This window comes from Peromyscus eremicus, chromosome 8a, assembly GCF_949786415.1.
Source record: "Peromyscus eremicus chromosome 8a, PerEre_H2_v1, whole genome shotgun sequence".
Taxonomy (NCBI): Eukaryota; Metazoa; Chordata; class Mammalia; order Rodentia; family Cricetidae; genus Peromyscus; species Peromyscus eremicus.
This window is the reverse complement of record NC_081423.1, coordinates 79,733,177-79,803,107: the sequence shown is the minus strand read 5'-3', so window position 1 is coordinate 79,803,107 and position 69,931 is coordinate 79,733,177. Positions and strand designations below refer to the sequence as shown.

Genomic DNA, 69,931 nt, shown 5'->3' with positions numbered 1-69,931 from the left:
TCCAGGGATCTGGTGGAAAGGTCAGAAACATACTTCACTTGAAACTCCAGTGTGAAGTCCGGAAGCCCAGGGGGTGAGCTCAGCTGTTTTGAGCAAGAGCCGACCATTTATGGCAATGTGTATTTCTCAACTCCAGTTCCTCAACACAACGTCCAGAAAAGATCAGCATTCCTCCTCATCAGCCCGGTGAGACAGGCCCACTAGAGCATGCCGTCTTCCTGGTTTCTTCCAGCCAAAGCTTGTTCTGAACACCGACTAGCTTAAACTTGGTGCCATTGTTCCAAACTATTACAGTCCTCCACACCGTCCTGTGCTGTCTCAGGTCCATGCATTAGCATCTATGAGACATCTTAAGAAAAAGACAATGCTTTGTGAGTCAATACTTAGAGATGACTCAAAAGTACATTGAACTTGTCAAGTCTCATGAGATGCCTGAGAGATCTAAGACTTAGCTGGCCCTTAAGACTGGAGCCTCTATTTACTGTGTAACACTTAGTGTTCATCCTGGGCCATTTCAATGACCAAGTACAGAAGCTGAAAGTTGACTGAGGCCCTGTCTCACAGCCCCTCCCAGCTCTGAGGAAAAAGCAGCAGACCAGTTCTCCCAGAGGCCACTGACTGTTGAAAAGCCTCACTCAGTACAGTCTTAGAGGCCGCAAATGGGCGTTTTCCTCTTTGACCTGCATGGTGCCTTTCTCCCCTTTTTTTGGACTACTGGGGGTTAACCTAGGGCTTTGCTATCTTAGGCAAGTAAGCTGCAACTGTGTCATATAGTCAGTCAGTCCTTACAAAATGCTGTTAGTTTCAAATGCCAGCTTTTAAAATTGAAACCAGAAGACATGTTAGATTTCCTGGAGCTGGAGTTCCAGGCATCTGATATGGGTGCTGGGAACCAAACTCTGGTCATTTACAAGAGCAGCATATGCTCTTACCCACTGTGCCATCTCTCCAGCTCCCCAAAAGCCAGCTTATAGAAGTCAAGATATTCTAGACATGAAACAGAACTAAAGAACCATCGAGAAGGGGTGGGGAGAAAGGGGGAAGAGAAGGAGGAAACATTCAAGATATTTCTGCCTAGCTTATGGTGACACAAACCTGTAATCCCAGCATTTGGGAAGCTGAGGCATGGCTGAGAGGTGGTTTTTATTACTGTTGTTATTGTTTTGTTTTGTTTTTAAATTAGGCTGGGCATGGGTGGTGCATGCCTCTATTCCCAGCGTTTTGGAGGTAGAGGCAGGTGGATCTCAGTGAGTTCGAGGCCAGCCTGGTCTACAGAGCAAGTTCCAGGACAGCCAGGACTGTTACACAGAGAAACCTTGTCTCAAAAACCAAAACCAAAAAAAATATTGTTTTATGTGGTGTTTTACCTTCCTGTATGTCTGTGCACCACATGCACACAGAGACTAGGAGAAAGCATGGAATCCCCTGGGCCTGGAGTTACAGATGGTGATGAGCAGCCCCACGGGTGCTGAATATCAACCCCAGGTCCCCTGCAAGCGCAGCCAGTGTTCTTAAACACTGAGCCATCAATTCAGCCCCACAACCGAGAGTTGGAGGCCATGCCTTAACTACTTGGGCCTGTCTCAAAAAATAAAAACAAAACAAAAGCAACCAGAGGCTTGGGAGATGGCTCAGCAGTTAAGAGCACTTGCCTTCCTTCCAGAGGACCTGAGTTCAGTTCCCAGCACCCAGTCAGGGCAGCTCACAATCTGTAACTCCAGTTCCAGGGAATCCAACGCCCCTGCTCTCTGTGGATACCTGCACTTACATGCACAAACACACACCCAATTTAAATTAAAAAAATATTTAAAACAATAAATCAGGCTTGCCAAATGGCTCATCAGATAAAAGTGCTTGGTATAGAAATCCTGATGGCATGATTCAATTCCCCGGAACCCAGGCTTTTTTTTTTTTTTTTTTTAAATCGAAATAGAGTTTCTCTGTGTAGCCCTGGCTATCTAGAACTCACTTTGTAGACAAGACTGGCCTCAAACTCACAGAGATCCACCTGCCTCTGTCTACTGTGTGCTGGGATTAAAGTGCACCACTACACCTGGCTTTTGAAGTCCTTTAAAAATTTTTTTTTTATTTTATAAACATTGGTGTTTTGCTTGCAAGTATGTCTGTATGTGGGAATCAGATCCCCTGGAACAGGAGTTACAGACAGCTGGGAACTGCTGTGTACGTGCTGGGAATTGAACCTGGGTCCTCTGGAAGAGCTCTTAACCAATGAGCCATTTCTCGAGCCTCTTTAAGTCATTTTTCAAATGCGAGGGAGGCTTAAAAACATCACTAGACAGGCGGTGAACAGCTGTAGTTCCTACTTTTCCAGAGGCCACAGCAAGATCACTTGGGCTCCTGAATTCAGGGCCAGTCTAGGCAGCATGGCCAGAAGACTTGGGAAGGCTGGCTGGCTTTTGAAGGATGCCATGCTGACTCTGACCTTGGGCAAGGCACTCGCTGGCACACAGCCCCTTCCTATAGTGTGAGGGTAGAGCAGCAGGGCGGGCAGGGCGGACAGTGCTGAGGGGATATATGCTGATCAAATACTAGGTGTGGTCTTCATCTCAAATTGCAGTTTCTGTAGTGACTCAATATATCTTAGGTTTAAGAAGAGTGGGGTTGGGCAGAAGAGCGGGCAAGTTCTGTTTAGTGCCAAGATGTTACAGATGAGCAAATGAGAATTTACCTCCAAATTGCTCATGGTTCAGTGGGAAAAATAAACACAGACCTATGAAAGTGTACAATATGTGTATTTAGGGTTAGCCTACTGTAGTCTGGCTTCAGATACACACATCTGCCCTTCCCTGTGATGGGATGAAAGTTGGCTGTAAACTTCTATATACTGTTTGGGTAAATCGAAAGCTATCAAGTTATTGGAGCACGTTTAATGCTTCAGGTATTTAATATAAACAATGAACTGTGTTGTGTTTGTGTGCACACTTTTGCCCACAGCTGTTTGGATAGTTTACTTATTTTCCTTTCCATTAATGACCACTCTCTCTCTCTCCCCCCCCTTTCCTTTCTTTTTTTTAGTTTAATATATACAGGTATTTTACCTGCATTTATACCTGTGTACCACATGCATGCAGTGCCCAAGTAGGCCAGAAGAGGGAGTCAAGAGTCTAGGAATTGGAGTTACAGACAGTTGTGTGCAGTCCTGTGGGAGCCGGGAATCAAACCTGGGTACTGTTGAAGAACAGCCAGTGCTCTTAACCACTGAGCCATCTCTCCAGCTCACTTTCTTCTAGTTTTCAAGACAGGATCTCACTATGTAGCCTGGCTGGCCTCACACTCAGCATTTCTCTTGCCTCAGCTTCCTGAGTGCTGGGATTATAAGCACATATTACCACATTCAGCCTATTTTTATATTTGGGGTATCCTGTTGCCCAGGCAGTTCTTGAACTTGATGGCCCACATGATCCTCTTACCTCAGCCTCCCTGAGTAGCTGGGACCACAAAGTAGCTGAGATTACAGGCATATGCCTGCACATTAGACTTCTTGACAATTTAGTCTAAGTATTTAATGCATTAATTTACTAAATGATTTCCATTTGCTCAATTCCTAGTCAATGAAAAGGAACCCAGGATACTGGAGACAAAGAAGAACTTATGGCTGGAACACAGGAAGGACAGTTGGAGGGGAAGGAGACATTACAGCTGCAGGGGAATAGTTCATCTGTGCCAGGGTGGGAATCAGCAGACTGTTTTCTCTGTACGACACACACGGCTGGACAGCTTAGTCTGTGATTCTGTTGTTCCTTTGTCCATTTGAGACAGGGTCTCACTATGTAGTCTTGGTTGGCCTGGAACTTGCTATGTAAACCAGGCCTCAAACTTACAGAAATCCTCCTGTCTCTGCCTCCCAAGTGCCAAGATTAAAGGCAATCACCACCATGCCTGGCTCTTTAATATCTGGAGTTATAAACAAAAACAGGATTAGAGCCGGGCGGTGGTGGCGCACGCCTTTAATCCCAGCACTCGGGAGGCAGAGCCAGGCGGATCTCTGTGAGTTCGAGGCCAGCCTGGGCTACCAAGTGAGTTCCAGGAAAGGCGCAAAGCTACACAGAGAAACCCTGTCTCGAAAAACCAAAAAAAACAAAAAAAAAAAAACAAAAAAAAAAAAACCAGGATTAGATTTTCTCAATGTCCTTGCAATGAACTATTCTCTCATAACAGCCACTTCATCTCATTTCTTGGATATGTATCACTGCTCTCTAGCCCTGCTGCCTGGCTGGTTAGTACCCTGGGATTTTCCTCCTTTATTCTGACCCATGTTGATTATCCTGTTTCCTGGATCATGTCTTCTTTTAAATTATGATTTTGCTTTTGTTCAAATGGGTCTCACAGTCTGTAGCACAGACTGGTTCAAACTCACGACAGTCCTATTTCTGCCTCCCTAATGCCGCTGTTGCTGGGCAGGCCACCATGCCCGACTGCCTTTCTGGTTTACTTTCTGGTTTTAACAGTCACATCCCCCAGCTGGCTCCTGAGAAACTGTGCAGAGATAGGAAGTTAAAAGTTTTGTTTTAATTTCGTACATCTGTAAATATGCTTACTCAAGTGAATCGCTATTTTGGCTAATTTATACGGTGACAGGTCGTGATTGTCAGGACAGCCGTGAGGAAAGCGTCTCTTGAGAGTGTCTCTCCGTGGTCTTCCAGCCCAGAAGCAGAGAAGCATGGTGCCTTTCCCATGGTTCTTCCTGTGACCTGCTTTTTTCCTTGGTTCTTCTGTCTTCTCTCCTTCACTCTTCTCTTGCAATTCTCCGAACACTGGATCTCCTGTGTTACCTTTCTCCTGATCTCCCTGAGTTACCCTGGCTTGCTACAGCCAAGGCAGGCCTTGAACTTTTAGAGAGTCCCCTGCCTCCACTCCTGCTCAGGTTAGTCATGTCCCACCTCATCTACCTCTTGGGTGTGTGTGAATGCAGGTGTGCTTACCCATGTGGGCACAAGTGGAGGCCAGAGCTCTGTATCAAGATGGCTTCCTTAATTTTGTCGCCACCTCATCTTTTGAGATAGGGTCTCTTTAGGGTCTCTTATGAACCTGGAGCTTGCCGCTTCAGCTAGCCTAGCTGACTGAAAATCCCCAGAGGTCTGCCTGTCTTCTCCCTGCAATTCTGGGGTTACAGGTGTATGCTGCCATGATCAGCTTTCACATGGCTGCTGGGTATGTGATTGCAGGTCCCTACACTTACACAGCAAATACTTCCCTGCTGAGCCATCTCCTCAGTCTCCACCTCGACATTTAAAACTGGTTATTTGTCTATTGGTTTTGGGAGGAGTTTGTTGTTTGCTTTTCGAGACAGTGTTTCTCAGTGTAACAGCTCTGGCTGTCCTGGAACTCAATCTGCAGACCAGCTTTATTTCTTTTCTTTTCTTTTTTTTTTTTTTTTTTTTTTTTTTTTTGGTTTTTCGAGACAGGGTTTCTTTGTGTAGCTTTGCGCCTTTCCTGGAACTCACTTGGTAGCCCAGGCTGGCCTCGAACTCACAGAGATCCGCCTGGCTCTGCCTCCCGAGTGCTGGGATTAAAGGCATGCGCCACCACCGCCCAGCCCCAGCTTTGTATCTTAAGACAGGGTCTCTCCATGTAAAACTGTTTTTAGTTCCTCAATTTTATCTTTCAACTTTTTAAAGTTATTGTATTTTCTTACAGCATATATTTATGGGGATGTGTGTGCTGTCTTGCTCACCATATTGTAGCTGGGATTATAGACCAGGGCTAGCTACCACAGTGGGCTAGCAACTGCTAGATTTTATCTTTGCATGTGCAGCCCAGAGTCAACATTGGTTGTCTTTCTCTATTGGTTGCTACTTTTACTTTTTTTCTATTTATAAGTATGCGTGAGTGTATATCATTTGTGTGTGGAAGTCTGATGAGATCATCAGTTCCCTGGAGCTAGAGATACAGACAGCTGAGAGACCCCCAACATGGTGCTGGGATTCTCTGGTCCTTTGTAAGAGCAGCAGCACTCTTAAGCACTGAGGTATCTCTCCAACATCCCACTGTTTTTCTTCTTCTTCTTTTTTTAGTTCAGTGTTTCTCAATGATGTTGGAACCCAAGATCCTCAGTCCTGGAATTCTGTATGGGTACACTGCTGCACCTGGCCATTTGACATGCCTGTTGGGATTGAATTCAAAGTATTGCTTGTGTAGCAAGTACTTTACCAACCAAGTCATCTCCTTGGCCCCTTTTTATTCTGGGGGGACAGTTATTTTATAGCTCAGCCTGGCTGTAAATGCATGTACTCCTGACTGGCCTTGAATGTGTAACAATCCTTCTGCATCCAGCTTCTGAGTTCTGGGGTCACCCTTGTGCACTGCACGGCTAAGGGCTTCCGATCCCAGTGTCCTTCCTCTGCCCCGAGCGCCTCCTTTGCAAAGCTCTGCACTATCCATTCCCCCACAGACCCCCTTGAGTCTAAGTCACCTCATGCCGGAGCCAACGGAGGCGCTGCTTCTTCCTCTGACTAGCGCCACACAACAAATGGTCTTGTCAACAGCAAGTCTACAGAGGGCAGAGAGCAACTTGTGAGAGTCAGTTTTTTCCTCCAAGTGGGTTCTAGGGTTCAGATTTAAGATTCCCAGCCTTGGAGACAAGCACTTCATCCACTGGGGCAAGCTGTGGGCCCAGTCTGTCTGTCTGTCTGTCATCACATTCTCCTTGTGGCTGTCTAGGACCATCATGTAAGTGAATCTGGGTGTCATGCACATGCAGACAAAGGATAGTCTGGACCTAGCCTTCCAGCTAGTTTGAGATGGTCTCTGTTGTCCTCATTGTGTGTCCATGTACCCCAATCTTCTCCATTTCTCATGTTCCCACAGGAGCCCTAGGGTTACAGACACTTGTGCTACGTGTCTGGTTTGTACTGGGTTATGGAGATCTGAACTGCAAAGGCTTTTATGCACTGAGCCCTCCCATATTATACTTAAAATGTCCCAAGGCTCGGAGGTTATCAATTGATGTAGTTGAATGTACCAATTAAGGGTGCAATATTGATGATGGAGAGGGACAAGGAGAGGAGGCTCAGGAGTGTGGGAGGTACCTTGATCCCCGTTCCTATAGGCTAAGGTGAATGACGGAAAGGAGAGCACAGCTAAGTTATAAAGCATCTCTGAGATATCAAAGTCACTCTTCATGCATCACATGCTGCATGTTAATTATGTCTGTTTTATCCATTGAGCACAATGAAAACCTACTATATGCCAGGCACTACTTTAAACAGTGAGACACATGATCTTGGCCTTGTAGAACTTGTCATTTAGAGGGGGTAGCAGAGGTTAAATGATCTTTAGGTAGCAAGAGGTATGCTGAAGGACAGGGTCTGTCTCCAAGCCTACCTGGGTCCTACATAATAGCACATGCCCGTCATCCTATGACTAGGAGAATCAAGGCCAACTGGGCAACAAAATGAAACCCTATCTTGAAAAACCAAGGGCTGGAGATGTATGTAGTTCAGTGGTCGAATCACAATATCTGGAGACTACATGAGACGTGGTCAGGACCAGTGTCACTTGACATCTGGAACAAGGAGTAACAGGAAGGAACTCACCAGGTGGTAATCAAAGAGATGCAGCAAAAATGACAAGTTCTGAGGCTACAAATTAAGGATCATTCAAGAAACGGTATAATGGGCAAAAGCAAGAGGGAGGGCTAGAGAAGTTCATTGTGTTTTTCTTTGAAGTTTCTATTCCATGTGAATGGGTGTTCTGTCTGTATGTGATGTACGTGCACCATGTGTGTGCCCATGACCAAGGAGGCCAGAAGAGGGTGTCGGATACCCCTGGAACCAGAGTCATAAAGATTATGAGCTGCCTTGTAGGTGCTGGGAATTGAATCCAAGTCCTCTGGAAGAGAAGTCAGTGCTCTTAACCACTAAGCCATCTCTCCAGCTCTTGGAGAAGTGTTTTGTTCTTAAAGTCAAGTTTCTCTGCTTCTGAGGGCTAAAGATGGAAGAGCAGCCCTGCCTTGCTTTTCTGTGAATGCTCCCAAGGTCCTAAATTTCTTGGGAGAAGTGCCCTGTGTAAATAGTGTAGTCTAGACAGGTAGGCAGTCCTTGGATATCCTTTCTCAGCACCTGTGAAACTGACAGTGAACTCTGTCGCTCAGAAACCTTGCTGGGGCTCCTGGAGGACGGGGTAGGAGAACAGCGGCCTCTCCTTCACTGCAGAGTCCAGTGTTTGGAACCAGAAGTGCTAGAGCCTCTCTGCAGAAGCTTCTGTCCAGGGACTTTCCAGAGGGGCAGAAGTCTCCCATTTCAGATACCAAAATGTAGGCAGTGTCCAGACCCATTAGGAGCAGGAGAGATGGCTCAGTGAACGCACTGGCTGCTCTTGTAGAGGACCTAAGTTCGCTTCCCAGAACCCACATGGTGGCTTACATCCATCTGTAACTCCAATTCCAAGGGATCCAACACTCTTCTGACCCCTGTGGCACGAGGCATGCACATGATGTACAATACACACACACACACACACACACACACACACACACACGCAGGAAAAAACACGCACAAAAATCTAAAAGACAAAACCAAACCCCTGAGAACCAGCACTTTTCAGAATGTCCTCGCTTTTCCATGTTGGGACAGAACCAGCTTTATGTATGCTCAGCAAGTGCTGCCTGCTAAGCTTCATCACCAGCCCTCTTACCCCCATTTTACAAGAGGAAAGTACACCTTGCAGGCTAAGAAGAGGGAGACCTGGGAACATGAACTCAAGCAGGCATTTCTGATGTCTGCTCAACACTTAATGCTGAGATTGCAGGCATAGAGCACTACACCCAGTTTATGCAGAGCTGGGGATCAACCCCTGGGCTCTGTTCATGCTAGTACGATGATGGTTAATCTAGAGACTCATCCTCTGGACAGGTGTGTGATGTTATTTCCTGGACGGATTAACTGATGATGGGGCAAGTCTCCCCTAGAGTGAACAGATTTTTCAGAGGTAGCCACGAGGGTAAAGCAGGTCTGGTTTTGTCTGCCAGCCTTCACGCTCTGCTGGGCAGTGTATCTACCAGGTGGCTGCTGCTGCCATCTTCCACTAAAACCAGCTTTTTTTGCCTTCCAACATGGATTGAAGATGAGCAGCTATCCAGGAATCCTCCAGGCCGTCAGCACCAGATTGAGACTGTTTGTTAAGACACCCAGCCCTGTGGACTAAAAAGCTACCAGGAATACTAATGCACTAAGCAAACCCTCTACCAACTGATTTACATTATATCTCCAGCTTCTCCATCACTGATTAATGTCGTACATACAAAGCAGCACTTCTAAGTGATAGAGCAAGAGGTTGGGGTTAGAGAGCGGGTAAGCCAGAGAAAATCAACTAGTTAAAAGATGGTGTGAGGAAAGATGGACCTACACTTCTTGCTGCAAAACTGTAAATTCCTGGACCATAAAAAGACTGATTTTGGGGGCTGGAGAAATGACTTAGTGGTTAAGAGCATTGGCTGCTCTTCCAGAGAGGTCCTGAGTTTAGTTCCCAGCAACCACATGGTGGCTCACAACCATCTGTAATGGAATCAGATTCCTTATTCTGGTGTATATATAAAATACACGAATAAATAAATCTTTAAAAAAAAAAGGGCCAACTCTTGTCTTAAGAATCAAAGTTATGGCCGGGCGGTGGTGGCGCACGCCTTTAATCCCAGCACTCGGGAGGCAGAGCCAGGTGGATCTCTGTGAGTTCGAGGCCAACCTGGGCTACCAAGTGAGTCCCAGGAAAGGCGCAAAGCTACACAGAGAAACCCTGTCTCGAAAAACCAAAAAAAAAAAAAAAAAAAAAAAAAAAGAATCAAAGTTATGGAGGTGTGCAAGGGGTGTGTAGGTGTGTTCACATACTTGCACAGTAAAGAGAGGGCAGCAAGGGTAATCCCAGCACTCAGGACTCTGAGGAAGGCAGATTATGGAAATACTGAAGCCAGTTTGAGCTACATACTGAATATAAGTGAATCTTAGACCAGCTACAGAAAGGGACTCCATCTCAAAAAGTCAAGGACAAACAAACAAAAAAACCAAACCAAACCAAAAAAAAAATCCAAATAAACCCATCAACAGCAAAAAAAAAAAAAAAAAAAAAAATCAAAAAAAAAAAAATCCGATGAATTCAAATGAAAACATTGCAATGAAACTTACTTCTGGCCAAGCGTGGTGATGTATGCCTTTAATCCTTGCATTTAGAGGGCAAAGCAGGCGGCTCTGATCCAAGAACAGCCTGGTCCAACCTAGTGCGTTCCAGGCCAGACAGAGCTGCAGGAGGCTGTCTTTAGAAAACAAAAACAGAAACCCACACCAAAACCATACTTGAATGCTACCCCAAAAAATTACTTAAAATGAAGGTTGGAGTGAACGTAATCAGAACATATCATATACATATATGAAACAGTCAAAAAAAAAATTGAAGAATACAATAAATTACAGGCTAGCTGGCCAAGCCGGTCTGTCCTTCCAGAAAACACTAAAACCTTCTGGGTTTTCCAAATGTGGCTAATGTACGCAATTTCTTCACATGTTAAAACTAGGTAGTAGGCCGGGCGGTGGTGGCGCACGCCTTTAATCCCAGCACTCGGGAGGCAGAGCCAGGCGGATCTCTGTGAGTTCGAGGCCAGCCTGGACTACCAAGTGAGTTCCAGGAAAGGCGCAAAGCTACACAGAGAAACCCTGTCTCGAAAAACCAAAAAAAAAAAAAAAAAAAAAAAAAAAAAAAAAAAAAAAAAAAAAAAAACTAGGTAGTAGAATCTACATGCCATTCATTGATCCTGGGCCCACCTGCTCCTGAACCCGACTTGCAGACCGGGTACCCAAGTGCGGAGGAGAAGGGAGTATCGAGCATATATAGTTATACACCAGTTTTTTTTTGTTTTTTAAATCTCAGACTGTAGCTCAGGCTGCCTCGGCCTTGGAGATACTGAGATTGTAGGTGTGTCGCCACGCCTAGTCAGTACACATGATCTTTATATCCTTCTATACACATGTTTTAGGTCTAAGTTGGAGCACCAACGGCTTAAGGTAGCTGTTAAATTGACTGGTCTAAGGACGCGCCTCCGCGAAACTTTTGTAACCGCAGAGGTCCCGACAGGGACTCCAAGGGCAATTAAGCCCGTCCGAACCCAGCTCTGATCGAGTCTTTAATCGGCTGTGTGACCTTGGACACGCTCCGCGCTCTCTCTGGGCTCCAGCTTCCAAATCCGCACGTTGGAAGGTGAACCACGTGGTCCTCACGGTGCTGCTCAGCCGAGAGCCCGGCAGACGGCAGACCTCGCTATAACAGCAGCTTCCTGTGGGCGCGGCACAGGACTTTAACGGTCCCCCCTCCCCGCCCCCTCTGAGGCCCGCGAAACCCTCGCTTTTGACACCCCTGCCGGGGACCGCGCTACGCAGAGCCCGGTCCGAGCGGCTCGCGCGCAGCCCCGCCCCTCCCCGGAGGCGTCCCGTCGTGCCCCGCGCTAGAATGTGAGGAGTCCGGCCGACTCCCGCCTTTACGCCCGGCGACCCCGAACTCCTCTCCCCAGTTCTCCCGGCGCCCCATCCTATCAACGTCCAGAGTCCTAGCCAATCGGGCGCGCTCCGAGCCTTACCTTCCGCCCGCCCTCCTCCCCGCGCACAGCCGGTGTGAGCCCGAAGGCCTTTACCAGGCCAGCCCAATCAGCAGCCGGCTCTTTCCTGCCCCACCCCAATGTCCCTCCCCTCGGCCAATGAGCGCTCCCCATCCCGCTGCCCGCCCAGCCAACCGGGCCTTAAAGCCCGCGGGCGAATAGGCGCGCGGCGGCCCTTCAACGTTAACCTTCTGGCCAATTGGCGAGTCTGCGTAGCCGCGGCAGCAGCCAATCATCGTGCAGCGCGGCGCCGCCGCGGAGAGGTCCGGCGAGGATATCCCTCCGCCTCCCTCCCTCAATCTCTCTCCCTTCTAGCGATCCGCCTCTCACTTACTGCCGCCCTTCCTTCTTTCTCCCTCCGCCGCCTGAGCACCAGCCGCGCTCTGAGCTGCCCCCGGGGTCCCTCCCCCGCCGCCAGAGGAGCAGCTGCCGCCGCCTAGCACATTAGGAGGGCGGAAGGAAGGAGAGAGGGGAGGAAGGGGAGACAGAGCGCCTGCCCGGAGGCAGCCGGTGAATGGGCTTGTGGTGACCCCCGCCCCCCACCCCACCCTCCCTTCCCACCCGACCCCCAACCCCCATCCCCAGTTGGAGCCGCCGCCCGAGAGGCCGGGCCGTCGTCTTTGGAAGAGTCCCCGCCGCCGTCACCTCCGCCATGGAGCTGATCACGATCCTCGAGAAGACCGTGTCTCCGGGTAGGACTCGGGGCCGGGGGTCGGGCTGAGGTGACCGGGGTGGGGGAGGGGGTGGCCCCTCTGACCCCGCTACCTCTCCCCATTCCTCCCCCCAGATCGGCTGGAGCTGGAAGCGGCGCAGAAGTTCCTGGAGCGTGCGGCTGTAGAGAACCTGGTGCGTGCTGCCCCGCCGCGCCCCATCCCGCCGCGTCCCCATCCCTGCGTGCGGGCCTTCCCGCCCTCCTGGAGGCCCAGGCCTCAGGAACCCACCCCGCCCCATCTCGTCCCCCTTCCCCCCCGCCCGGTCCAACCTAACCCCGCCATCGGGAAGCCGGTGGGTGTGTCCCGCCCCGGGCCCTGCGTCTGTCCAATGGCGAGGCGCGCCGGGGTGATGGCTGTCCAATCGCCGTGCGGCCTGAGGGCGGCGGTGCAGCGGGAGGGAGAAAGAGGGAGGGAAGGGAAGTTAGGTTGCATGGCGCTGCGTGTTCAGCAAGGGTGGGGGTTGGGGAGCCGGGCCTAGGGGCCATGTGGAAGCTCTGCGCCCTGCTGCCTGCCGTCTACTGGCCGGGGCCGGCTTTTCCTTCCTGTCCCATGGCTCTTGTAGCTGTCTGTACCTACTTCCTAGAGCCCTACCCTTTCCCAGTTCCCTTGGTCTGTGCTCATGGCCACGCCTGGCACCCGACCACCTCTGAACCCACTGCCACTATTTTTTTCTCTTTCGTGCCCTGTATCCCTCCCCTGAGCTAAGTGTGCATGTGTATTGTGTTTGAGCTTGGATCATTAGGGACCTCATCCTTAGGGAGCTGTACCCTGACCAGAGTCTGAAGCTCATTCCTGAGATTGAGCCTTATTCCCTGAAGAAATCACAGAGGTGTAAATCCGTTTTTCATATTTACTGATTTAGGAAGTACATTTAACAACAACAAAAAAAACGACTCACCTTTGTGTGGGAAAATGGGAGATGATTGAAATAGTCTGGTGCCAGAACGTTTCTCTTTCGTATCCCTCTTTTAGGGAGTAGATAACAGGGAAGGGTGGATGGTATTGAAAGTCTCTTAAAGGTAGTAAGGAAAAAACAACAACAGTGTAACCAAATGTAGTCCTTTGTGATAGCTCGGTAAAATAGTAACATCCATAAAGTGACAAAACCCATTGGTACAAACTGCTTTTCTTTTTGGTATTTAGGTAAGGGACTTTATATTAACCTTTTATCTTTTAACTCACCCCCTTTCAAGCATTTCCCTGTTAGTGTAGACTGACAATTCCACTCATGGTATATTATTTTGCCGATTTGCAGGGAGATCCTTTACCTTGCTCCTTACACTCTTCAGTGGTACATAATAAACCTTGGGAGTTACCTCCTGTGTTTTTAGGGCTTGCTAATAGTGAGGAAATACGTCTACTTTTGGCTTCTTTAACTTTCCTGTTCAGGCAGATTCATACACGGGGTCGTGTCGTCGTCCCGTCCCGTCCGTCCGTCCGTCCGTGTGTCGTCCCCCCCCCCCCCCCCCCCCCGTGTGTGTGTGTGTGTGTGTGTGTGTGTGTGTGTACACGCATGCTAGAATGTGTTAAAAGTTTTAGAATAGCTTTTGGGCCTCTTATCTAAAAAAAGGTATTTGCATGATTCACTCTTAGTCCAAAATGTGAGAGGGCTTTTGGTATGTGTTGCTATTAAACAAAATGATTTTTTTGAGACAACTTGTCATTTTTTTTTTAAATCTTCATTTTCCCCCCATTCTGCTGAGTATTATCACTTTTACTTACATCCCTTCTGCTGAACACTCAGAACTAAACTGCAGAGGACTGGGCCCTTACATCTGTTTCAGACTTAAATATATTTCTATTAAAAAAGATCACTTGCACAAGATTCAGAAAGCTGCCCTGAGTTATTGTTTTTGGACTAGATTTAAAATTTTTAAAGTGTACACCAATTTTCTCCCTCCCTTGTCCTATTATTCAGCAAATTGGCAGTGCTGGGCCTTCTTATCCCTAGGATAACCCACTGTCAGGTTGTCAGATTTGCTTTAATTCTGGGGAGCTAGCAGAAGATTGCGCAAAGGATGATCTTTGTAGGAAGATCCAGTCTCTTTGTCTAGTAAGTAATGCTTGCTTTGAAGTGGGGTCTTGTTACATTGCTTAGGTTGTTTTTGTTTGGCCTTAAGAGTTTTGAACCCAAGGAAAGCTCTTGAGTGTTGAATCTAGGCAGGCACCACTTCAAATAGATATTTCCCCGTTTCCTCAGAGGTTTTGATTTGATCTAAATTTCTTTGGTGTGTGCCTCAGTAATTTAGTGCTCTACAAGGAAGCTGGAATTTCTGAGATACAACTGTGTTTTTTCTCAACAGCCCACGTTCCTCGTGGAACTGTCCAGAGTGCTGGCAAACCCAGGAAACAGTCAGGTTGCCAGAGTTGCAGCTGGTCTACAAATCAAGAACTCTTTGACATCGAAAGATCCAGATATCAAGGCACAGTACCAGCAGAGGTGGCTTGCTATTGATGCTAATGCTCGACGGGAAGTCAAGAACTATGTAAGTGACTGTCATATAGCCTAAGGAATGGTGTTGTCAGATCTTGGTCATTTGCATGGCTTAGAACTTGACAGTGATATGTTTCTAAGACCTAAACTTAACCTGAAGGTAGAAATTTTGTTTCATTAAAATCTCTCAGTGTGGTAAAAGGTATTTGGCCATAGGTTAGGTTCAGCTGACTAAGGTAACTGCAGCAGTTAGAATTGGAGAAATGCAAGCCGGGCGGTGGGGCACATGCTTTAATCCCAGTACTCAAGAGGCAGAGGCAGGCGGATCTCTGTGAGTTCGAAGCCAGCCTGGTCTACAGAGTGAGATCCAGGACAGGCACCAAAACTACACAGAGAAACTCTTGTCTTGAAAAAAACAAACAAGAATTGGAGAAATGCAGGTTTTGGTGCTATATATCACCTGCACCTAAGAAATTTCACTAATGTTATATCTCTGTATGTGGGAGTTTAACTCAGTGATTGGTACTTCTAGTATCTACAAAGCCTCAGGTTCTCTCCTTAGCACCACATAAGAGACTGAAGTATTTTATGTATTAGGGATCTCTAGAACGAAGCTGGGAATTCTTTCCATACAGTCTTATGTAGTCTAGGCTAGCATCAAATTCTTGGTCTTCTGTTTTCACTTCTGAAGTCCTAGGATTGTAGGTATGTGTCACCACACTGCACTCTGATTTTGTGTGTGTGTGTGTGTGTGTGTGTGTGTGTGAGAGAGAGAGAGAGAGAGACAGACAGACAGACAGACAGACTGACAGACAAGGTATTAAGTAATCCAGATGGCTTTGAATTTACAGTATTGTAAAAGGGGTGCTATGAACTCTTACCTTCATACTTTTACCCTGAATACTGGGGTACAGGTGTATGCCACCATGCCTGGATTTTCAGAGATATTTTAAAATATTTTCATTTTTATTTATGTGTGTTTATTTATGTTTGGGTGCGTTTGGAAGCCAGAAGAGGGTGTCAGGCCCCTGGAACTGGAGTTATTTGCCATTGGGAGCCATCAGACAAGGGTGCTGGGAACTGAATTCTCAGGTCCTTTAGCAGAGCAGAAAGTGTTAACAACTGCTGAGCTATCTCTCCAGCAGTCAGGCGGCTCTCTGTGAGCTTCAGCGGCTAGTTCCTGTCATGATACTGTGTAAAGTCCGAGGGAGAATTAGGTGATTTTGAGTCTTCCAAATGTAAAGAGTTTGCAAATGGGAGTATGGCATTAACAGAACATTTATTTGTTTTATTGGTTTATTTTGCGTCTGGGTCTCACTAGACCAGGTTGGCCCCAAACTCACAATCTACCAGCCTCTGCTTCCTGAATGCTGGAATCTAAGGTGTGTGCCACCACGGCTGGCCCTATTATTGGTTCTTTTATGTACTAGATTATGAAAAACTTGAGATCTCAACACTGTGGTTCAGTTGATGGATTTTAAGGAACATACAGAGAGAGTCCTTTGCTGTTTTGTATCATGGCTTTTTTGTGAGGTTTGCTGTTGTTGTTGAATTAGCCATCCAGCTAAAGCCTAGGATTCAAACAGGCAGGTTTGTCTTCTTTGATTTTAATTAATAAGGTTATTTAGTGGCCTGCATTACGTGGATAAGGGCCAAAGGAAGCTGGGTAAATTAAACAGCTGTGTAGTCATAATTTGTTCTGGGCATTTAAGATGGAAATGAGAAATTTCTGTGTGCTTTTGCAGGTTTAGATTATGGACATAGTAATTGCTGGATTTCGACGCCAGCTTTAGGCAAATTAGTATTCTTTGAGGCTGATGCTTCCCCAGCAGTGACCCTCCTCTCTCCTTCAGTCATGCTTTCTATGCCTGTCACTTGGCATGCAAGTTAGAAAAGCAACTTACTTTGACTCCTGGAGTATATAAAGCTGTTTCTATCCAAATTGTCCCTTCTTGGAAATGACATTTTTCTAAAGTGTTGTTTTTAGACAGGGTCTCACTATGTAGCCTTAGATGGCCTCAAACCCAGAAAGATCCACCTGCCTCTGCTTCCCTAGTGCTGGGATTAAAAGTGTGCACCACTATGTCTAGCTGTTCTCGTTATTTTTAATAATATATGTGTGTGGGGGTGCACTTTAGTGCAGGTGCCTATGAAGGACAACGGTGTTGGATCCCTCTGGAGTGGAATTATAGGTGGTTGTGAGCTGTTTGATGTAGGAGCCAAGCTTGAGTCCTCTGCAAGTGATATATGCACTCTTAATAGCTGAACTGTCCTTTCCAGCCATGTATAATAATATTTTAATCCCGCTTTCTTTTAGCTATTGGACATAAATGAAATACATTTTATGACTGAAAAATCTCTCTTTCACTTTCTTTGTTTTTGAGATGGGGTTTCTCTGTTTAACAGTCCAGGTACTCACTTTGTAGACCAGGCTGGCCTCAGACTCACAGAGATCATCCTGCCTCTGCCCCCCAAGTGCTGGGATTAAAGGTGTGTGCTTTTGGAGCTGGGACTGTCACACTGTGTTCCTAGACTGACTTCTACCACATACCTGGTAGTTCTCTTCCCTTCCCCTCCCTGGTGCTGGGCGTCTGGCTGGGACTTGAATCAGATTGGGTCATTCCCATTCTGTTCCTGAGAGTTTACCTCGTTTTTTCCTTTGTTTCACTTTGTTTTTGTTGTTTTGAAAAGGGATCTCGTTGTGTAGCCCAGGCTGGCCTTGGACTCACATTGTTCTTCCCACCTAAGCCTTCTAAGATTATAGGCATGAGCCGGGGGGTCCACCACTTACATCTTCGACATATGGTTTTTATTGATGTCCATTCTAGCTCTACTGTTCCTAGAGAGGCTGTAAGATCAGAATTATTTGGTATCAGGCGGATCTGTCAGGGTGGAGGCTGGCAAACATGATACACCATATTAGAGAAAGAGAGTTCCTACTAGCTAATAGCTGCACAGCAGGGCACTAAATGACCGGACCCAGTCAGCAGAGCTGGCCTGAATATCTGGCAGCTTCTCTTTGTCCTGTTCATGCCAGGAACAGTTAACTGTTTGCCTTTGAGTGGACTGATGATTCTTAGTGAGTTCATGGTCTGAATTAGCTGATCATGGTAATGGTTAACTGTGGGCAAATTGTGGCTTCATTCTTTATCTGAATCTGTGCCATTACCCTGTATAAATGCTGTGTGGCTGCCATTTCCAATGAGACATGCTTAGTGACAAGCGGTTCTCCATTTGGCATCACCGACTACTTACTTTTTGGTGATGGTTAAGAACAGTATTTTGTTTCTTAGACATACAGAACTTAATCCTCTGAGAGTGCAAGTTATATAATGGTTGAGTCTTAGATTTTTGGTAACATTTAAATGAAGGTTTCACACAATCCCAAACCTTTTTCTGTAAGTCAGTACTGGGTTATTGGTGACCAGAAATGAGGTTTGTTCGTGTCATTGAGAAAATCACTTTCTTGAATCAGATTAGATTAGTGTACTGGGAATTACATTCACCTGGGTGCTGCAAGCTACTCATTCCACAGCCCCACCTTCCTGTCCACACAAGAAGTCAGTGTCCATAGTCTTCTTACCACCAACTGCCCAGAAAATGTATTTTGTTCCCATTACTCCTGCCTTGCTGTTTCAATGCTTCTTCTCACTCTTGAGTTTCTGACGTATTGATTTTGAAGTGAAATGTGAGTTAGGTAGACATTCATTTGGCTGTAGGTTTTGCTTTTAGCTTCTGGATACCCATGCTGATACTTAAGTAGTCCTTTTGTGGGGTGAGGTGAACAAAAATCAGACGCATGATGAAGTGGGTGGTGATGGGTAAAAGATGCTCAAAGAATGTTACAAATTGATATTCTGTTCTGTCATCCCCCTACCCTCCCAGGTTTTGCAGACTTTGGGCACAGAAACTTACCGGCCTAGTTCTGCTTCACAATGTGTGGCTGGTATTGCTTGTGCAGAGATCCCAGTAAACCAGTGGCCGGAACTCATTCCTCAACTGGTAGCCAATGTTACAAACCCCAACAGCACAGAGCACATGAAAGAGTCCACATTGGAAGCTATTGGTTACATTTGCCAAGATATAGTAAGTACTTGCCTACTGTTTCTAATTTATGTACTTTGATTCTTTTAGCTGTCATGTGAGTGGGACTGGGACTCTCAGATGGAAAGACCAGCCTGCTGTAGTGCTTTAAAGATGGGAATACTTACTTTGGACCTGTAGTCTCAAAGTACTAATCATGCTTTGAAGTAAGGAACTTGAGGTCATGAACTCAGAATGGGGCTGTTGGGGTGTAGCTAAGTGGTAGAGTCCTAGCATTCATGAGACCCTTAGGTGTGATCTCCAGCACAAAAATAAAAAGAACAAACTCACTGAAGATCCGTATGAGATGCTTTGGGTTTTTGTTGTTGTTTTGAGATAGTCTCTTATATTGCAGGCTGACCTTGAACTCCCTTTCTGCCTCCATTTATCAAGTGCTGGCTCGGGGTTCTTGGGGTACTGTGAATGTTCCAGTGCCTTTTTACTTACTGCCTGTAAGCCAGTTTTCTCAATTGCTATAGTTGATTTAGTTACTATAACCACAGAAGTCCTAGATGCAGCCCTCCCTGGACCCTTGCTGGTGAGGACTGTTACTCCTTGGTATCTGTTCAGCTTTGACTTATTACGTAGCCTATAACATTTGACCTGAACTTAGACATCCTTAGATGTTGTACCCAGGTCCTTGACTGTTCTAAAGCTTTATTTTGTTTGGCACAGGTGGGAAAAGCCCCAAGACTGCTGCCATCTCTGTGTACACAGAAGGGAGAAAAGCCAGTGCTTCCTGTGTCCAGAAACATGTTAAGAAGTCAGGGATAATGAATTTGATTTGTTTCAGTTTAATTTTGTACCATTCTGGGGGATATTTTGTGGGTACTTTGCAGAACTGTCCCCAGTGGAAATGTGTGAGAACTGGCACTCCCTTAGGTAGATTATGTAATTAAAAAGATTGCTGATTAGCCACCAGCATGTTGTTGTGACCATTGCATTTCTCTGCTTGTTTCAGGACCCAGAGCAGCTACAAGACAAATCCAATGAGATTCTGACTGCCATAATACAGGGGATGAGGAAAGAAGAACCTAGCAATAATGTGAAGCTAGCTGCTACTAACGCACTCCTGAACTCATTGGAGTTCACCAAAGCAAACTTTGACAAAGAGGTATGTTTCTCTGACACATAGATAAGCTGTCAGAGGATGAGGACTGGAGGACTTAAAACATCGCTTGGACTTTTAAGATTAGAAAGTCTTACCTTGTTAGAAGCACTCCTCTCCATTCTAGTTGATGTTTCTTGTGAGGTACTTCCATGAAGTACATAACTTGATGAAACACCAGATTCATCATGGTGACCATTTTTTCAGTGTAAGATCAGTTATCCAGTCTGCTATAGAAGCATTCTTCACAGTGTTTCATGTGGCAAACTAACTGTATGCCTAGTGACTAACTCCATTTCTCCAGTCTCCAGTTGCTAGCACCCACAATTCTACTTTCTGTTCTGTGAATTGGATGACTAGATACTGCATATAAATACATGAATGGAGTCAGACTGCATTCTCCTTGTCACGTTTGGAGTTACTATCATTTATTGTGTGTGAGGGGGGGACACACAGTGAATCAGTCAGAGGACAACTTTAGACTCTGTTTTCTTCTTTCACCTTTCCGTGGGTTGCAGGGGTTGGGCTCTGGTCATCAGACTTGCCCAGTAAGTACTTGACCCACTGGGCCATCTCACCGGCCTGTCCGTGCCTTTTTGTAGCTAGTTTTGTTTGTTTGTTTAACTTGGCATACTGTCTTCAAGACCCATCCATGCCTGACAATTCTCTTTTTAAGTCTGGGTAAGACTCCTTTGTAGGAGTGTGCTGCATTTGGTGTATTAAGCCATCCGTTTTGGCTGCTTCCACCTTCTGGATACTGTGAACGGTGCTGTTGTGAACATGCGTGTATGGATGGTTTTGAGAGCCGATTTCAGTTCTTTTTAGCTTGTAGTCAGAAGTGGAATTACTGAACCATATGGTCTGAAAGTATTTGGGGGTTCCTGTTTGTTGACACCTTGGCTCAGTTCTTTTCATTTCTTGGCCTTTGAGTGGAGTAGTGAGGTCTAGGCTACCACAGTGAGCTAATTTGTGTGTGTGTGTGCTTTACTCTTGTTCTGACGTGAGACAGGGTCTCACTGTGTAGGCCTGCCTGGCCTGGAGCTTAGAGAGCCACTTGTCTCCCTAGTGCTGGGATTAAAGGTGTACCACCAGGCCCAGCTTCAGAGCTGCCTTAATTTTAATTGGTTCAGAAGTGGAATTTTCCTTTTAGGTCACAGGTGATTTAGGAAGGGTAATGATGAAATTCACTGTTTTGTTTTTCCTTTACCACATTTGATATGAATTTGTCAATTCATAGAAATCAAATTTTGTCTCTGAAATCAAATGTTCTGAATATTGTTAAATTTTTTATTTTGTGGAACAAGGTCTCACTATGTAGTCCTAGCGGCCTAGAACTTATATATTATATAGAACGTGCTAGCCTCAAATTCATAGCGATCCCCCCTCCCTCTGCCTCCACACATGTAATACTCTGCCCTGCTAATCTTAAAATTTACATGTGAGGAAAGGGGTTTTCCTACATGTAGGGTTTTTCTCTCTCTCTTTCTCTCTTTTCACTATCTGTTGTTTAAACCTCGTGACCTACATCTTCCCATCTGCCTTCTCTCTAATACCTTGTTTGGGAAGGTCACCTTGGTAATTAAAAGATTAAAGACCTCCTTAGAGGGAAGGGTCATACTGAAGACACCAGAGGCAAATTGCTTATACCCTTTATTGCCTAAGGGCAGGGTGATAGGTTGTACCAGAGTGTTACAGGGCCTTGACATAGTGACAGATTTTCTTTGTAGAGTCTTGAAACCTTCCTACGTGGAGTTAATGCATTCCTAATGCTCTTTACCTTTCTGCAGTCTGAACGGCACTTTATCATGCAAGTGGTCTGTGAAGCCACACAGTGTCCAGATACAAGGGTAAGTTTGTTGCTTTTATGAAAATTGTCTCTCCTTGTCTTCCTAGGAAATGCTGGCTCTATCATCCAGTTTGAAATTTAGGGAATCGGTGAATTAAACTAGTCTTATTCATCAAAGTTTTCTCCAGTGGGGACTGTTACCCTCTTAAAGGTTGAAAAGGAGATTTTGGTCACCTTTGTTGATTAGTGCCATGAGTTGTTCCCGTGATTATCTTCATTGTAGACATGGAAATGGCATTGCTGTTGCTGTAACCTAAACTTGAGTCCTGAAGTTAGTGAAAGGAGCATGTTCAGTCTAGTGAGCACTAGTGAGTGTAACCCTGCTGTGGTTTTTCCAGGGGTTGGTAAAACATGGTGGGGGCAGGATAAGAAGGAGGAGATAGTGAAAATGGAGGGGACAGGTTGATTGGGGTCAGTGACAGCATTGTTCAGATACCTTACTTCTTTAACTCTTTCCTGTGCAGACTGCTTAGTCACTTAGTAACTGTTTAATCTGTTCTTAAAGGTACGAGTGGCGGCTTTACAGAATCTAGTGAAGATAATGTCATTGTATTACCAGTACATGGAGACATATATGGGTCCTGCCCTTTTTGCAGTAAGTATTTTATGTAATTTGAACTTGTAACTAGTTGCAGGGCTCATTATTTTTAATTGCTATTTTGTAATTCTGTGGGGTTTTTAAAAACTTAATATTATGTAGTCAAGATTACTTGAGTATGGATGTTAGGGTTTGTTATTTATTTTTGTGAGACATTGTTTCACACTAATTCCAGTTGGTCTGGATTTCACTGTTCAGGATGGCTACAAACTCAGCACACCTCTTAAAGGGCTGGGATTGCAGCTATGAGCCCTGCCATGAATGGTAAATTTACCAGTGGTGTGCCGAGAAAATGTGTACTGACTTTAGTTGTTCAAAGAGGTCTATTTTTGCAAGTCTTTTCCTCTTTTTGTTGCTTTTTATGTCAGACTAAACTTCATAGTTTGTGTTTTTTTAATCTCAAATATCTGGTTGAAAGGATGTCTAACTTGAATCTATACTTACTTGGGGTCTGGGGTATCTTTTTCATTTTTTCTTTAAGATCACAATTGAAGCAATGAAAAGTGACATTGATGAGGTGGCCCTACAAGGAATAGAATTTTGGTCCAATGTCTGTGATGAGGAAATGGATTTGGCCATTGAGGCTTCAGAGGTGAGCCTGGGGTGAGCACCTTTGAGAAGAGCTGCTGTTGTGCTTACACGTTTCTTTGTGGGTAATCATTCTTCTGGAAGTGTTCCGTTCTGACTGGGCTACTGTCCCTGCATAATAGTGCTTTTTCTGCTAGCCAGATCCCCTCAGTAATGCCACAGATTATGCTTTTGCCGGTTCTAGGTATTCATACTGGTGATTCTCCTGTGAACACAAGGGGGCAGCAGGTTGTCAGTTTATTGAGGTGTCAGCTGACCGGAAGTTTTTCCTTTTTGAAATCTCTTTTTTTTTTTCTGGCTTCTCAAGACAGGGTTTCTCTGTGTAGCTTTGGTGCCTGTCCTGGATCTCACTCTGTAGACCAGGCTGGCGTCAAACTCACAGAGATCCGCCTGGCTCTGCCTCCAGAGTGCTGCGATTAAAGGTGTGCACCACTAGCGCCGGCCTTTTTGAAATACAAGCCCAAGTTGCATAACTGATAACTTACTAGCTCTGGAGAAGGAGTCCGATATGGGGAAAGGAAGGCTATCTTTAACTTGGAACCCTGACACTGAAGCTCTTCTTCCAGCACGGCCTTCCGCACTGTCTTTCTGTAACTTGTGTGCACCTCTTGAGCCAAAAGAACATTATATATCAGATTTTGTTGCTTTTTAATGTGCATTGCTGTGTGTGTGTAGAGATCAGAGAATGGAGACCAACCTCCAGTGTTACCCATCCCGTGTGTGGGTTTTTTTGTTTTTGTTTTTTAGGTGAGCTATTTCATAGGACTTGGGGTTTGCTGACAGTGCTGGTGGCCGGTGGCTCTGCACCGCTGTGCCAGGATTATAAGCTTACATTGCAAGTCATACGCACCTGGGTTTTTTTGTTGTTGTTGTTGTTTGTTTTGTTTTCAGAACAGGACCTTGCTGTGTAGCTTTAGCTGTCCTGGAACCGACAGAGATCCTCTTGTCTCTGCCTCCCAAGCACTGTAATTAAAGGCATGCACCACTACACTCCACAACACACCCAGTTGTTTTGTTTTGTTTTAATGTGGGTTCTGGAGATGGAACTCTCCAGCCCTAAGTCGAATGTTTTGCCAAGTGAGTTATCTTTCTAGCCCTGGATATCAGGTTATTAAGATGAATTAAATTTTTTTTTAACATATTCAAGGATGATCTGGTACACACACACACACACACACACACACACACACACACACACACACAGAGGGTTTCTTTGTATAGCCCTGGACCTTGAACTTCTGATCCTCTTTCCCCCATCTCCAAGTACTGGGATTCTATGCCATACCGCCACCATGCCTGACTTATGCAATTTTGGGAAATAAGCCAGGGGCTTTTGCACATGCTAGATAAACACTGTAGCAGCTGCAAGAATATAATTCTAAAGGCTGACTTGTTCTTTAATAAACATGCATATAATGCATAGGTGTATGCACAGATGTGCTACATAAATCTCACTGAGGTTGGTAAAAGTGTAAGCAGTATCTCCAAATGTCCCAGTGAATATTACCATTAGCTTTATATACCTGTTTCAGTTCTCACTGTGTTCCTGTAATATTCATTACAGCTAGCTTACTTTGTGTTTCTCCTTAGGCAGCAGAACAAGGACGGCCCCCTGAGCACACCAGCAAGTTTTATGCCAAGGGAGCACTACAGTACCTGGTTCCCATCCTCACACAGACACTAACTAAACAGGTGAGCTTCCTGACTGGATGAGTGAGAAACCTTACTTAGGGTGGGTTGGTTGCATGTGGAACAGTTTCCATGGAGGACATTGGCAACCATCTGCTGTTCTGTTGTAGATGACTAAGGAGTAGCTGAGCTAAGGCACTGAGTTGTCTGTGAAAAGACTATGCCTGAGTATCCTGTATGCCTTGGTTGTGAACAAAGCAGACACTGTGCTGATTTCCTGAGTGCTGTAGTAGCTGCACTAATGGGACGTGTTCTGGATAGGTTGCAGTAAATACAGGTTGTTGGCAGTGGTACAGCTCAGTAGTAGTGGGAAGCTTGCCTGGCATATACGACGCCTTGCTGCTGCCCACTGCCTCAAAGAAGAAAAGGAAAATGTAGAATTGATGCGCTACCTTAAATGTCTGTTTTGGTATTTGTAATATCTTTGTGAAATCACTTGATACATTTTGTTTTGGGAGTGGTTGTTTATTTTGGTTTTTTAAGACAGGGTTTCTCTGTGTAGCCCTGGCTGTCCTGGAACTCAATCTGTAGACCAGGCTGGCCTTGAACTCACAGAGATCCCTGCCTCTGCCTCCTGTGCTGGGATTAAAGGTGTGTGCCACTGTGCCCAGCCAGAAGTGCTTTGATGAGCACTGTGTCTGTTTTGCCACTGTTCTCTTTCTGCTGTAGTCACTGCAGTATTTTGTGGTGGAGTGTGTGTGAAGTATGACTAAGGATCTGGCAGCATCCTGAGGGAGCAGTGCTAAGAACACTGAGCACTATGTGTATTTTGCACAGGAATATAATTGCTTTAGGGGTGTGCATGCTTCTCTCTCCATAGAGCAGTCTCAGAGTGTAGGATAGGGATAAGCTTTTGCTTGATACCTCTAAGGTTCTCCTCCCCCCAAACCTTGTGTGTTTGGTCTCTGTATGTCTGTACACCACTTGGGTGCCTGGTACTCTTGGAGGCCAGAGGAGGGCGTCGGATCTCCTGGAGCTGTGTATTGACACTGGTGCTGTGGAAGAGCAGCCAGTGCCTTTGACCACTACGTATCTCTCCAGCACCTACAGTGGTTGTCTTTAATATTTTTCCTCTTGGATATATTTGTTATGTTTTTTTTCCTGTGGAACAGATTTTTTTTTTAATTTTATTTTATTTTATTTTATTTTATTTTATTTTTTTTTTTTTGTCCTTTGAGACAAGCTTGCATGTAGTCCAGGCTTATCTCAATCTTGCTATATATAATAGGATGGCCTTGAACTTTTCGGTCCAGCTTCCACCTACCAGTACTGGGATTACAGGCATGTGTTAACCTGTCTGCTTTATGTATTATTGACACCCAGTCCCAGAGCTTTGTAAGCACTCTACATTTCCAGCTCCTGCTGTTTTGAGACACAGGATATTTGTACACCTGGTTGGTCTCAAACTCATGACTGTCTTCCTTCCTCATGACCTCAAGTGTTAGTGTCCCAGGTGTGCCTATTAGTGTCCCAGGTGGGCCCACCAGGCTGGGCAGTTAATTGTTCTTATATGTAGCTGGAGTTTCTTTATTCTCATTGTTGTGTGTAATAATTAAGTTGAATCTTCTTCCATCTGCTTCTTAGATTGACATAGGCTATGTTGTGATAAAACTTGGAGAAAAATAAATGTTTTATATTTTATTTGATTCCCTGAACATTAAGCTCTAATGATGCTTAGAAGTCTGTAGAGAGTGAATTCGTGGAACAAAACCTTACCTAGTGTCACCTTCTTTCTCCAGGATGAAAACGATGACGACGATGACTGGAACCCTTGTAAAGCAGCTGGGGTGTGCCTCATGCTTCTGTCCACCTGCTGTGAAGATGACATTGTGCCGCATGTCCTTCCCTTTATTAAAGAGCACATCAAGAACCCTGACTGGCGGTACCGGGACGCAGCAGTCATGGCTTTTGGCAGTATCCTGGAAGGGCCAGAGCCTAATCAGCTCAAACCACTAGTTATACAGGTACGGTCTGGGGAAGTTTCAGAATGGAATATGCGCGCGTGTGTGTGAGAGAGAGAGAGAGAAAGAGAGAGAGAGAGAGAGAGAGAGAGAGAGAGAGAGAGAGAATTTAAACTACAATCACTCACAGATGTTATTTTCAAGTCATTAAGTGGTAGGTAGCATAGACCTAAGTCCCACATTCTTGTGGAGACTAACAAGGTTAGTAGGAGGCCTGGGCCACCAGCTTTAGCTGGATAATAATGAAACCAGCCTGTGCTGTTTGATACTTTGCCTCTCTCACTGTAGTTGCCCATCATTAAGGGTAAAATATGTTTAACTTTTAAAAATTAAGTTATGACCCAGAAACTTGAAAAGAAAAAAGAAAAAGGTCAACTTTAATAAAGTATTAACTTCAATATATTCTTACCTGTTTGGAAAACAGGATGGAGTTATCACTGTGAAGATTGCCTCACAGCTATTTTTAATGCCACAAAAAAGCATTTTTCCTGTTGATTTAGGACTTTGGGACAGTCTCAACCTATATCCCAGGGTAGCCTTGAACTGGTGGCTACTGCCTCAGCTTGTGAGTGCTGGCAATATAAGCATAAGCTGCCATACCAAGTCGCTCCAAACCCCAAGGCTCATAACGTCTTCGTGCTTCACTTAGCCTTGCAAGTGAATGAGAATTACAGTGTGGAAAACTATATCTAGTTACCCTATGGTTTTTCTTAGTTTTTTTTTTGTTTTTTTTTTTTTAAATTATTATTCAGGGTCTTGTGTATGCCTCAAATTAGCTATGTGACTGAGGCTGTCCCTGAGCTATAGATCTTCCTGCCTCTTCTACCCACATGTTGGATATAGGCTTACACCACCATTCCCATAGTCTTTGGATGGTATTATTATTCTAGTCTTTGAACAGAATTGACATTTATGTAACGATGCAGTCTTTTTTGGAAATGTTTTTATTTTCCTGATATAAATGATAGAAGACCTCATTGTAATTTGAGCTTTGTGCATAAAGAGATCAGTCTTTCAGGGTAGAAACTGGTGCCTTGTGACTACTTCTTGGGGTCTCTACCTGACTAAAAATAATTACGAATAAACTGCTTGAAAGTATCCACTGTAAACTCTTTAATAGAATCCTATAATGGGATTTGATGAAGGGAAGAGAATTTTTCCCCACGCCTTGCTGTCCCCCATCCCTGGTTTTTTAAGATAGGGTTTCTCTCTGTAGACCTTGCTGTTCTGGATCTCACTCTGTAGACCAGGCTGGCCTCAAACTCACAGAGATCCACCTGCCCTTGCCTCCCGAGTGCTGGGATTAAGGGTGTGTGCCACCACCACCTGATAGGAAAAGAACATTTTACACGTTTTGTTTACTGTTACTATTTTGTTTTAGAAATATCTATTTTTAGAATATCTTGGTCATATTTTACATTAAAATCCTTCTATCATTATATGGGGAAGGATGTTTATACTTCAGATGAGGTCTGGCATCAAATTTGCTACATACAGTAGCCATTGATGGACTTGAATTCCACATCCTCCTGCCTTCATTTCCCAAATGCTGAAATTACAGGCATGTGCCACAATGTCCAGTAGTATTTATTCAGAATAGTAGTCTGCACAAATTTAAATTTGTTTTGCTTTATTGAATTTATAGGCTATGCCCACCCTAATAGAGTTAATGAAAGACCCCAGTGTGGTTGTTCGAGACACAACAGCATGGACTGTGGGCAGGATCTGTGAGCTGCTCCCCGAAGCTGCCATCAATGACGTCTACCTGGCACCCCTGCTGCAGTGCTTGATTGAAGGCCTCAGTGCGGAACCCAGAGTGGCTTCAAATGTGTGCTGGGTAAGGGCTTTTCTCTCTGGTGCAGACAGGAGCTTGTCCTGAGCCGCTGGGAAAAAAGGAGGTATCAGGGAGGACCTGTTCTGGATTCTGTCCCCTGGTATCTTCAGTTAGGATCTGGGGAGACGGCAACCGTAGAAGCCCATGGAGCTGTTGACTTACACTGATTGGTCCCACAGCACTTACAGCAGTTGTGGGTCAGAGAGACTCTCTGGACTTGCTTTTCTCCTTCAGTTGCTTTCAGACAAGATGTTCTGATTAAGATGCAGTTTTTGCTATAAAAGTAGGAGAGGGATGGAAGCAGGAAGAGGTGGTCAGCCTCTGTGCTGAGTCACTAGTTCTGAGTAGAAAGAAGGAAATGGTGGGATTGCTGGAAGAACACTGCTGCTTAGGGAGTTGGGTGGATTACTAGGCAGTACATACAATGTAAATACTTAGTGTTCTTTCAAAAATGTTTTGGATTATATCATTTTCTGTCTATGAGTGTTGTGTCTGTGTGCATCATGTCATGTGTACCTTGTGTGCCTGGTGCCTGCAGAGGTCAACAAAGGGTATCCGATTGCCCAGAACTGGAGTTGTAGATAATTGGAAGCCACTCTGTGGGTGCTGGGACTGAATCTAGATCCTATGCAAAACAGCTAGTCTTCACTTTTGAGACATCTCACTCTGTAACCCAGGCTGGCCTCAAACTCAGAGAACGTTCTGCCTGCCTCTGCCTCCCGAGTTCTGGAATTAAAGGTGTGAGCCATCACATCTGGTCCTTCATGTTTAGATTTTCTTTTCTTTCTTTTTTTTCTTAATTATGAGTGTGTGCTTATGTGAACATTTTTTAAGTTTATTAATACAGCTACTTCCATATGGATTTTTTTTTTAATTTCACATACATTGGTGTTTTGCCTGTGTGAGGGTGTCAGATCCCCTAGAACTGGAGTTACATATAGCTATGATCTGCCATGTGGGTGCTGGGAATTGAACCCAGGTCCTCTAGAAGAGCAGCTGGTGCTCTTAAACAGGGTGCTTACATGGTCAGTCCCTAACGGATTCCCATGCATGGAGTCTCTAATGTCCGTGGTAGATAGCATTGCATTATGTGTTGTCATAGAAACCTGTTGAGGGGAGTGGTGTGTGCTTCCTCCTGAACAGAGTGTCAGAGCCCCACCTCATGTGAGTGCTGAGTAATGAACTTTTCTTGATGACCTTGACAGGGAAAGTCGGAGATTTAACAGCAGTTTAGTTGTAGGTTAGAGAACACTGTTCAGGGAATCTTAAGGGGAAATGAGAATCCTACTGTGGGGTTCCCGTGAAATTGATCTTATGTCTCTGCATTCCAGGCTTTTTCCAGCCTGGCTGAAGCTGCTTATGAAGCTGCAGATGTAGCTGATGATCAAGAAGAACCGGCCACCTATTGCTTGTCTTCTTCCTTTGAACTTATAGTTCAGAAGCTGCTGGAGACCACAGACAGGTAACCGATAATCCTTAGCAGCTGGGGACAGCACGTCTAACGCCTCTTTTCTAGAAGATGAAAACTGGGACATGACACAGCGCAGTACCTTCTCAGAAGTTAAAGGTGTCCTATCTATAGTAGATGAAGTGTTTACAAAAGATGGAGAAACAAAGAAATGAAGACTGTGCTCCCTTTAGAACTGATGGGATTACAGTGGATGTTGCACCTCTGGAGAGGCTGAGGCAGGAGAATCTCAAGTTCCAAGTCAACTGAGGCTGTATGGGGAACTCTGTCTCAGAACATCCCAAACAAAGTAAAAATCTCTTTTCACAGAGTGATTGATAAGTGAGAAGTCTTAGAGTAGTGGCACATTGCCACACCAAATCAGTCACTGTCGTTGATGGAGTTCCTTTGTGGCTGCTCAAGTGATTTCTTGAATTACCCTGCATTTTTTTGGCCCTGAGGCATTATTTGGCCCTGAAATTTTAGCCTGCTCACTCTTCCATTCTCAGTTTTGGTTATTGTTAGGGAGAGTTTAGGGTTGGGGAGTGAGTAGACAGATGCCGTGGTACATTTGTAAAGGTGGTAGTGGTGGCGGGGACTTTGTGGGGTGGTACTTACCTTCTCACTTTAGATGGCCAGGCCTGCACAGTGAGTGCCTTTCCTCACAGTGCCATCTCACTAGCGTGCCTACAAATTGGCATAGGATTGGCTCAAAGGACTTTTGTGTTTTTGTTTTTGTTTTTGTTTTTGTTTTTGTTTTTTTTTTGGTCTGGGCGGCAGTGGTGCACACCTTTAATCCCAGTGCTCAGGATGGGATTAAAAGAAGCAGGCAGATGTCTATGAGTTGGAGGCCAGCCTGGTCTACAGAGCAAGTTCCAGGACAGCCAGGGCTACACAGAGATATCCAGAAGGAAATAGTCTTTTTATGTATCCCTGGCTGTCCTGGAACTCACTTTATAGACTAGGCTGGCCTTAAACTCAGACCCACCTGCCTCTGCCTCCCAAATGCTGGGATTAAAGCTGTGCGCCACTACTGGCCGGCTAAAAAATACTCACTTTGTGTGAGGGTGCACATGTGGAGACTGGGAGGCACCTTACCAAGTCAGTTTCCTTCTACCATCTGGGGTTCAAGGACTGAACTCAGGGCGTTAGCCTTGGTGCAAGTGAATTTATCTCCTTTGCTTTGTAGATACTATCAGATTGTTTACTTAGAAAACAAAGAAACAAACAGACCAGGATTCCACTCTGTAGCCCATGCTAAAACAAAGAAACAAACAGACCAGGATTCCACTCTGTAGCCCATGTGAAAACAAAGAAATAAACAGACCAGGATTCCACTCTGTAGCCCATGCTGGTCTCAACTCTGGGCAAAGTCTCTGAGAGCCAGGATTTTAGGTGTGTGATATCATGCCTGTGGTTTTTTGATATCATTATTACTTTTGTGAGGCAGGGTTTCTCTGTGTAGCAGCTGTGGCCGTCCTGGAACTCTCTTTGTAGACTTCAAATTCACAGAGATCCGCCTCCCTCTCTGCCTCTGCTGGGATTAAATGCATGTGCCAGCACACCTGGCATGGTTCATTGATATCTTATTGCCAAGTTCAAACCTGGTTTACTGTCATACCATTTTTGGCTTCCTGTTTTATAGTACAAGAGATTGATCCCATGGTTTTGGGTGTGCTACATCCTCAACCTCGGTTTCCTGGTTTGGGAAAAATATTGTCTGCTTTACCAGCTCCTTTTCTGTCCCTCAATTGAGGCCTTAAGATTTTTGCTTTGTGTCTTTATAGACCTGATGGGCATCAGAACAACCTGAGAAGTTCTGCATATGAATCTCTAATGGAAATTGTAAAAAATAGTGCCAAGGATTGTTACCCTGCTGTGCAGAAGACCACCCTGGTCATTATGGAGCGACTGCAGCAGGTGCTTCAGATGGAGGTGAGACCAGGGAATGGTATGCCCTGGGGAGGTGGAGGGGAGGTGGAGGAGAGGTGGAGGGGAGGTGGAGGCACTTCTGACTTAGAAGCATTGCAACCTTGGGCACGGCCTTAGGTTCAGTTACCAGCACCAAAACCCAAAAACCTTGCATCTTCCTGCTTTGTCTGTCTCTGTTTTCTGGTGATAATGCACAGTGTTAGCATTCTGGCAACTTAGCTGATGGTCCTGGTAATTGTGAACAAGTGCAAGGTTTCCATTAATTAGAGCACAATTTCTTCTTTTCCTTCAGTCCCATATCCAGAGCACATCGGATAGAATCCAGTTCAATGATCTTCAGTCTCTACTCTGCGCAACTCTTCAGGTATGATGATGCCGTCTCTCACTCTTTCTCTTTTTTAATGGTGTTTTGTCTACATGTATGTCTGTACACCATGTGGGTAAAGTGTTTATGAAGGCTGAAAAGGATGTTGGGTCTCTGCACTGAATTTACAAATGGTTGTAAGCTGTCGTGTGGGTGCTGGGAATCAAAACCAGGTCTTATGGAAGACCAGCCAGTGCTCTTAACAACTGAGCCTTCTCTCCAATCCCTAACCTCCTCACTTAATACTTTAAAGGATGAGAACCATTTATTATTATGACAGATTCATGGGCACATAGAAATCTGAAATAGTGTGATAATTTTGACCAAGAGTTTTGCGCAGAGAGTGCTTTGTTCTATGCCTGAAAGAGGGATTTCTCACCTTTCTTCTGTGTTTGTCCTCAAAGATCTAGTTGGTCTTTTATGGAGATGGAAGTGCCTCAGAATAATGGTCCTTCCCAGCTGTACACCTCATGTGTTGACAGCTTTTACTCTTGGTTGCTGTCCAAGCGCAGCTTGGTCAGATGTGGTTCACTTAGTCAACAATATGGTGCTCGGGCTAGGATTGTAGCTCAGACAAGTCACCAACATATGCCAGGCCCTAGGCTCAATCCCTGCATAGACAAAAAGGCTTTAACTTGGCCATTGTCTTTTGAAACATTACCTGATGTGGCATTGATAGTGCTTTTTGCTTTTCAAAGATTGACTAGAAAAACTGAAAAAAAATGTCAGTGTCTGCTTAACCCTTTTTTATCAGACTAAAAGGAAAGCTCGTGGGACATCTCTGAAGCATAAGTAGATACTGGATTTTTGTATTCAGGACACTTGTCTTCCTGTGCTGATGTCATTTAAGGCATGATTGGTGTTAGAACTGTCTCATCAAATGGCAGTGATGTGACTTTAGATGGAGCAAACGGGAGTGGGGAACAGTTTGGGGACCGTGTCTGGAATTGGAAGGAGTTGGGTGGGTCATTTTATCAGGACTGATTCTTGACCATTACTTCAAAAGTGAAGGCTGTAGGCTTTTTATTTGTGTAAGAACACCTCCAAGACATACTCTTTTTGTAAGCTGAAATAATACGTCCCTCTAGTAGGACTGGGGTGGTAATGTTGGTTCTGTCTGACAGGCAGAGGAGGTGGTGTTGCACTTTTTTTTTTTTTTTTTTTTTTCTCGAGACAAGGTTTCTCTGTGTAGTTTTGGTGCCTGTCCTGGATATCACTCTGTAGCCCAGGCTGGCCTTGAACTCACAGAGATCTGCCTGGCTCTGCCTCCCAAGTGCTGGGATTAAAGGTGTGTGCTGCCACGCTGCAGAGGTGGTGTTTTTTTTCCTCTGTGTATGTGTGGTTTCGGTGATTTGAGAAATAGAAGATCATTGAAATGAGTTTTTGATTGAAGATGATTTGCTGTGCTCGTTCTTGAGGAAAGTCTATTTGGCTTTTTGGAGGTGGGGGAGGAGGGTCTTAACTTTTTATTTTTTAAAGAAAAGGCGTAGTGTCCTGATTTGAGGATTTGGAATGAACAGATCTTGAATTCTTATTCCTTTCACAGAATGTACTCCGGAAAGTGCAGCATCAAGATGCTCTGCAGATCTCGGATGTGGTCATGGCCTCCCTGTTAAGGATGTTCCAAAGCACAGCTGGGTCTGGGGGAGTGCAAGAAGATGCCCTGATGGCAGTTAGCACTCTGGTAGAAGGTTAGTGTCTGTGCAAGAGACAGGGACTGTCCTCAGGGCAGGAGAGGGGTGGTTGAGTTGACACATGTAAATTATATCACTGTCAGACTAGCAGCCTGCCAGGGGCAGGTAGTAACCATCAAAGGGTCCATCGGCTTCCTTCTTCTCTTGAAAGTCAACTTGCTTTGTTAAGGTTGTCTCTTGCTTCGGGCAGAGGAAACAGAAGAAAGATTCTGGTTTTATTCCTGCCTTTGGTACCTTTGGGTCTGGATTACAATTCTTTGGACTTCAGTAGATCAATGGGGCTTAGTGTGGTATGGAATAAACTATTACCTGAGTTTTAGGAATTGATTGACTTTTATTGTAGTTATATATCTAACCATACAAAATTGCTCTGGAGAACAGTCTTCAGACTTTTTCAGGACAATTAAAACATTAAAGAGCACATTGGAACTCTGGAATGATTCACTAGGAATGACCTTTAAGTATGTTACTAAGGCCATTATTTGAGGACCAGTCCTATTTCTGGAATAAAGAACCTATGTCCAAAACTAGGTGTGATAGTACATGCCTGTAGTCATACACTCTAAAGGCAGAGGTGGGAGAATTGTGAGTTTGAGCCTAGTATATGATACATAGTGAGTCCCTTCAGGGAAAAGAACAGAAAGATGCTGAAAATATACTTCAGTTGGCAGAGTGTTTGTTTAAAGAGCAGGAAGCTCTGGGTGCCCCCAAAGCAACATAAACTGCATGGGGGTACACACCTGTTATCCTAACTCCCAGTTAGCGGTGGCAAGAGGATCAGGAGCTCAACATTATCCTCTGCCACACTGGGCTATGTAGTAAGTTCAAGGCCAGCCTGGGATACATGAATCCTGCTGGGGGTGGGGGGAAAGCAAAGCACACACCTGTAATCCAAGCAAGTGGGAAGCTGAGACAAGATTGTAAGTTCTGGGGACACCTCAGCTACAGAATGAGACCTTGTCTCAAGATAACAAAAACGGGGCCTAGAAAGGTGTCTCGGGGGTTAAAGGTGCTTGTTGCTCTTGTATAGAACCAGAGTTTGCGTCCTAGCACCCATGTGAGCTGGCTTACAAACACCTGTACCTCTTCTAGCTTCACGTTGTCCTTTCTTACTATGATTAGCTAATAGTTTGTTCCATTAACAGTGTTGGGTGGTGAATTCCTCAAGTACATGGAGGCCTTTAAACCGTTCCTGGGCATTGGATTGAAAAATTATGCAGAGTACCAGGTAGGACATGCTTTTCAAAACAGTGTCTTTGTTTTTGTTTGTTTTCACATTGCTGAGAATCAGAATTGGAGTGTTGCATGCTAATGCTAGACAAATACTTAAACCGTGAGCTACACCCCAGCCCTCCAATCATACACTCTCATTAATGCAGTGTACAGTAGTACAGACAAAATCAGGTTTCTGAAGCCAAGTGGTTTCCCTTTTGCATTATTTGTAGCCTTCAAGTCTGCCCTGGAGGTAGCATGTGAAAAGCAGGATATTGGATCTGCCAGATAGAGATCACAAGATGACTGCCTGAACATTCCTAATTAAAGGGCAGCTGCCAGGTTATGTCACCACTGCCCTACAGAGCAGCACTGTTCTCCATGTCTGCCACCACCGTCCTTTCCTACTGATAAGTCAGGCAGCTAGTTCTCTTGCTAAATCTGGTTAAAATTCCATAATCTCCATGAGGGAAGGATGTGTTCTGATTTGATTCTGGATCAAGTGATGAGAGACCATTGACTAGGTAGAAATAGTGCTGTACTCTGCTGGAAGCCTTTTCTGTTTGGAAAGTAGTTCTTTGACTCTTCGCAGGTGTGTTTGGCCGCTGTTGGCTTAGTGGGAGACTTGTGCCGAGCCTTGCAGTCGAACATCTTACCTTTCTGTGATGAGGTGATGCAGCTGCTCCTGGAGAACTTGGGGGTGAGCATTTTGAAGAAGTTATCAGTTGCAAAGAAGTTTAAATCTCAAGGTCTGTGACGAGGAGCTGTAGGTTCCTAGAACACTGCCTGTGAGCTTGTGGCAAAGTTAATGAAAGGAATGTGTGTTCCACTTGGAGGAAATGGTAAAGTAAATATATAATTTTTTTATCCAACAGTAACTCAATTAGTTTTTGTGCCTCAAGTTTCTTGGGTCTTCAAATCAGACAAGACTTGGTATTTATAAATTCCTGTTTTCTTTTTCCTTGTTAGAATGAAAATGTCCACAGGTCTGTGAAGCCACAGATTCTGTCTGTGTTTGGTGATATTGCTCTTGCCATTGGTGGAGAGTTTAAAAAATACCTAGAGGTCGTATTGAATACTCTGCAGCAGGCCTCTCAAGCCCAGGTGGACAAGGTAAGCTTGGAACCAACTGTTGATGGTGTTCTGAGACCAGCTCTAATGGGAGCAGAAGGACTGTTGATGGGTGTATCTCTTAAGACAGCCAGTATGACAGAGGTTTTGTTCTTTGTCTCTTCCAGTCAGACTTTGACATGGTGGATTATCTGAATGAGCTCCGAGAAAGCTGCTTGGAAGCATATACAGGAATCGTCCAAGGATTGAAGGGAGATCAGGAAAACGTACACCGTTGAGTATATAGCCCAGCTCCCAAAATCCACTGACCAGGGTGCATCTTACCTTTGTAGCCCACTGGTGAATGAGTGCCTGCTCCATATAGGAAGAGAGAAAAGAGAAGTGGTGTCTAGTGAAGACAGTGGTTGGTGGGGAGGCAGTAGATGGACATTGATATTCCTTCTGTGCTTTCTTTTTTCCTTGTAGTAGGGGTGGCGGAGTGCAGGGGATCAAACCCAGGGAGGGCTACATGGCGTGGTAGCAGAGCTCCACCACTGAGCTGCACCTCTAGCTGTGTCGTTTTTAGGGATCTAATGAGGCCAGTGGGGAAGTGCTCGTTACTGATTGCAGCCACAGCCAGAGCAGCAGTTGTTGAGCAGCTCAGGCCCACAGTGGAGGGTGTTCCTTGTGTGTTCTACTTGTGGGATGAAACTCCATGGTGTGGGAACACTTTCCTACTGTGTAAGGCCTTGTTCTGTTCTTCAGGACCACAAAAGTCCTGTGTCCACATGATTACAGAAGGAATACTTATCCCCTCTGTCGATTTGAAGGATGAGAATCATTTTTGCTGTCACTCTGTATAACTGCTTATCCATCTGGAACTTTGCTATTGGGGTAGAATAGCAGTGGCCATATTGAAAAGAGGCTGAGTCCTGTCTAACATGGGACAGTTTAATCAGACCTCCTCTTTCCTTTATAGCGGATGTAATGCTGGTACAACCCAGAGTAGAATTTATTTTGTCTTTTATTGATCACATTGCTGGAGACGAGGATCATACAGATGGAGTTGTAGCATGTGCTGCTGGACTGATAGGGTAAGTCATGCCTTCTTCCACAGAACCAGATGTGTATACAGAGAAAATCTGCTTGTTTGGTTTTTTCCCCCCCAAGACAGGGTTTCTCTGAATATCTCTGGCTGCCCTGGAACTCACTATGTAGACTAGTAATCTACCTGCCTCTTCCTCCCAAGTGCTGGGGTTAAAGACATGCACCATCACTGCCCGGCTAGGAAAATGTTCAGAGTGTGAATGGCAATAGCCCACAGAGGAGTGTTGTTTGTTGGTTTGTTTTGTTTTGCAGTGCTGGTGATAGAACCCAGGGCTTCACACTGTAGCCCTTCAAAATTAATATTATTTATCTTGTATGTGTGTATGTGTATGGAGGTCAGAGGACAGCGTGAGGTGTTCACTTCTCTCCTAAACCATGTGGATCTTAGAGATTTGACAGCAGGAAGCTTTGCCCACTGGGCCACCTCACCAGCCTCTTCTGAGATCCTGAGACCATGTTGGGATATAGCTTCACAGCTTTTCTCTTTTTTGTTTTTTGAGACAGGTTTCTCTGTGTAGCATTGGCACCTATCCTGGAACTCACTCTGTAGCCCAGGCTGGCCTCGAACTCACAGAGATCCACCTGCCTCTGCCTCCCCAGTGCTGGGATTAAAGGCGTGCGCCACCACGCCTGACCTAGCTTTGCAGCTTTTATAAAGTCCTGGATCTCTGGATGGTGATGGCACACGCCTTTAATTCCACTACTTGGGAAGCAGATGCAGGCCGGTCTTTCTGAGTTAGAGGCCAGCCAGAGCTACACAGAGAAACCCTGTCTCGGAAAACCGGGGGAGGGGTGAATGGATATTGAGGAACCCATAGTTGGCTCTGCCTGGTTTTGGAGCATCAACCATGGTACTGGTGTGGCCAGGAAGTCGTTCATTCTCGGGTATGTTTGTTTTGCACAGGGACTTGTGTACAGCATTTGGGAAGGATGTACTGAAATTAGTAGAAGCTAGGCCAATGATCCATGAACTATTAACTGAAGGACGGAGATCCAAGACTAACAAAGCCAAGACCCTGGCTACGTGGGCAACAAAGGAGCTGAGGAAGCTGAAGAACCAAGCTTGGTAAGAGCTGTCTTCACTCCTTCAGGTCCTGGGAGGAGGGTGCAGCACTTTACCACCTTTGGTGATGGCTGCCTAGTGGAATTTTGTGTAACTGTTTTCTCACCCTGCTTCTGAGTAGGCCTTTAGTCAGGTAGCCTTACCTTTTCTACGCCCAACATTTGAGTGCTTGTGGTAAAGGACAACAGAACTCATGGATCAGAATACTGAAAATATTTTGGGAACCTAGTAAAATTTTCCCATATCTTTTTTGCTTCTGTTCCCTTCATATCCCTTCGCTTGTGTGCGGTGAATCAAAACGGTGGCACAGGGCAGGGTTTTTGTATGTAGCTGGCTAGCCTAGATCTTGCTTTGTAGACAAGGCTGGCCTCAAACTCACTGAGATCCACCTGCTTCTGCCTCCCAAGTGCTGGGATTAAAAGTGTGCAGCACCATATCTAGCTTTGAGTGATCGTTTATTGATTGCTTGGATTGCTGGGAATTGCACTCAGGACTTCCCATTCAAGTAAGCACTTTCACCACTGGACTGCAACAGTTGCTTACTTATGGCAGCAGGTAGATGGTGTAAAGGAAGATAAGAAACATACAGTCTTTGAGAGTTGGCAAATCCCATTCAAACTCAGGGGCAGTCAGTTGTAGGAGTTGGGGGTGTATATGACTGCAGGATTGACCTCTTCATCCATTTGTTTTTAGATCTGGTACCATTGGGATGATGACCTGAGACCCCCACTGGAAATCTCCAATCTTTTGAAAAAACCCGGAAGTGAGGAGTGTGCACGGATGCTGAATGTTTGGGAATGAGAGGATGAGTGAGTGAGGCTTGAGAACACCACATTGAAAATCCTGCCACAGCCAGCAGCAGCAGCAGCAGCAGCAGCGCTGTTAGTGAGCTAAGTAAGCACTGACTTTGTAGAAAACATAACATCAGTCATCTTGGAACAGAGAAACAATGGATTGACTTACTTATTAAAAACAAACAGCTGTCTCTTCCCAGGGGAGGCTAGAACTAGCTTTCCTGTCTTGGTCGGTGCGGAATGGGGTGACAGGTCTGGGAGAGGAGGGCCTGGGTTCAGCTGTGGGGCTGTGTTGTAAAAGGCAGCCTGGCCTTTGCTACTGAGGAGAAAGATGGAGCCCGGGTCTTGAGCCCCCCTTCACTGTACCGGTGCACTTGGTACTGCGCATGTGCCCGTTAGAAGGCGCGTGGGGGATTTCACAGTCTGAGAATGAGTGTGTGTGAGTGAGGCGGTATCCACATTCTCAACTTCAAGTCATTGCAGTTTCTTTTTCCCAGAAAACAAAGGGGTTTGATGTTGCATTTCATAAACTAACTGAAGTTCTGGCTACTGATGCAGCACAAGAGACATGTTTAAACAAAATGAGGAAAGACGCTCTTTACGTTTGGTTTGGTTTCTTTTTAATTATTCTAGGGAAAACACTGACGAATGGTCAGAGCTCCTGTCCTGATCTTTTCATCAAGGCGCCTTTCCTGATACTATGGTTCAGCTGTGAATGTAGCTGTGGGGGGAGGGGGGAGAAAAAGAAAACTCTGGAGTTAGAGGAGATAGAAAAAATTAAAGTACAGTTGTTACAAATAAAATGCAGACTTCAAAGACAGAAAAAGCCACAACCGAAACCAAATTTAAATGCTTGAAAATTGGCATTACAAACAAGCTCTTTCCTGACTTACATTGTGGCAGTCTGAATGCCCCCAGAAAACTGTGCCAAAGAGTTTAGAATACAAATGTACAATAAAAGTAAATACACACTCAAAACCGCAAACTTCAGGTAACTATTTTGAATTGCAAATGACAAAAATTTAATGTTGAACGATCTGATAAAATAACCATTTGGAAACTGCTTGGCCTTCTGTTCTTTTCTTTGATTGACTGCAATGCGGTACTGGTCTCTGCTGCACTTCAAAACCAACTAACCAGTAAGACAGATGTGTGTGTGTGTGTGTGTGTGTATACGTATACCCACACACTGACTGCACCTGTTGTGATGAAAATGGCACTAGAAAAGGTTCTATTTTTCCACTCAAGTTGAAGAGGAATAAAATGGTGTCAGACATTCCCCTGCTCACACGCTTTAGTATTTTTTTAAAGTGTGATGTGCTGTGATTACCATAAATCAGAATTATTTTCCCTTTCACAAGGGAACAAGGCACCCTGAATTTTAGTCTTTCAGCAATAAGAAAGGATTTCAGTGAGCTGGCCCTCTTGGCTTGTGCAGACATAGGAGATTTGCTGGCGTTTTGAATATGCTGCTTTAAAGAAATAATAATAGAAACCAAGGGAGTTTTTATTGCTTCCTGGTAGTTGGAAGATTTAAAACACAAGACCCTCCTTCCCACTTCATTTCCATTGTAGTAGAAGGTATTGGCTTAGGTTTTCTCCACTGTTCCCTCATCTCCCTCCCTGTCTAAGCCTGTTCCTGAGTGGGACTGGCTCCGTCTGCCTGTCCATACGCAGCATCTGTAGTCGCTCTTTACAGGGTATCAGATATTGTGCCTTTTGGTGCCAGGTTCAGAGTCAAGTGCCGATCTGATCTGTGAACCAGTGTACAAAAAAAGTATTTGAAGGAGAGCTGCTCCGTTGTGAGTGAGCAGAGCAGTCACTAGGAGCCTAGTGAGAAGAGGGGCCCAGGCCTCTGAATGCCTTGTTTCCATCTTAGCTGTTTTTTCAGATTTACTAACCATTCCTGATACTAGATAGGGTTGGGGCAGGGCTAGGGGGTGGGCAGAAATATTGGGGGAAAGGAAAAAACAATCTGATCATTCCTCAGTGCTACCCGTTTCTGTCCTGTGTGGGCTGCTTAGCGAGACAGCAGGGGAATAAAGTACACCGAGAACCATGATGAAAACAAAACCTTCCGTGTGTTTGCCGTGTTTTGTTCCAGGGAAGCAGTTGACAAGTGCTGTTACTAATGCTTTCTCCCAGATGCATTCATGCTGGAGAGGAGGAAATGGGCTGCTTGGATTGTGGTCTTGGTGCCTTGCTATTCTGTACTCGTTATACATTTTAATCCTCTTTTTAGTTACCTCCAGCTACTGTTTCTATGGTTTGGGTGTTTGTCCTTAATCAGTTGGTTCCACTTAAGGCAACTGAAATGCTTTCTGTCCACTCACTGTCTGGGCCTTCCCCACCCTGAGTCTTGGCACATTCCTTCAAGAATGTAGTTACCGTCTGCTTGGGACAATGTCAGTGCAAATGTGAAGAAAATGGGCATCAGACTAGACTTGGGTCTGCCATGCGTGACAGCCGCCTGCACCTATTCCATTGGTTCATTTTGCTTTTCATTTTTCTCAGTTCCCCCAGTCCTCCCTCTCTGTTGAAATGTTGAAGTTTTTAGCTGTCAGAGGCGACTGTAAACCTGCCCTAGGGTCTGTGGAGATGTGGAGGGACTTGCTCGCTATGGTGTTCTAACGTTCAGAACCAAGCAGTCTCCTTACTCTTACCATTTTAAGATGTGTGTAGTCTGACTTTAGAAGAAGTCCAAATTCCATCAACTTTGATAGCATCAATCTGTAATTGGCATTCAGAATGCCATTGGCATGCCAGTCTGTGATGGCATTAAAGACCTGTTAAAACACTTGAGCCCAACTTTATTAACCAAAACTGATACCACCACCTTTATCTTCTGAATAAAGTCCGCTTTATTTTTATTTTCAACATTTTGCTGCTTCGTTCTTTGTTTCAGATGTTGTCACTGCTGTGGTTGTGAAGTGAATGGTTTGGAAGAAGCTGGAGAGAGAATGTGGTGTGTGTGTGTGTGTGTGTGTGTGTGTGTGTGTGTGTGTGTGTGTGTACACAAAGGGCCTAAGCAGCGTGTAAGTGAAATGGGTGAAGAATTGCCACCTGAGTGAGGCACAGACAAAGGTGAGTACGTACGCTGCAGGAGACCTGTTGGGGAGACTGAGGAACTGGGGAGGTTGTCCTTGGTCTCCTGCAAGCTTTCAGGATAGGACCCTAGTGGTAGCCCACCCAAAGTTCCTATTTACTTATCCTGCAACAATGAACCGTGTCTCTTTCCCTCTTCCTGAATCTTGTGTTTAAACTGGGTTCTTCCTTTCCAGTGGGTTCCTGTTGACGGGCCCAGTGGCACCCACCAACTGAACTGCCTTACTTACAGAGTTACAAGCTTGTGCCCTCCAGCTTTCCTTACTGCACACTCCATAAGGAAGCCCTGACACCTAGTCTGCATACTTAGGAGTTATGTACTGCTCAATCCATAGGTCGTAGAGTCAACAGTAGATAGAGAAATGATTATATGAGGGGAAAACAGTTGTGTCTTGTGTCTTATTGTGAAGATTACTGCGTGAGAGAGACTTGTCTGTCACAAAACTATTAGGTCATGAGCCACAGCCATTGACCCAAGAACAGGTATGTTTCCAGTTCAGGCTGTTGTCCAGAAAGTTCTTGATCTCTGCAGGGCTGCAGATAACTACAATGTGACAGTTCCCTTGACTGTTCCTCACTAAGTGTGTTTAATAGTCCTAAAGTGAAAACAGCAGGGGTGCTGGTTGTTGTTACACAGTATCTTAACTGTCAGAGCAAGCTTAGTTAGTGTCTGTTCCCCTTTCAATGTAAGGAGCAGAAAGGTTGCTAGACTAAGGTCATGGGAGTCCGAAGTGCCGGGTCTACCCTGAAGATGCTGTCCTGTTTGCTGTTCTTTCCAAGCACCATCTGAATGTATCCTAAACTTGTTTACTCATTGGTTGTGGCATTCCCACTGTCAACTTGTCAGCTTACTAATGCTGGTTACCCTGGAACTCACTCTAAGACCCGGCTGGCCTCAAACTCAGATCCCCCTGCCTCTGCCTCCAAGTGCTGGGATTAAAGGTGTGCGCTAATGTATATGCTAATGTGCCCACTCCTGGTTATTTTTGCCTTACCTTACCTTACCTTAGGTAAAATGAATGGCAACAGTATTGGTCAGTAATTAGCCATTATTTATATAGTACCCATTTTATGTAGTCGGTCAGATGCTAAGCCTGAAACAGCAATAAATGTCATTCATTTTAGTCCCATTTTAAAGATGAGGACTGGGACACAGAAGCTAAGAACCTTGCCCACTTCTCAGTGGCCCCCTAGGCTGTGTGTGTACTGAATATCAGTTGAAATTATTGAAATTCAGTCCTGTGATCATTTTGTCTTAATTCTGTGATAAGATTGATTGTATTCCTTTGACAACTGCTAAGCATTTTTTTTTGGGGGGGGGCTGGTGGACAACAAGATGCCTCAGTGGGATAAAGGCACTTGACAGACAAACCTGACAACCTGGGTTCCATTCCTAGATGACGTGGTGGAGTGGGAGAATCCATTCCTAAGAGTGGGTCTCTGACCTTCACACACACTCTATGGCATGAGTGTGCCCACAGCGACACACATACACAATAAAAATGCTGTTTCAGTAGTATGATAACAGGATCTCTGCAAAGCTGGGTTGGTCTCAAACTTGAGATCTTGGCCTCTGGAATGCTATGGTTACAGGTATGTGCTACCATAGTAAGCTAAAAACAGTAAAACTCAACTTTAAGATTTATTTATTGGGGCTGGAGAGACTCAACCTTAAAAGAGCTGTTTTTTCCAGCGAACCTGGGTTCAATTCCTGGCAATGCATGGTGGCTCACAACCATCTATAACTCAAGTCTCAGGGTCTGATGCCCTCTGTGGGACCAGGCGCACAATAGTACACATACATATGTATAGGCAAAACACTCATACATTTACAAACTAAAGGTTTATTCTCTTGCTGCATTTGGTAAGTGCATACCTTTAATCCCAGAACCCAGGATGCAGAAACAGGAGTTCAAATTCTATCTGGTCTACATACGTTCCAGGCCAGCCAGAGTGATATACTGAGAAGCTGTCTCAAAAAATAAAAAGGTTATCTCAGTGGGAGGCAACATGGGTCTATGTGCACCACATGCATGCACATATGCATTCAGATACCTTTGGAGTCTAGAGAGCGTCAGATCCCCTCCCTGCAAGTGCAGTTTCAGAGGGTTGTGAGCCACCTGGTGTGTATGTTGGGAACTGAACCTGGGTCGTCTGCAAGAGCAGTAAGTGCTCTTAGCCACTGAACCATCTTTCTAGTCCAAACTATTTTGGGGGTAGCTGTGGCCTTCATACTGCCTCAACACAAGTAGTGGGGTTATAGGCATGAACTACTACACCCAATAATAACTGCCAAACTCAATTCACTGGGTGGGGCTGGGAGGATGCCTCTGTGTGTGTGTGTGTGTGTGTGTGTCTAAGGTCGACTTTCTTCCTACTTGAAGTTTAAGCCAAACTATCTCCACTTCTGCTCCATTTCCCCCCTGAGCCAGAAGCTTCTTGAAATAGTCTATGTGCCTGGTAGGCAGAAAGGCCCCAGGGTTGCTGAGTAAGCAGCACATCTGAACTACCCCAGCCCTACCTGCTGATTCCGCACAGTGCAGCCCAGGCAGGAGACCTGTGAGGCCTGGGTTACCTTCCTTTCCCGGGTGCTCCTTGGCCACAAGTTCCCAACAGCTGAGCTGTCTTTAGAGTGAAATGGCATTTAAACTTACCATGCAGGCCTGAGGTCAGTATGCAGAGGGCTAGCCTGTCACCATCCTGAGGATGATACAGTTGTGGACTGTCTGGTATGTTCTCCATAGCAATGACAGTCACTGTTCTTTACAGAGTACTGCCCTCCAGCAATACAGTCAATTAACCCTTTTTAGCCCTCACTGTCTTCATTTGTAAAGATAGGGCATAGGAATTTCGTAGTACAAGGCTTTGGACATAAATTAGATAACCATTCAATCAAATAACTACCAGACATTGAAGGCACTGGAGGTACAATAAGCTGAACTAAACACCAGACCCATTTCCTGTGGGGCTCTTATTCATGGGTAATGAATACAAGGTATTCAATAACTAATAAAACTTGTTTTCCCTACTTTTCCGAGATAGGGTTTCTCTGTGTAGCCTTACCTGTCCTGAACTCACTGTGTATACCAGCCTGGCCTCAAACTCACAGAGATCAACCTGCCTCTGCCTCCCAAGTGCTGGAATTAAAGGCATGAACTACCACTGCCTGACTTTAAAACTTTCTTTTTAAAAAATTGAAGTATTTTTTATCTTAAGTGTGTTCATGTTTTGCCTGCATGTATGCATGTGCACTACATCCTTTCCTGGTGCAAGGGGGCATCGGATTGCCTGGAACTGGAGTTACAGATGGTTGTGAGCCACTGGGTGGGTGCTACAAATCAAACCTGGGTCCTATGGAAGAGCAACAAATGCTCTTAACTACTGATCCATCTCTCCAGCCCCACCTTTTATTTTTAAAGATTTCTTTTATTTTGTGCACTATATATGTGGCTGGTGCTGGAAGAAGCCAGAAGAGGGTGTTGGATTCACTGGAACTGAAGTTAGAGGCAGGTGTGAGCCACCATGTGGGTGTTCGAAACTGAGTCTGGTCCTCTGCAAGAACAGCCAGTCCTCTTAATGGATGAGCCAACTTCCAGCCCCTATCTTTACCTTTAATTTTTTTTTTTATTTAATAAGCTTGGACTCATTGAAACTTGATGTGTAAACCAGGCAGGTTTTAAACTCTGTTCTTGCCTCCTGAGTGCGGGACTATAGATATAAGCTACTTCGCCCAGATTTAATTTTTTGCTGTTTCTGAGGTAGCAGGTCCAAGTTGCCCAGGTTGGGCTTGAATTCACAATCCTTCAGTCTTGGCCTCCCAATTAGCTGGGATTAGCAACACTTCCCACTGGGGCTGGGTCAGTATCATTTTTGTAATTTTGTTTGGCAGCTGGGCATGTCCTCCATGGTCAAGCAGTTACCTAGCATGCACAAAACCCAGGCTTGTCCCCAGCATCACCTACATAAATAATCTTGACTTTGGATAAAAATAAACACCCTTTTTGAGAAAATGAAACAGAATTGTAAAATAATACCATAACATATCCCATCTTCCCCAAACCCTGCTCCCGGAGATCCTGGTTTCTCCAAGGTGCCTCGTGACCTCTGAAAGAATTAGGAAATCAGTGCTGGGGTGGCTTTACCCACTGCCTTCACCTCTGTCCACAGAGGAGACCACCTGCACCCGTGATAGCCCGTGATGGTTCGGCAGTGCCCCTAACTTCCTGAGGTCTGGAAGTGAAGCATCGGAGATGGCACGGGATCCTGTGCTGTCACATGGATCTAATCAATTTTGCCCGCCAGCTATTTGAGTCATCTGGTTTTGATTCAGCCTAATGCTACTTCCTCCTACTCTTTTTCAGGCAAGAACGGGACAGGAAAGACCAAGTCTTTCTCTAGAGCGAGAGTCATGGGAGTGGGGGACAGGCTGTCCCTGGTGGCTTCCAGGAAGGATGCTCCCAGGCTCCCGGCTTTAGCACTCTTGCCTTGAGGACAGCAGTGGGTCCTCCCTCACCATACCTGGGAAGGTCAGTTAGGAACGTCAGTCTGACCAGCGCCCAGCATGTCTCCCTCTTCTAGCTTAGCTCCTTCCTCGGTTCCCCTGGTGTTCCCCTTCTGTCCCCTCCATGATAGGAGCCCAGGTGCTTTCAGGGTTCTTAGAAGGACTTACACCAAGCCCAGCTTTCTCAGTCATAGGGGTTTCATTCCCTTATTAACAATGCAGAACATGCCTTCTAATCCTCCAGAGTTTATCTCTAAGGCTGTGTCATCTGTCACTCTTCCTAGACAACCTGAAGCCACGCCTTCCTTCCTTCTCTGTGACTGCTACTAGGGGTTCCTTCCTCCCCTGGGCCCCAGTCCTGGAGCAAGCCCAGCACCTTCCATGCAGATACTAGGCAAGAGCTCTGCCACTGATTAGACCCCGCCTATCGGGTAGATAGGAAGGCAGGCAGACTGGAACGTAGTGGAGCATAGGCCAGCCCATTTACAGGAACCAAGGGCACGGTAGTGTTCCTTTCCTGCAGGCTCCACAATTGCTCTTGTGAAGTAGGAGCCATGCAAAACTGGAGGTTTTTTGAGACTTTACAACATAGCCCATGATGGTGTCCACATCCCAATCCTCCCTCTGCCTCCCAAGTATTGAACTTACAGGTGGAGGCCATCCTGCCCAACTTTTCTTCGTCTGGCTGCTTCTGCTTCCCACGGGCCGGGACTAAAAGCAAGCACTACCATGCCTGGCTTCCAACTTTTTTTAAATTACCGATTCCTATTTTTATTTTTCTGACTCTTCTACCAGAATGTAAATTCCATGAGAGCAAAAAAGGCATACTTTTTACTGTATCCTCAGCATCCAGTGCATCATGGGTGTTTGAAATTTTTTTTTGGGGGGGGTAGGGGTTTTCGAGACAGGGTTTCTCTGTGTAGTTTTGTTGCCTGTCCTGGATCTCGCTCTGTAGACCAGGCTGGCCTTGAACTCACAGAGATCCTCCTGACTCTGCCTCCCAAGTGCTGGGATTAAAGGTGCGTGCCACCACCGCCCAGCAAGAAATTTTTCTGAAGTCAGGCACGTGGTTCACTCCTGAAGTCCTCTCCCTGAAGAGATGGGCTGAAGCAGGAAGACTGCTTTGAGTTTGATGTCACAGAGAGAGACCATGTCTCAAAACAGCCCCCAAAATAATTTTTGAATATTTTTATTAAATAAATGTAATGACCATGGACTGAGGTGCGTTCTTGTCCTTAGAATCGTCTGACATGAAAAAGCTAGAAATAGAATGTACTGAAATCAGGGCCAAACTTGGGGGCAGGTTTGCAGGCATCTAAGTCTGTTGGGCTTTTGCCAAGAGCCACATAGAGCCCAGGATAGAACTACCTGGCTCTAGGGCACCAGGTGACTCACTGAGGCCTGCACTGTGAGCAGCCAGCAGCTGCAGGGCTGACTCATCCTGGAGCGTACTCAGAGGGTACCTCGACCCACTGTCTTTTCCAGCAAGAGAGGGCCTGCTATGGCCAACTCTGCTCGCTGAGGACTGTGGAGACAGCTGCTCTATGCCTGGCCTCCAGTCTTCCATACCTCCTACTTCACAAGAGACACTGTGGAGCTGAGGGGAAGGACACCTACCTTGCCCTTGGGTCTAGGGAGTGGGGTAACCTATGTCCAGTCAGCTTGCCTTCTTATCTCCCGGATAGGTGGGTCAACTACATGCTCAGAGAAAGTTACTGCTTGCTTGGCCAGCAAGTAGCTGATCTGCCTTTGTGTTCTGAACTATAAAAGGGAGCAGGCCAGCGGGAGGAGGCCAAGCCAGTGAGAATCCCCTCCTTTGAAGAGAGTCCAAGACCGGGGCTGGCCATCCTGGGAGGAGCAACTGACCCTAGCCTAGCATTTTTCTCTACAGTGGAGAAAATGACAACTGCCCTTGTTTCTCAAAGCTCCGGCAAACAAGAGACCTTTTCTTTCATCTTCTCCTCCTCAGAGGCACTTCTGCTAGAAGCCAGAAAGCGGGGCTCAGGTTCCAGGGAGTCTTCCTAGCTAAATACTGACCCCACCAAAAGCCCCTTCCCTAGCCTTTGCCCTGCCTGCAGGGCTTGCCTCTACCCGGCTCAGAAGGCAAGGGCCCTCAGCTTTCCTCTGGCGATCCCCCAGCAGCAGTCAGGCTGGCTTTGCCTCTGTCCACGGTTCTTAATCCACCAGGGAACGAAAATGACTCATTAACATCTCCCAGGCATTCTCAGGGCACCTTGGCGTCTGATCCCTATTCTTTCCCCATTAGGGTAGCCTGTCGGGAATGATCTCCAGTGTAAGTCAGAGGTGAAGTAACTTGCCCAAGGTCACACAGTGGGAACGTAGCAAAAAGACTCATCTTCTGCCTGGCAGTTTGGCAGATGCTCAAATCTTTGTGGAAAGGGTGAGATATGTTTCTACATCTCTCCAGCCTCTGGGAGCGTCTTTAATGAGGGTGGGAGGGCTGTCCGTCTTCCCAAACGAACATTTCATCTCCTTAGTTCACTCTCACTTTCAAAGTTAGATTTAACTCTAATGTCTCTGCTGTGTTCAAGTAGAGAGATCAGACCGATGCCCCCTCCTCCGGGAGCACAGAGTACATAGCCCGGTGATCTTTCTTCTCCAAAGACCAATAAATAAACAAAAATATTTTCCCCCCAAATAAACAGCTCTACTTCTTCGCAAAATGTGCAGCCCCAAGTCCAGCCCGAGGCGCCCCAGCACCCAGCACCCAGTCCGCAGACACTGCGCCGGTCGGCGGGGAGGGGAGGCCGCGCGGCGGGGAGCGGGTGGGCGCCAGGCGCGCTGCCAGCCTCCGCCCGGCCGCACCGCGGGGGCCGCCGCCCCTCGCCACGTGGTGGTGGTGGCAGCCGCGGGGTCCCGGGCGCCGGCCCAGCTGGAGAGACCCGGAGCAGCCGGGGAGGAGGAGGCGGAGGAGACGGCGGCGGCGGCGGCGGCGGAGGAGGAGCGGGGCGGGCGAGCGGGAGGGAGGGGGCCGGGAGGGGAGGGGAGGGGGTGGGGAGAGACCCGGCGGCGGCGGCAGGGCGCGGAGCGGCGCGCGGTGCCAGGGGGTGGGGGCGCCGGGGCCGGTCAGGGGAGGGAGCCGGCGGAGGGGTGCGCTGCGACTGCGAGCAGGAGCCCGCGGCGGCCGTGAGTGCGGGCCGGGCCGGGGGGGGGGGGGGGGGAGGGGGAGGGGCGCGGCGGGCGCCCAGGGGCGCGGGAGGCCGGGGCCCGGGGCGCAGGGGGGCGAGCGCCTGGGCCCGGGGCGGGGCGCGGAGGGGTCGTGCGCCGCCGCCCGCAGCCCGCCGCCAGCCCGACCGCCGCCGCTCAGTAGCCCGCCCCGGGGCCCGGCCGCGGTGGGGGAGGGGGCTGCGCGGTCTCGGCCCCCGGGAGGGGAGGGGCGACCGTTTCTGTCGGCCGATCCCGACGGCTGGAAAGAGCAGCTCTTTAAGGGGCCGCGGGAGGGGCCCGGCCGGTACGGGCGCCCCCTCCCCGGTCGCCTGCGCGGGCGCTCGGCGCGCGGCCCCAGGATGCGGAGGAAGGCAGGCAGCTTGGGTCTCACGGCAGGGGTGTGTGGGGACACCGAGTCCTCGAGTGGGGGCAGCCCGAGGTCGTGGGCGGGGGGCGGGGGGGGGGTGGTGTGATGAGCGCGGGCCAGCGGAGTAGGGGGAGGGGGTGGCGTGGGCAAGAGAGGGTTAAAGGTGGGGCCAGCCCTACAAACACGCGCACACGCTCCTTACTCAGACCTGTCACACGCGCCTCGCCCGCACTTAGCCCGGGCTGGGGGAGGGGACTGGGGCCTGCACGGTCGGAACTCGCGCCTTCGGGCCGAGCCCCCTGGCCGAGGCGCACACACGCTCCAGCGCGCGCACACACCTCGGACATTCCCATAGTGCCTCACGTGACACTCGGCCCGAACGTGCCCACCCTGCCCACACGCTCACGCACGCGTGCTCACACGCGCGCACACAACCTCTGGCCGCTTCCGAACTCCCGCACTGACCCCCGGTCCTCCGCCGCCCCGCAAAGGCGCTCATTGACGGCGGCACACCTCCACTCATTCACAGACACACACTACCCCCACATGCCAGCCACAGCCACACATTCATAAACAGGGCAGGGAGAAGTACACACGCACCCCCTCGCTGCCTACTCGTTTGGGAGCCCTGAGTCATTCCTGCCCCCTCTCAGGGCTCCCCATGTCCCTGAGTGCAGGCACGACGGGACAGACTGGAGTCTCCTTTAGTGGTCCCCGTCCCCCTAGGCCCCCGTGCCCGGTTTGCTGCCCCTGACACTCAGCCAAGGACTTCCTGTAGGTCCCAGGTCAGGGGCTGGCTGCGCCTGGACGGTTGCCACAGCCCCGGTGCAGTTAGGGAGGCACTTCCTTTTCCTGAACTCTGGGATCCTGCGAGAGGAAGTTGGGCGGGGGCCGCAGAGGCCAGGCTGACTGGTGGGACTGGCCCTCCAGAAGCACTGGCCTTTCTTAGGAGCAAGCGACAGAGGCCTGGGATGGGAATCTTGGAGGCTGTCGAGGTATTTGGGAAAACAGAGGTCTGGGGAGGAGACCAAGCTGAGCCGTCCAGCCAGGTTCTGGGTTGTGCCAGTGTTGGGACAGCAGGCCTCCCATCCACTGGTCTCTCTGGGTTCTGGAAAGAGTCCTTCCCTGCCACTGTGGCTTCCTTGACCCTCTATCAGTTGTCCCCAGACTGCGCTCATGCGGTCCATCTGGTTCCATCTCCTTCCCCTACAAGCGGTGACAGCAGAGGACAGATGTAACCTTCTGAGGGAGAGTGTGTTGTGGAATCTGGTCTCCCAGCTACCACAGGGTCCTCAGCCCAGCGTGGGGGAGTTGGGGACAAGCACTGGGTGTTCCTCTTAATGCTCTTCCTGCTCTCTCAGGAGGCCCAGTGTGGGCCGAAGCCCTTACCATGGAGTCCATGTTTGAAGATGACATCAGCATCCTGACCCAAGAAGCTTTAGGGCCCAGTGAGGTGTGGCTGGATGGTCCTGGAGACGCCTCCCTCGGGGGCGACATGTGTTCCGCCTCCCACTTTGCGCTCATCACAGCCTATGGAGATATCAAGGAGCGGCTAGGGGGTCTGGAGAGAGAGAATGCCACCCTCCGCCGGCGCCTCAAAGTCTACGAGATCAAGGTCAGAACCTGGATGGGCTGGGGAGTTGTACAGTAATGTTGCAAGGGTGGGAGGCATTCCACCAAGAGATTCCAAGGATGACAAAGAAGTCATTAGAACTGGAGGCTCATCCTTGAGGAAGTGGCTGCTCTGGTGTGTGAGCTCCACTCATCCTGCCGCCAACGGGGTGGGGGTGGGGAGCTCAGCTTCGGGGTGGCAGACTCCACTGGAGAGGGCAGGGGTAGAAGGCTCTGCAGCAGGTTGTAGGGTTGGGGCAGAGTGGGGGTTGGGTGGGAGCCAGGCTTCTCTGAGGACTGCCCTCCCACAGTACCCGCTGATCACTGATTTTGGAGAGGAGCATGGCTTCCCTCTGTATGAAATCAAGGATGGCTCCCTGCTGGAGGTAGAGAAGGTCAGTCTGCAGCAGCGGCTTAACCAGTTCCAGCACGAGGTGAGCCCCTGGCCTTAGCTTCCCAGCCAGCCCAGCTCCTTAAGCTTCCTCCGTCCGTCTGTTTCTGATGCCTGTCACCCTGCCTCATCCCCACCGTGGCCTTGGATTAGAGGTGGCCACGGCCCCTCCCTAAATCAGATTCAGCTCTCCCTTATTCTATTGGGAACGGGGTTGGGGAGGTTCGTGGAGCCCCTCTGCTCCCTGTCAAGGATGGCCCTGACCCCCGGCACACCTCTCTGGGCCTACCCAGTTGCAGAAGAATAAGGAGCAGGAAGAACAGCTCGGGGAGATGATCCAGGCTTACGAGAAACTCTGTGTGGAGAAAAACGACTTGGAGACAGAGCTGGGGGAGATGGTGAGGCCCAGGGAGTGGGGGTGAGGTATCCCCATACCTGATATTGTATGTATGAGCATTCCAACCCTATGACTGTGTGGCCCTGTGTGTCATACACACCCTGCTTCTGTGCATACCTCCTCTATCCGTGTGTATCTATCTGTGGATGCCTGCTTTGCTTTGTGAGTGAGAGTGTCATCCAGGTCATGGGTGACTCTGTTCTCTTGGCTATGCGGTGACCCTGTAGGACACTGGGTATTTGGCTCTCACACTGCATCGAACCTGTACCTGGAGTGCTGTGCCTGGGAGAGGATGTGAGTGACAGGAGGGGGCCCAGAACTCTAGAGATAGATCTTGCCGTGAGTGTGATGACAGTTAGCACGTGGCCATTTGTGTGAGTGTGTGGGCAGGTGGCAGGATCAGGAGACATGGCCTCTGTCAACTCCTCACTGTGACCCTGGTCCAATTATTTAGCTTCCAGCCCTCATCTGAAAAGCAGGGTAAATGGTAACCCTCTCACTGAGCTGCTGTGAGGGTACTGGGACATTTGTGTAAAAACGTTTTCCTTTTATAGTCGGAAGCATTTGTGAGGCACTTGCTGCATGCCAGGCCCTGTTCTTATCCCTCTACGCACACTTACTCATTTTAGCTCTCACAACAATCAAAAGAGGTAGGCGTGGTACTGCTATCCCCATTTTATACATGAGGTAGACGAAGCCCAGAAGTGGTTAAGTACATATGCAAATGGAAGTTATGTTCGCAAGGGGGTAGGGTGGCTGGACCTAGAGCTGAATGTTTGTATAAATGTCCCTGTGTGATCGTGACAGAGAGGAGGCCTGGCTCTGACCTTGCCAGCCACAGTAGCCAGAAACATCTGCATTGCAGGTGCTGGGAGAGAAGGCCTCCCACCTGTGGCCACTTGGAGTGTGAGCGTGGGACACTCCAGCCTTCTCTGCTCTAGTTTGGGGAGTGCTGACTACCCAGCCTGGGGGACTCTTGGGTCTGGGAGTCCATGGGGCTCCCTGGTCCTGCATAGACTCTGAACCCTCCGTCTTTCCCTGCAGCGGGCCCTGGTAGAGACCCACTTGCGGCAGATCTGTGGTCTGGAGCAGCAGCTGCAGCAGCAGCAAGGTCTCCCGGATGCAGCCTTCCCCAGCCTGAGCCCTCCACCTGCCCCTGCCACACCCTGTCCTGACCTGGACCTGCACTATCTGGCTTTGAGAGGGGGACCTGCCTTGGGTCATGGTGAGATCTCAGTGACCTCTGCCTTCCTGATCTCCAAATCTCCAACTGTGACTCCCATTTCAGTATCACTGGGCACCTCTGCCTTGCCTAAAGTCTCAATACAGTTTGTCTGTTTGCTTGCTTGCTTGCTTGCTTGAGATAGGGTCTTACTGTATAGCCCTAGTTGGTCTGGAATTTACTATGTACACCAGGCTATCCTTGAACTTGGAATGATACTCCTTATTCTGCCTCCCTGGTGCTGAGATTACAGTCATGTGACACTACACCTGACTCCTTCCAATAGCTTAAATCTGTTCAAAATTATTCCATTCTCCTCTCCAACTGTTCTTGCGCCTCAACCACCCCTTCACAAATTCTCCCGCTGACATCCCTTCGCTATTCAGATCGTGCAGTTCTTGGGTGTGCCAGCAGAGGGCGTCCCCACTCAGCGTCCCCTTAGGCTGTGGTTAGAAGAGGCCCCCGAGGATGCTCATGACTTCTGGTTCTAGCCTGAGATACCTTCCAGGGGACATGTTATCTGCCCCACCCCCCACCCCCTGGCCCACAGGAGGTCTGAATCTTCGTCTACCCTATCCTTATTTCTCTTGTAATGGTATCTGTCATCGTTGGGTGTTTGGCTTCCTGGCTCCTCTCAGTACCTGGGGCTGAGTCCCTACCCTACCTGTTTCCCTTTGTGTGGGTCTGGGAGTCAACAGAGGCAGCCAGAGCCTACCTGACATTGTCTTGTCCCCTGACAGCAGGTTGGCCTGGCCCTCCTAGCGTAAATGTGAGCGAGCTGGAGCGAAGGCAGCTGGAAGAGGCCTTGGAGGCTGCGCAGGGGGAGGCTCGGGGGGCTCAGCTTCGGGAAGAGCAGCTCCAGGCGGAATGTGAGAGGCTGCAGGGAGAGCTGAAGCAGCTGCAGGAGACGCGGGCCCAGGTAAAGGGGCCTTGGCGCTGCCCTTGGATGGGAAGAGCTGGACGAGCAGGGGAGGGGTGAGGCTGGCCGGAGGGGAGGCCGGGCTCTGACCGCTACTTTTCTCCTCAGGATCTGGCCTCCAACCAGCCGGAATGTGACATGGCTTGGGTAAAGAGAGTTGGGGACGATCAGTAAGTCATATCTGTAACCCTTGCCCTCTCAACCCCATGCGCGAGGGGACTACCTGAGGTCTCCATCGTTTGCTTTCCATCCGTCCACATTATTTGAGTGGCCTCTCTTCCTAGGTCTTGGGGTGTGGTGTCTGGGTTGCTTACACTTTAGCCTTGTTACAGGAAGCAGGGAGGGGCTCTGGAGTATTCAGGTTCTGGGACCAGGCCCATCTTTTCTCAAGGTTTGGGTTGGGGGTGCACTCAGTAGCTCTGTCACCCTGTTCTGTGTTCCCTCGTGAGTTTTCTATACCAGAGACAAAACTCAGAGGTGAGTACGTCCACTGTCACCTGTGAGGAGGGAGATGGCCTCCCTCGTTTAGGATTTGACCTGCCTTGTCTGTTTATTTAAAGGGAGCAGTCCTTGAGATGGGTAGAGAGGAGAATCCCAAAGGAGAGACTAAAAAGTAGGGAAGAAGCTGTGTCGGGCAGGGGAGGGGAGGTGCATGACAGGGGGGTCTTGGGATGTGCTGGGCAGCAAGGGTGGTGGGCAGTAGCAATGGAGGCCGGCGTCTTTCACAGCTTATCCTCACCCACTTCTGAGAAACGGTGCTTAAACCTCCTTTTGCTTCATTCCTCTCTCGTGTGAGATGAGGCTAGTTAGTGGTACAAGCTTCGTACATTCCTTACCAGAGAAGACGGGCCTGAGGGGCAGAAATTAACCTTCCCTCACAGGGCATACCCAGGTCCCAGGATCCCAGGGGTCCTCCCTCTCAACAGGTTTCCTTGGCATCCTACCCGCTTCTGGCCAGTTAGGGGTACCCCTTGCTTCCTTTCCCACCTTGGGGTGAGGGCCTGGGTGGAGCTGTGACAGCTGAGAGGGTGAGAACCTAGTTTGTGGGACTGATGAGGGAGACCCCTCCCTCAGCTAGGCTTCTGTGGGGGATGGGAGGGAGCTCTGCGGAAAGGGTCCACCCTAGCTTGTGGCTGGGGCTCTGGGACCATTGTAGCCATGTGTTCAAACCTGGAACGCACACATACCCACATAGAGTAGATCCTTGCTCAGCCCCAAAGGTCCCCTTAGGGGTCAGTGATTCCAACCTCTTCTGATAGTGAAAGTTCCTGCACTTAGTGTAGACTTTGGCAGGGCTGGATCCCAGAACTCTTCTTGTCCTGGGGAAAGGCCTTGTGTTCTTGACTTGGCCTTTGCCCCTCTGGACCCTGGGTTCCCCTCCTGGGCTCAGGAGTCAGTCACTGCTGCAGGATGACAGGGAGGTGAGGAAAAACACAGGAAGGGGCAGAGAGAGCAGTAGATCCTCCAGGGCCAGGGCTGCAGGTGCCCAGTGACAGAGAAAACCATCTCAGAAAGCGTTTGGGAGGCTGTATCAGCCCTATCGCTTGTTCTGGCCAAACCTCCCAACCGGAGGGAGCTGGCTGAGGAAATTCTCCCACGGTGCTACCCAAGTCTGTGGCTTCTGTAGGCTTCCAGGATCTGTGTCAGCCTGCAGGCCCTGCCTGCTCTTTCCTGTCTTTTAGCCAAAATGCTCCGGGACAGCCCCAGTGTGGCAGGATCAATTCTCAGAGGAAGTCCTCACTCCCCTGGTAGTTTTATTTTCTTATAAATTCAGCCTTTTTGGTAGTAGGCAATTCCCTGGGGCTTCCTCCCACCCCGCCCCCCACCTAAGGATGGCTCAGGCACCTCCTTTCATCTCCCAGGATCAACAACCCCCTCTTCTATCTACCTCTGCTGACTCCCTATCAAGTGGGAATTTTATTGATGGGCTTTCCCGGGAATGAAACGCTGTCACTAAGTTATCTGGGGGAAGAGGGCAGTTCCTGAGCCCAGTCTGCCTCTAGGAATTAATCTCCTCATCTTGAAAGGTGCCTTCAGTCTCTCTTGTGATCTCAGGGGTCCTCCATTAAAGCATCTCCTTACCCCAGTCTCTCCTGTATGAACCCCACCCTGTGCGATCTGTGCCTAGGAGCAGGCCTTGGAGGCTACAGTCCCTCGTTCTCAGCTCCGGGCCCACAAACTCTAGCCACCAGTGATTCACAGCAGCCAGGACTGACACCAAGCCAGACAGACTGGCTGCCGTTCTCCGGGTCTGACCTGTGCTCGGAGTCTCTTGGATAGCTTGCTTCCTGGTGGTCATAGCTGAGGGGACAGATGGCCCCAGAGGAAGAAGAATGATGAGGGAGACGAGGTTGGAGGTGGCAGTGGAGTTCACCGAGCTTGTGAGGAGGATGTTCAGGAAGGCCAGGACCCAGGAAGGTCCCAGCCAAGGCAACATGTGTAGGAACCCCACAGTCCCCTCCCCTGGCCTGTGGATTCCTGGGTGGGACTGTTTGAAAGTATGACCAGTGCTGGGAGCCAGAGAAATTTTAGAGTCACTGCTTGAGGGAGAGAGGGCTCCAATCAGATGGCGGCTCTGGAAGGTAGATGGGGTCTTATTGATGAGGGGGTCCAGTGAAAAGATGGGGTACACATGGGTGGTGAGGGGGAAACCATAAGTTATAGGCCTTTCTTTTTTCCTAGTGTGGGGGGCTCAGGGTTGCAACCTGGGACCTTTTCCGCCCACCCTCCCACCCCCTCTCTCCACCCACAAGCCTCTGCGTGGGCTGTGGTTAGTGGTGGGGAAGTGTGAACTCAGAAGAGAGAGGATGGAAACTCTGCACAGAGGTCAAGGGCAGTGTGGGGTGGGTCAGGACGGAAGTCGGAGACCCCCTGTACCCTGAGCCTAGCCTCCTGCCCCCAGAACCAGCAGGCCTGGGGCCTCCTCCTTCGGGCTTCTCACCCTCCCTACTTCCTTCCCTCAAGTCTCCTTCAGCCTGATACCCAGAGCACAAAAAAATTAACCCTGAGCACTTGTGGCTGTGGGGCACCCTGAGGGTGGGCAGGGGTTCTGCTGGCCTCAGGGACCATGGGTTTTGAAGGCATTTCCAGCCTTGTGCCCGCCGGTTGGGCCCAGAGCTAAGAGCTGCTCTGGTTATCATTCTCCCCACAGAAGACAAGCGCATCCTCCCCTCTCTCCTCACCGAGTGGTTTTCGTTGTTCTTTGTCTGAGCTTTGGTTTGGTTTTTGTTTTTTAAGACAGAGCACATAGCCCAGGCTGACTTGAACTTGCCGTGTAGCCAAGGATGACTTTAAATTCCTGTTCTGCCTCTCCCTCCATGTGCAGACATTCCAGCATGGACTACCAACTGGGTGTTTTTGCTTTTCTTTTTGAGACAGGGTCACACTGTGTATCTCTGACTGTCCTGAAACTTGCTATGTAGACCAGGCTGGACTAGAACTCACAGAGTGCTATATAGCCCAGGCTGGCCTTTAATTTATGGTGGTCCTCCTGCCTCTCCTTCCCAAGGGCTAGGATTATAGACATGAGCCACCACATCCAGCATGCTAAATAAATCTTAAGCCAGTATCTTTTTTTCTTTTCTTATTTTATTTATTTCTCTTCTCTCTCTTTTTTTTTTTTCTTTTCCCAGGCAAGCGCTCTACCACTGAGCTAAATCCCCAACCCCATCTCTTCTCTCTTTTTATCTACAGGTCCTTTAATATATATTATGGCTTCCATTGTTGTGTCTTTATGGAACTTCTTAGTGTGTGAACAAGTAGTTCTCTGTTTCTTTTAAGCCAGTATCTAAAAAAAAAAAAAAAAGCCCCAAAGTGGGCTTTCTCATGATGTCCACTCCACTCTCATAAACGTGAGGCATAAAAAGTTCAGGAACTAGGGAAGGGCAGTCCAGGCAGGTCCCAGCAAGCAGGGTGATGAGGCTCACGGTTTGCCTGTTCAGGTGGTTCTGCAGGTAGGAGGCCTTTTATACAAGGGTGACCATGTGATTTGTTGACCAGACTGCATCACTTTTGAAAGTGAAAGGGGACACTATTAATTATGCAACTCGTGTGAGCAAGGGCAGGCCTGGGCAGACAAGGGCCCCTGGTTCCTGTCCAGCTGTGGGCTGCTCAGTCCCGCTGGGTCTGGGGAAGCTTCTGGGCCCCATAGCCGTCTGGTGCTGCCTGGTAGAGGCTGCCATGAAGAGCTCAGGTCTGGGGACCACAAGTCATAGCTGGTCGAGGATTGTGAAGGGCTCAAGGCTCCGGAAAGGAAGTGGTAGATCACTGGCTTGTTGCAAAGCGACTTCCTCCTCCGCCAGCCCGCAACCTCAAGTCCGCTCCACGGCCTGGTGCCTGTGGTCCCCTCCCTGAGGGTCTGGCAGGCGGGAAGACTGATGTTGGGTGTGCCTGTGGGTGGGTGGAAAGTTTGGCCCCTAAATTCCCCTGCTGGGTGGGGTGGCTGGGGCAGCCAGGGGTAAGGATGGACAGGCTGGGAATGCTGGGTTTCTGGTCCGTCCCCCCCCCCCCCCCCCCCCCCCCGCCGGTCTGCATCAGATGACAGCTCTGACCACAGGACAGCTATAGTCTTATTCTTTCCCCAGCCTTTACACTGCACAGGACCTGACTTTACCCCTATCCCTAATCCTGACCCCCAACTGTCCAACTGTGTCCATAATGATGGCTACAGAAGAACTACCAGCCCTGTACCTATCCCAGCTTTCATCCTGACTTGAAGCTAGTCTCCAAGTCTCACCCCGTCCCTCCGGGCTGGCCGGAGTCCTGAGTTCTCCCTGCACTAATGCGGCGGGTCCTGGGTTGGTGTGTGTGTGTGTGTGTGTGTGTGTGTGTGTGTGTGTGTGTGTGTGTGTAGGGGGGGTGTCTGTGTGGCTCTCAAGCTCCTTTGAGTCAGAAAGAGACTTTGGAGAGGATGTTCAGGTCTTTGACCTTCCTGGATTGCAGTTGCTTTAGTAGTGACCGTGGGGACAATTGCTTTCGGGAGGGACTTTGAGATTCCTGGATTACTGGTGGGAAGGATGAATGACAGGTTAAGTCAAGGAAGAGTAGAAGCCCTCTCCCCTGCCAGCTCTGCCATTTGTGCTCCGCCGTCTCCACAGATGCCAACCCAGTGGGCTGAGGCGCTGAGAGCAAGTGTGTTGAATCACTGCTCCGTGCTGCCACCGCTCCACAGCCTCGCCCCAGCTCTTACCCGCTCTGCTCTTCCGCTCCCCTGTATGTCTGTCTCCCTCTTCACTCTTCCCGGGGCAGGAGTGGTGGCTCTCGAAACACCTGGGCTGCCTCGAAGACCCTCAGCCTCTTCCTCCTCCTCATTCTCTTCTGCTCTCCCACTGTATTTCTCCTGCTTTCTTGAGGTTTGGGGTGTGTGTGTGTGTGTGTGTGTGTGTGTGTGTGTGTGTGTGTGTGTAAAATGCTGTGTGTGTAATGCTTAGTAGCTGGGACTTTGGAATCTTGGAGGCTGGTGCTCTTCTCTAGCTTTAGGACATGGCCAAGTGACTTTACCTCTGTGGACCCATCTTCTTAGCTGTGAGGTAGATTGGCATAGGGTAGCCATGAAGCCAAAGGAAGTTCGCAGCACTGTGCCTGACCCATGACCAGCATTCGTATAGACAGACCCAGGGCAGCATGTGCCGCTCGCTGCTCACTTGACCTGTTCCTCCTCAAGTCATGATGGTGGAAAAACCTCTCAGGTGTGGCCAGGAAGTCAGGAAGCAGGGTGTCTATTTAGATGCACATGTGAGGCTCTGGGTTGTGTTGTCAAGTTGAGATTTTTTTTCCACTGAATTGGCAGTGTTTTCAGTGAGTCATTCTGATGGCGTAGCATCTTCAGCCGTCAGTGTGTGAGGAGAGAGACGCCCAGAGAAACGGCATGTCCCAGAGGACTGTGAGGTGTCAGGAGGAGGTCAGAGCTCTTCACTCTGTCCAGGGTCTCAGAGGTCTTTGTGAGGGTGGCCTGGGGCTCTTGGAGGCCTGGAGCTTGCCCCAAGACCCCAGTGTCAGCTTGGAGAGAGGCTGAGCACGCTGAGGTAGGGGCTTCTTCCTTCTGATTCTTGAAGCTCCGTCTTTTCACTCCAAGGAGAGTGCCAGGCACTGGGCTGTGGAAACTAGGGTGGCTCCTGACAGGGAGCCAGCAGGGGAGAGAGGGGCCCGGGGAACCGAACTGACAGGTGAGATCTCCCAGGCAGAGTGTGAAAGAGACGACCTGTATCTGTCACCTGAGATACAGCAGGGAGGGTGGACGACGGGGAAAACAACTGTGCTCTGTGGACAGAGGTGACACTCCCTAACTGCCCCTTCCAGAGTTCCTTCTGGCTCCCGCTGCTAAGTGGACAGCATGATCCCGTCCCCCAGAAGTCCCCATTCTGCCTAGGAACACGCAGCTCCTGCTCCCAGATGGCTTTCAGTCTAAAAGCTGAAGCCTCCCTGGAGAGTCCCCGGTTTGGTGTGGGACACGCCTGGACTTCCCACTCTCACAGGAAGATGCCATTTCTTCCCACAGACTTGTGGGATGAAGGTGGTGGGGTAGAGGATGCATTTCACAGACATGAGGCCTGAGATATGGTGGCATGGTAGCCATGGATCCCAAATCAGGGTTCCCTGGACGACTCCTGTCTTGGAAGATGGGTGATGAGGCCTGGTTATCCCTAAGAAGTAGGTTTAGCTCCCAGGTGCCTTATTGTAATTGGATTAAAAGTAGTGTTGCACCGTGACCCCAGATTGGTAAGAGTGCCAGCCCCTAAGCCAGAGTGAGGAGCACAGGCATTCTCTGTTCTCTGAAGCTCCAGCCTCCACGCCTCTGCTGTCCTCATAGACACACCCCTGCCTCACACTCCTCACACTCACCTCCTGCATCTCCAGCCACCTGCCCTTGCCGCGCCCTCTGGGTGGTCCCTCTGGGTGCGTCATTGCAGGAGCTCTCACCCTGGGAGGAGACTCACTCTCCAAAGCGTCTGTTACTCTCCCACCACCCAGCTTCTGAAGTTCCAGGGTCCCTTCTGGAGTTGTAGAGACGGGAGAGCTAAGGAGAGCCACACCCTTGCCTTCAGAACATAGATGCAGGCAGGTCCAAAGGCCTTGGTAGAACTCCTGTGAGGTCAGAACTGCTCCTGGGACAGGGCAGCAGCTCACAGGGAGGAAGGGGGCAGCGCTGGGTGAAAACTTTCACGGCTCTGTGTTTGGGGTGCCCAGAGGAAGAAAAGGGTCCTTTGCTGCCCCAGCTCCATGAGAGTGGGTGTTGAAGAGGCTGCAGGAAGTGAACAGGAGAAAAGAACTGGATGGAAGCCGTTTCTGAACCTGTACCGAGTAACAAGCCTGAACGAAGAGCTAGGAATAGAAATACGACGATAACGGTTCCCAATGAAAGTCCACAGCAAGGTAGCCTTTGAGACAAGCTCAGTTTGGATGGCACACTCTGCCAGGTGGGCAGTGCCCAGCAGCTTCTCATAAGGATCTGAATGGAAAGGGCAGGATGGGTGTGTACAGTGAGGTCCTGAGAGGTCTGAGCCTAGGAGCACCAGGCAGCTTTTAGGTAGAGACAAGAGCAGTGGGCCTGGAATGGGGACAACTTGGAGGGGAGCCGGGTGTTGCCTAAGGAATGGCTTCGTCACAGACTGTGCAGAAGTGGTCCCCAGTGTTTTCAAGGTTGAGGGTGTTTTTTTAACACTTTTTTTTTTTTTGAGACAGGGTTTCTCTGTGTAGTTTTTGGTGCCTGTCCTGGATCTCACTCTGTAGACCAGGCTGGCCTTGAACTCACAGAGATCCACCTGGCTCTGCTTCCCGGGTGCTGGGATTAAAGGCATGTGCCACCACTGCCCAGCTGAGGGTGTTTTTTATGGGTCCCCCTCTCCCAGCACACAGATCGTTTGTTTATGGTACTGGATATTGGGTATTACAATTTTGGGATTGTAGCCAGTATTGAACCCAGGACCTCCTGCTTGCTAGGCAAGTGTTCTACCATAGAGTTACATTTTGCTTTGTATTTTGAGACAGGATCTCACCAGGCTAAACCTGAACCTGTTCTGTATCCCAGGCAGTCAGCTTCTGCATCAGCCTCCTGGGCAGCAGGGATTGTGGCCTTGGTACCAGGAGCTGTGCTAGTGTGCGCTCTGAGAAAACGTGCGCTGTACATGTAGTACGAGGCTTTCTTAGGAATTTGTTTTGTCATGGCAGTTTCTGCACCTATTAGGAAAACATTCACACACACACACACCTGTATGAACTATGGTGAGCCCCTAAATGGAATTCAGGGACCCCTTGGAATCTTTCTATTCCACATCCTTGCCCTAGGCGGGGAACCTGGGCTCCAATGTGGGGAACGTCTCTGGAAGCAGAGGGAGGCTCCCCCAGAAGAGGTGGACCCTAAAGGCAGAGAGGAATCCTGCAGCTGGGGTAGGTGCTGAAGATGCAAGGCAGAGTGCGTTCTTTTCTCCAGCTGGGGCAGAAGAACCACATTCCTTTTCTTCCCCACCCCTTGCCCTCTGACCTCAGGGTGAACTTGGCGCTGGCCTACACAGAACTGACGGAGGAGCTGGGTCGGCTTCGGGAGTTGAGTTCCCTGCAGGGGAGGATCTTGAGGACTTTGCTGCAAGAGCAGGCCCGAAACACAGGTGAGACTGCCAGAGCCGGGCAGGCCCCCAGTGTGGGGAGCAGGGGCGCTGGGCCCAGGAGCCACCTCCCCATCCCTGGGTGGGCATTGTCCCCGCAAGCCCCTGGCTCGCCACTCCACCTCGCTATCTCTTTCCCAGGCCAAAGGCACTCGCCGCTGTCACAGCGCCACTCCCCGGCCCCCGCGTGCCCCTCGCCCTCCCCGCCTGCCAGACCGCCGCCCTGTGCCCCGTGCCAGTCCCCCGCCACGCAGCGCCGCTCGCCGGTGCCCCCGTGCCCTTCGCCCCAGCAGCGCCGCTCGCCCGCCTCGCCCTCCTGCCCGTCGCCGGTCCCACAGCGCCGCTCGCCGGTGCCGCCATCGTGCCAGTCACCCAGCCCGCAGCGCCGCTCGCCGGTGCCACCCAGCTGCCCGGCCCCGCAGCCCCGGCCGCCGCCGCCCCCGGGCGAGAGGACGCTGGCCGAGCGCGCCTACGCCAAGCCGCCCAGCCACCACGCCAAGGCCGGCTTCCAGGGCCGCCGCAGCTACTCGGAGCTGGCGGAGGGCGCGGCCTATGCCGGTGCCTCCCCCGCCTGGCTGCAGGCCGAGGCCGCCACGCTCCCCAAGCCCCGCGCCTACGGCGGCGAGCTCTACGGCCCCGGCAGGCCGCTCAGCCCGCGCCGCGCCTTCGAGGGCATCCGCCTGCGCTTTGAGAAGCAGCCGTCGGAGGAAGAGGAGTGGGCCATGCCCGCCAGCCCGCCCAGTCCCGAAGCGGGCACCATCCGCTGCGCCTCGTTCTGTGCGGGCTTCCCCATCCCGGAGTCACCTGCGGCCACCGCCTACGCCCACGCTGAGCACGCACAGTCCTGGCCATCCATCAATGTGAGTAGTGTCCTGCTTCCCTTAGCCGGGCTCCCTTGAGGTGCCCAGGAGACAGCCTGCTCTCCCTCTGGAGTCCCACACTGTTGCTTATCTTCATACATGGTAGGCAGGGGCGACCCGCAAACACCCCCTAGCTTAATATAGACCTCCCTTTCCCTCTCCCTCGGTTTCCAGTTGGTAGGAACAAGCCCCCACCGCCACCTGCACTATTAAAAGTATGGTCCTCAAAGTGACAGTCCTAGCTTTATTCCGACTCCACTGCGTAGTATCTGAAGGACCTGTTTCAAATTCTATCAGTTTTCTCATCAGCAAAATGAGGACCATGATGCTATTACCTTAGTGAGTTTTTAGGAGGCAATGATCCTAAATCAGTTCTTGGATTGTGATGAGTGTCTCAAGCATACTATTATGTTGGGGCCAAAGGACGGGGATACTAGAAGGGGCAGAACATGGACCCACACGAGACAGGCCTGCCTATCAAGTTCCCCACTTCAAGCCTCAGGTCCTGGGCTCTTTTCTGCCTGTCCTGCATGATAACCCGCTTCAGAGCTCCATCATTTCACTGAAGTAATGAGTTTCCTGAGTGCCATAGCTACCCCTTGCTACCCAGAAGGACCCGAATTTATTCCAAAGCCAGACAGGAAATTATCTGGGGGCTGTACCTTGTTTGCGGTTGTCCAGTGCTTTAAGTTAGCCGTGCCCCGGCGACTCTGGAGGCAGGTCAAGGTCTTGGTTTCCCTCTTTCCTGTGTGCCCCAGCTAACCGAACAGTGACTCTCATTCATGCTTTCTAAGACCTATGCCCTGGGCAAAGCACTAGGTGTTGGGCTGGTGGCTATAGTGTGTGTTGAGGATGGTGCTGGAGCAAGGATAGCCAGACCCCTTCTGAACGCTGTGACCCTCCCTGTTGCGGGTCCCAGGAAAGCGCAGGCTGGGGTGTGAGGCAGACTCTAAGTAGTGTCGTTCTCTTCCTGCAGCTTCTGATGGAGACAGTGGGCTCTGACATCCGCAGTTGCCCCCTCTGCCAGCTGGGTTTCCCTGTTGGGTACCCAGATGATGCCCTCATCAAACACATTGACTCCCACCTGGAGAACAGCAAGATCTAGGGCGCCTCTCCCCCTGCTGGCTGTCTCTGTGCTCTCTCATCACCCCCCAAACACTCACTTTGAATGCTGCATGAATCTCGTGGGGGGCCCCTGCCCCTTGCGGTCCCCAGATACCTCCACTAGCTACCGAGTCAATGTGTGTGTGCCGTCTTCCCTGGTCCGGGCACCACTCAGCTCTAGCTCTTTCCTGGAGGTTGACCAAGGCTCTCTCTCTTCCTGGTTTCCTCTGGGGAGTGGGGATCTGGTCTGGGATGGGGAGGACAAACCCTCCACCTCTCTCTGCCTTTCTGTTTTTCAACAAAGTTGGATCCAAGAAGAAGTCTAGTGCTGGTGGGAGGGAGAGGAGGAGGGGTCAGGAGCTCTGGGAGCCCCTTCCCAGTATCCGTCTTTCCTGGGCAATGTTCTTCCAGGGAAGACCTCTCGAGAGGGTCTCAGAGCCTGCCCTGCACACTGATGCCAGCCCTCTGTCTCAGGCTCAACCGGCCTGGGGCTCGTGGTATTGGGGAAGGAGGCATCTTTTTTTCTCACTAGTCCCTGCAGGCCAGCTCTGTTCTCCCCCTCTGCCCACCCTGGGGAACAGGGAAGGTGGCGGAGGGGTGGGAGGACCCTGCAGGCCTTCGATGATCCAGTCCAAAGGGGCTGCCTTGAGGCTGGGACTCCTGGGCCATCACCCCAGTCCGGGTGACTGTCTGGCAGCCTCACAGGCCTGGGCCCTTCCAGAGTCCCTGGCACTAAGGTGCAGATCATCAAGGCCGATGCCTCCATGCTCCCCCACTGCAGCTCCTGACACCACAGATGCCCCGGAGCCCAGGTGTGACTCAGCCTGTGTTTGCTGGGTGGGTGTGATCAGCCCCTCCCTCCCAGGCCAGAACCTGAGAATGGGCCCTGGGTGCTGTGGAGATCAACTTCAAAAGAGCTAATCCCCTTCCCATACCCACCCACCCACCCCTATATTCCCTCTGTGAAATCTACCTCAGAGCCGTCCCCTCAGAAAGACAGGGGAGCTGGAGGCTGGGGCCCCAGGCTGAGGTGGGAGCCTCCTGAGGGAGCCTGCTGCCCACTATGAATCCACCCCTCACGTTGAGCCTCCCTGGGGCCTTGGCCAGCCGGTGGCAGTGAAAACCACTGTCCACCGCACGTACCATTCTGATCCAAATCTTCCAGGCCCTCTCCCCACACCCCTCCTTCCTTGTGCAGGGGGTGAGGGGTGTGTCAGCAGGGAAGGGGCCAAGGACTCCAGAGACACGTCATTGTACCCTGAGTGTTCCCCAGGGAGGGGACATGGGGAAGGGGGCCTGTAGAGGGGAGAGAGGGCCCTGTGCTCTCTGAACAAGTTGAAAGTCCAAATAAAACTTACCTGTTCCATCTGCGCTCAGCCCGTGCTTCCGTGGGTGGAGGGCCTTGACCCTCACTTGGAAGGTCTTGGAAACTGTCTCGGGGACCGTAGCCACTGCGGAGCTGGCACTAGAAAGTGTGGGTGGCCCACATTCTATGATTCTGTTGATCGTACTGACAGCTGATCACACATGGCTTCTGTCTTCATTTAGAACAGGTCTGAAGCACTAGGAAGAGCCAGGCTCAGCTGCTACCTCAAACACCCCAAACTCAGGAGGTCAGAGCAGGGTCATGAACTCACGACGTTTGCCTCAGCCTTGACTGTGCTCTCTGGAGAAAAAAGAAAAAACACGTCTGAGTTATTCATTCATTGACTCTGGTTATCTTTCATTTCCACAAGACTTTTTTTTTTTTTTTTTTTAGCTGAATGGTCACTTAAAAGCAGAAAAAGGGACTTGGGGAGGACTCTAAGTGTGGCTTAGTGGGAGGACTCTTATCCAGCATACACAAAGGCCCTGGTTTGAACCCCTGGTACTGGAAAGAAAATACAGACACAGGGTATGGCAGCACATGCCTTTAATCCCAGCACTCAGGAGGCAGAGGCAGGTGGATCTCTGAGTTCGAGGCCAGCCTGGTCTACAGAGTGAGTTCCAGGACAGCCATGGCTACACAGAGAAACCCTGTCTTGAAAACAAACAACAACAACAACAGAAGAACAAGAAAACTACAGGACATGGAGGCCTTTGTTGGTCAGTGGTTGAGTTCAGCTCTAGAACATGGCAGCTGTCCCTCCACATGTTATAGCAAGGGCCAGCCTCCCCGACTCCTGTGTTGAAATAAGCAGCTGCTGTCTGCAGCCAAGACCTTCCTGAGGGCCAGGAAAGGTAGACCACCTTGCAGATGTGGCTCATAGCCCTGAGAAAGAAGATCCTGGAACATCTGGTATATGAGTGCTTAGTGGCCCCCATGGCTCTGGAAGCACCAACTAGTGTGACACAGAGACTAAGGGGTGTCCTGGGGACACAGAAGGCAAGGGAAACCCTGGGCCTTGAGAAGAGGCGAAGGAGGGCCTGAGTAAGCTGGCACACGGGCACAGGCAGACCGGGTAACCTGACCATAGCCCTTGAGGGTGACCGAGGGTGGGAGGGAACCCAGGTATCCTGTCTGGACTTTCTCCCCTGTCATCAGGGTGAAGAGAACATGGGGACACAGGGAGCAGACTCTGGCAGCTTGTCTCCCTGATTTCTAGGGACCCGGGAAAGGCTCAGGTACAGGGCAGAACGTTGCTGGGGGCTGGAAGGGAAGGCGGAGGAGGGAAAGGCAGTGTGCGTCCATCTAGGTCCCCTCCACAGCCGCAGACTTCCATCTGACACTCCTAAGAGGTCTGAGAGCAGGCGAGCTGGGGAACCTGCGACCCTTATCCCTCCACCTCTCCAGCAGGACTGTGATCACACAGGACATTTGCTCTGAACTGTTCTCTGGAGCCCAGAGGGCAGCGGGAGGGGGGCTGAGAATTGCAGGGTTCAGAGACCAACGGGTTACCATTTCTAGGCTCCTGGAAACAAGGTGGAAGACTGGAACAACTTCCACTTGAGTGAGGTAGAGGGGAGACCCCTGAGAGGCGAGAAGAGATCCTGTGGACCCACTTGCTCTGCTCAGCACAGACACAAAGACCACGACCACGTGTAGGGGTGAGGGTGAGAACTCAGCAGATACCAAGTTAGCCAGGGCATGTCTCTGTCGACGTTCTCTCCAGTTCTGCCCTGCCCCCCAGGATTTTCCCAGCCGGAGGTCCCAGGTCGTGCAGACCCTTGCCTCTGTCCTAGGTCCGTGTATGGCTGTGGCAGGTGATCCCTGAGGGAGGTGACAGCTCTTTGTAAGACCCGGGGCCTCTGTTGAGAAGGAGCTGATTGATAATAAAAGGAGGGGTGTGTGCAGGAGTGAGCCATGTTAATGAGAAACACCTCACCCAGCTGATTAGGGCTGAGGAAGACGGGGTGGGGTTTTCACTCGGTGACATCTTTATAAGGTGCTGGTGGGAGGGTGAGGGGGAGCAGGCTGTCTCTCCTTCAGCAAGAATATAAACAGAGCAACTTTGGCCACCACAGAGAGAATTGAGATCCTGAAAGAGAAGCATTAAAGGGGAGGGAACAGGGCGGGGGGGGGGGGCGCTCAATGGGAGGAGTTGGGACGGGGTGACTAGCTAAGGACAGAGAGCAGGGAGATGTGAAACCCACTGGCAATGTTCTCTTCTTGTCCTTCCTCTACATCCGTTCCTGTGACTTGGAGATTCTCACTGGTCCACAGAGCCCCCCCACCCCATCCATAAGTTCCCATGAGATCTAATTCCATCCCCAGGGGGTTGCAAGCCCAGTGTTATAAAGTTGCTGGCCCTGCCCTGCCCAGGAGACACCTGGGAAGGAAGCTCTGCTTTGAGGTCCTGGTCCACGGCTCTCACCAGCATCTATGCCGATACCAGGACACAACTGTGTGTTCATGGCCTGAGGCCCGGTGGGACTGAGGGCAGGAGGGGCAGGTGCAGTGAAGGACTTGGAGACCCACCCTGTGCCTACCCTGTCCTTGAGGCAAAAGCAGATGTCCCTGAGGATGCAGCCTCAACCTGCAGCTTTGGCCAAGGGCAGAGCTACTAGGCGCTTTTCATAGACGGTCCAGGCTGCTGTGTTAGTGCGGGCACAGGGGAAGACAGGGAGGAGCTGGGGGACAGGATGGGTGTCACCAGCACCTCCAGCACCCCCTCATTTGCATTGCCGCTGACACCCTGCTTGACCAAGAAGATGGAGCCAGAAATAACAAGGGGAGCAAGTGGTTCCCTTGGGGGGATGATTTTGAGGGGCTCCTTCCCTGCCTCCAACTCTCCCACGGTGCCAGGGACAGGAGGTCAGCCTCACAGCTGGCCTGGGGGAGAGGAAGTGTACCCACTGTTGCTCATCCACCCTCACACTAAACAGATGACACCCATCCCAGCCTCTCAACCCCACACACCCCAGCACGACTCCACATCCCTACCCTGTGAGCCCCTGTCTCTGAAACCGCTCCTGCTACTGGGAAATCCTCCCAGCTGGGAAGTGTCCCCTGTCCATGTTCCCCAGCCTGTGGCCTGTCTTCCCAGTCAGACTGAACCTTCTCCAGGTCCTGAGCCTGACTCCCGTTGGTCCGTGAGCGACGCCAGAGGACATTCCACACAAGAAACAGCTCAGCCAATATCAGCAGAGC

At 49.0% G+C, this 69,931-nt stretch overlaps 2 protein-coding genes across 3 annotated transcripts; both read left to right on the top strand.

The window, feature by feature from the left end:
• Positions 1-11,876: 11,876 nt before the first annotated feature.
• On the top strand, positions 11,877-41,993 carry Kpnb1 (karyopherin subunit beta 1). The gene is made up of 22 exons (XM_059271645.1): positions 11,877-12,291; positions 12,387-12,445; positions 14,616-14,798; positions 18,632-18,832; positions 19,791-19,943; positions 21,725-21,784; positions 22,289-22,378; positions 22,863-22,973; positions 24,560-24,661; positions 26,398-26,622; positions 28,265-28,456; positions 29,785-29,915; positions 31,688-31,835; positions 32,125-32,196; positions 33,743-33,887; positions 35,036-35,118; positions 35,695-35,802; positions 36,072-36,215; positions 36,341-36,446; positions 37,132-37,246; positions 38,164-38,325; positions 39,016-41,993. Coding segments are annotated over exons 1-22 (2,631 nt in total). The 5' UTR covers positions 11,877-12,251; the 3' UTR covers positions 39,017-41,993.
• Positions 41,994-49,770: 7,777 nt separating this feature from the next.
• Tbkbp1 (TBK1 binding protein 1) lies at positions 49,771-65,645 on the top strand. 2 transcript variants are annotated; one of them, XM_059271644.1, is made up of 10 exons: positions 49,771-49,869; positions 51,619-51,872; positions 52,180-52,302; positions 52,553-52,657; positions 53,701-53,881; positions 54,619-54,797; positions 54,906-54,967; positions 63,282-63,400; positions 63,539-64,257; positions 65,234-65,645. In XM_059271644.1, the coding sequence occupies exons 2-10, from the start codon at positions 51,648-51,650 to the stop codon at positions 65,360-65,362; spliced, it is 1,842 nt and encodes a 613-aa protein (XP_059127627.1). In that variant the 5' UTR covers positions 49,771-49,869; positions 51,619-51,647; the 3' UTR covers positions 65,363-65,645. The 2 variants fall into 2 exon arrangements, with proteins under 2 accessions (XP_059127627.1, XP_059127626.1); XM_059271643.1 differs by lacking the exon at positions 49,771-49,869 and adding an exon at positions 50,093-50,288.
• The last annotated feature ends 4,286 nt before the right edge of the window (positions 65,646-69,931 follow it).

Coding starts and splice junctions, on each gene's coding strand:
- Tbkbp1 (XM_059271644.1), top strand. CDS start 51,648: ATGGAGTCCATGTTTGAAGATGACATCAGCATCCTGACCCAAGAAGCT. Junction 51,873..52,179: donor TCAAAGTCTACGAGATCAAG/GTCAGAACCTGG, acceptor GCCCTCCCACAG/TACCCGCTGATCACTGATTT. Junction 54,968..63,281: donor AAGAGAGTTGGGGACGATCA/GTAAGTCATATC, acceptor CTCTGACCTCAG/GGTGAACTTGGCGCTGGCCT.
- Kpnb1 (XM_059271645.1), top strand. CDS start 12,252: ATGGAGCTGATCACGATCCTCGAGAAGACCGTGTCTCCGG. Junction 14,799..18,631: donor GACGGGAAGTCAAGAACTAT/GTAAGTGACTGT, acceptor CTACCCTCCCAG/GTTTTGCAGACTTTGGGCAC. Junction 21,785..22,288: donor CACAGTGTCCAGATACAAGG/GTAAGTTTGTTG, acceptor CTGTTCTTAAAG/GTACGAGTGGCGGCTTTACA.